Source organism: Leptosomus discolor, chromosome 22, assembly GCF_034619465.1.
Source record: "Leptosomus discolor isolate bLepDis1 chromosome 22, bLepDis1.hap2, whole genome shotgun sequence".
NCBI lineage: Eukaryota > Metazoa > Chordata > Aves > Leptosomiformes > Leptosomidae > Leptosomus > Leptosomus discolor.
In genome coordinates, this window is record NC_141412.1 from 9,088,942 (window position 1) to 9,161,030 (window position 72,089).

The following is a 72,089-nucleotide window of genomic DNA, read 5'->3' on the forward strand; positions in this document are numbered from 1 at the left end:
AGCGCACGTCCCGACGTATATCCAAAAGCATGTCCCGACGTAGAGCCCAACGCACGTCCCGACGTAGACCTGAAAGTAAGCTAAATCCCGACGTAGAGCCCAACGCACGTCCCGACGTAGAGCCCAACACACGTCCCGACGTAGAGCTGAAAGCAAGCTAAATCCCGACGTAGAGCCCAACGCACGTCCCGACGTAGAGCCGAGCGCACGTCCCGACGTAGAGCCGAGCGCACGTCCCGACGTATATCCCAAAACATGTCCCGACGTAGAGCCCAACGCACGTCCCGACGTAGACCTGAAAGTAAGCTAAATCCCGACGTAGAGCCCAACGCACGTCCCGACGTAGAGCCCAACGCACGTCCCGACGGAGAGCCCAACGAACGTCCCGACGTAGAGCTGAAAGTTAGCTAACTACAGACGTAGAGACCAACGCACGTCCCGACGTAGAGCCCAACGCATGTCCCGACGTAGAGCCCAACGCACGTCCCGACGTAGAGCTGAAAGTAAGCTAAATCCCGACGTAGAGCCCAACGCACGTCCCGACGTAGAGGCCAACGCACGTCCCGACGTAGAGCTGAAAGAAACTAAATCCCGACGTAGAGGCCAACGCACGTCCCGACGTAGAGGCCAACGCACGTCCCGACGTAGAGCTGAAAGTAAACTAAATCCCGACGTAGAGCCCAACGCACGTCCCGACGTAGAGCCCAACGCAAGTCCCGACGTAGCGCCCAACGCACGTCCCGACATAGAGCTGAAAGTTAGCTAACTACAAACGTAGAGCCCAACGCACGTCCCGACGTAGAGCAGAAAGTTAGCTAACTACAGACGTAGAGCCCAACGCACGTCCCGACGTAGAGGCCAACGCACGTCCCGACGTAGAGCCCAACGCACGTCCCGACGTAGAGCTGAAAGTAAGCTAAATCCCGACGTAGAGCCCAACGCACGTCCCGACGTAGAGCCCAACGCACGTCCTGACGTAGAGCTGAAAGTAAGCTAAATCCCGACGTAGAGCCCAACACACGTCCCGACGTAGAGCTGAAAGTAAGATAAATCCCGACGTAGAGGCCAACGCACGTCCCGACGTAGAGGCCAACGCACGTCCCGACGTAGAGCTGAAAGTAAGCTAAATCCCGACGTAGAGGCCAACGCACGTCCCGACGTAGAGCTGAAAGTAAGCTAAATCCCGACGTAGAGCCCAACGCACGTCCCGACGTAGAGCCCAACGCACGTCCCGACGTAGAGCCCAACGCACGTCCCGACGTAGAGCCCAACGCACGTCCCGACGTAGAGCCCAACGCACGTCCTGACGTAGAGCTGAAAGTAAGCTAAATCCCGACGTAGCGCCCAACGCACGTCCCGAAGTAGCGCCAAACGCACGTCCCGATGTAGCGCCCAACGCACGTCCCGACGTAGAGCTGAAAGTAAGCTAAATCCCGACGTAGAGGCCAACGCACGTCCCGAAGTAGAGGCCAACGCACGTCCCGACTTAGAGGCCAACGCACGTCCCGACGTAGAGGACAACGCACGTCCCGACGTAGCGCCCAACGCACGTCCCGACGTAGAGCTGAAAGTAAGCTAAATCCCGACGTAGCGCCCAAGGCACGTCCCGAAGTAGCGCCCAACGCACGTCCCGACGTAGCGCCCAACGCACGTCCCGACGTAGAGCTGAAAGTAAGCTAAATCCCGACGTAGAGGCCAACGCACGTCCCGACGTAGAGGCCAACGCATTTCCCGACGTAGAGGCCAACGCACGTCCCGACGTAGAGCTGAAAGTAAGCTAAATCCCGACGTAGAGCCCAACGCACGTCTCGACGTAGAGCCCAACGCACGTCCCGACCTAGAGCCCAACGCACGTCCCGACGTAGAGCTGAAAGTTAGCTAACTACAGACGTAGAGCCCAACGCACGTCCCGACGTAGAGCTGAAAGTTAGCTAACTACAGATGTAGAGCCCAACGCACGTCCCGACGTAGAGCCCAACGCACGTCCCAACGTAGAGCCCAACGAAAGTCCCAACATAGAGCCCAACGCACGTATCGACATAGAGCTGAAAGTTAGCTAACTACAGACGTAAAGCCCAACGCACGTCCCGACGTAGAGCCCAACGCACGTCCCGACGTAGAGCCGAGCGCACGTCCCGACGTAGAGCCGAGCGCACGTCCCGACGTATATCCCAAAACATGTCCCGACGTAGAGCCCAACGCACGTCCCGACGTAGACCTGAAAGTAAGCTAAATCCCGACGTAGAGCCCAACGCACGTCCCGACGTAGAGCCCAACGCACGTCCCGACGTAGAGCCCAACGCACGTCCCGACGTAGAGCTGAAAGTTAGCTAACTACAGACGTAGAGACCAACGCACGTCCCGACGTAGAGCCCAACGCACGTCCCGACGTAGAGCTGAAAGTAAGCTAAATCCCGACGTAGAGCCCAACGCACGTCCCGACGTAGAGGCCAACGCACGTCCCGACGTAGAGCTGAAAGAAACTAAATCCCGACGTAGAGGCCAACGCACGTCCCGACGTAGAGGCCAACGCACGTCCCGACGTAGAGCTGAAAGTAAACTAAATCCCGACGTAGAGCCCAACGCACGTCCCGACGTAGAGCCCAACGCAAGTCCCGACGTAGCGCCCAACGCACGTCCCGACATAGAGCTGAACGTTAGCTAACTACAAACGTAGAGCCCAACGCACGTCCCGACGTAGAGCAGAAAGTTAGCTAACTACAGACGTAGAGCCCAACGCACGTCCCGACGTAGAGCCCAACGCACGTCCCGACGTAGAGCCCAACGCACGTCCCGACGTAGAGCTGAAAGTAAGCTAAATCCCGACGTAGAGCCCAACGCACGTCCCGACGTAGAGCCCAACGCACGTCCCGACGTAGAGCCCAACGCACGTCCTGACGTAGAGCTGAAAGTAAGCTAAATCCCGACGTAGAGCCCAACACACGTCCCGACGTAGAGCTGAAAGTAAGATAAATCCCGACGTAGAGGCCAACGCACGTCCCGACGTAGAGGCCAACGCACGTCCCGACGTAGAGCTGAAAGTAAGCTAAATCCCGACGTAGAGGCCAACGCACGTCCCGACGTAGAGCTGAAAGTAAGCTAAATCCCGACGTAGAGCCCAACGCACGTCCCGACGTAGAGCCCAACGCACGTCCCGACGTAGAGCCCAACGCACGTCCCGATGTAGAGCTGAAAGTAAGCTAAATCCCGACGTAGCGCCCAACGCACGTCCCGAAGTAGCGCCCAACGCACGTCCCGATGTAGCGCCCAACGCACGTCCCGACGTAGAGCTGAAAGTAAGCTAAATCCCGACGTAGAGGCCAACGCACGTCCCGAAGTAGAGGCCAACGCACGTCCCGACTTAGAGGCCAACGCACGTCCCGACGTAGAGGACAACGCACGTCCCGACGTAGCGCCCAACGCACGTCCCGACGTAGAGCTGAAAGTAAGCTAAATCCCGACGTAGAGCCCAACGCACATCGCGACGTAGAGCCCAACGCACGTCCCGACGTAGCGCCCAACGCACGTCCCGACATAGAGCTGAAAGTTAGCTAACTACAGACGTAGAGCCCAACGCACGTCCCGACGTAGAGCTGAAATTAGCTAACTACAGACGTAGAGCCCAACGCACGTCCCGACGTAGAGCTGAAAGTTAGCTAACTACAGATGTAGAGCCCAACGCACGTCCCGACGTAGAGCCCAACGCACGTCCCGACGTAGAGCCCAACGCACGTCCCGACGTAGAGCTGAAAGTTAGCTAACTACAGACGTAGAGACCAACGCACGTCCCGACGTAGAGCCCAACGCATGTCCCGACGTAGAGCCCAACGCACGTCCCGACGTAGAGCTGAAAGTAAGTTAAATCCCGACGTAGCGCCCAACGCACGTCCCGACGTAGAGCCCAACGCACGTCCCGACGTAGAGCTGAAAGTAAGCTAAATCCCGACGTAGAGGCCAACGCACGTCCCGACGTAGAGGCCAACGCACGTCCCGACGTAGAGCTGAAAGTAAGCTAAATCCCGAAGTAGAGCCCAACGCACGTCCCGACGTAGAGCCCAACGCACGTCCCGACGTAGAGCCCAACGCACGTCCCGACGTAGAGCTGAAAGCAAGCTAAATCCCGACGTAGAGGCCAACGCACGTCCCGACGTAGAGCCCAACGCACGTCCCGACGTAGAGCCCAACGCACGTCCCGACGTAGAGCCCAACACACGTCCCTACGTAGAGCTGAAAGTAAGGTAAATCCCGACGTAGAGCCCAACACACGTCCCGACGTACAGCTGAAAGTAAGCTAAATCCCGACGTAGAGGCCAACGCACGTCCCGACGTAGAGCCCAACGCACGTCCCGACGTAGAGTTGAAAGTAAGCTAAATCCCGACGTAGAGCCCAACACACGTCCCGACGTAGAGCTGAAAGTAAGCTAAATCCCGACTTAGAGGCCAACGCACGTCCCGACGTAGAGGCCAACGCACGTCCCGACGTAGAGCTGAAAGTAAGCTAAATCCCGACGTAGAGCCCAACGCACATCCCGACGTAGAGCCCAACGCACGTCCCGACGTAGAGCCCAACGCACGTCCCGACGTAGACCTGAAAGTAAGCTAAATCCCGACGTAGAGCCCAACGCAGGTCCCGACGTAGAGCCCAACGCACGTCCCGACGTAGAGCCCAACGCACGTCCCAACGTAGAGCCCACCGCACGTCCCGACATAGAGCTGAAAGTAAGCTAAATCCCGACGTAGCGCCCAAGGCACGTCCCGAAGTAGCGCCCAACGCACGTCCCGACGTAGCGCCCAACGCACGTCCCGACGTAGAGCTGAAAGTAAGCTAAATCCCGACGTAGAGGCCAACGCACGTCCCGACGTAGAGGCCAACGCACGTCCCGACGTAGAGCCCAACGCACGTCCCGATGTAGAGCCCAACGCACGTCCCGACGTAGAGCTGAAAGTAAGCTAAATCCCGACGTAGAGCCCAACGCACGTCTCGACGTAGAGCCCAACGCACGTCCCGACGTAGAGCCCAACGCACGTCCCGACGTAGAGCTGAAAGTTAGCTAACTACAGACGTAGAGCCCAACGCACGTCCCGACGTAGAGCTGAAAGTTAGCTAACTACAGATGTAGAGCCCAACGCACGTCCCGACGTAGAGCCCAACGCACGTCCCAACGTAGAGCCCAACGAAAGTCCCAACATAGAGCCCAACGCACGTATCGACATAGAGCTGAAAGTTAGCTAACTACGGACGTAAAGCCCAACGCACGTCCCGACGTAGAGCCCAACGCACGTCCCGACGTAGAGCCGAGCGCACGTCCCGACGTAGAGCCGAGCGCACGTCCCGACGTATATCCCAAAACATATCCCGACGTAGAGCCCAACGCACGTCCCGACGTAGACCTGAAAGTAAGCTAAATCCCGACGTAGAGGCCAACGCACGTCCCGACGTAGAGCTGAAAGTAAACTAAATCCCGACGTAGAGCCCAACGCACGTCCCGACGTAGAGCCCAACGCACGTCCCGACGTAGCGCCCAACGCACGTCCCGACGTAGAGCTGAAAGTTAGCTAACTACAGACGTAGAGACCAACGCACGTCCCGACGTAGAGCCCAACGCATGTCCCGACGTAGAGCCCAACGCACGTCCCGACGTAGAGCTGAAAGTAAGCTAAATCCCGACGTAGAGCCCAACGCACGTCCCGACGTAGAGGCCAACGCACGTCCCGACGTAGAGCTGAAAGAAACTAAATCCCGACGTAGAGGCCAACGCACGTCCCGACGTAGAGGCCAACGCACGTCCCGACGTAGAGCTGAAAGTAAACTAAATCCCGACGTAGAGCCCAACGCACGTCCCGACGTAGAGCCCAACGCAAGTCCCGACGTAGCGCCCAACGCACGTCCCGACATAGAGCTGAAAGTTAGCTAACTACAAACGTAGAGCCCAACGCACGTCCCGACGTAGAGCAGAAAGTTAGCTAACTACAGACGTAGAGCCCAACACACGTCCCGACGTAGAGCCCAACGCACGTCCCGACGTAGAGCTGAAAGTAAGCTAAATCCCGACGTAGAGCCCAACGCACGTCCCGACGTAGAGCCCAACGCACGTCCCGACGTAGAGCCCAACGCACGTCCCGACGTAGAGCTGAAAGTTAGCTAACTACAGACGTAGAGCCCAACGCACGTCCCGACGTAGAGCCCAACGCACGTCCCGACGTAGAGCCCAACGCACGTCCTGACGTAGAGCTGAAAGTAAGCTAAATCCCGACGTAGAGCCCAACACACGTCCCGACGTAGAGCTGAAAGTAAGATAAATCCCGACGTAGAGGCCAACGCACGTCCCGACGTAGAGGCCAACGCACGTCCCGACGTAGAGCTGAAAGTAAGCTAAATCCCGACGTAGAGGCCAACGCACGTCCCGACGTAGAGCTGAAAGTAAGCTAAATCCCGACGTAGAGCCCAACGCACGTCCCGACGTAGAGCCCAACGCACGTCCCGACGTAGAGCCCAACGCACGTCCCGACGTAGAGCCCAACGCACGTCCCGACGTAGAGCCCAACGCACGTCCCGATGTAGCGCCCAACGCACGTCCCGACGTAGAGCTGAAAGTAAGCTAAATCCCGACGTAGAGGCCAACGCACGTCCCGAAGTAGAGGCCAACGCACGTCCCGACTTAGAGGCCAACGCACGTCCCGACGTAGAGGACAACGCACGTCCCGACGTAGCGCCCAACGCACGTCCCGACGTAGAGCTGAAAGTTAGCTAACTACAGACGTAGAGCCCAACGCACGTCCCGACGTAGAGCTGAAATTAGCTAACTACAGACGTAGAGCCCAACGCACGTCCCGACGTAGAGCTGAAAGTTAGCTAACTACAGATGTAGAGCCCAACGCACGTCCCGACGTAGAGCCCAACGCACGTCCCGACGTAGAGCCCAACGCACGTCCCGACGTAGAGCTGAAAGTAAGCTAAATCCCGACGTAGAGGCCAACGCACGTCCAAACATAAAGCTGAAAGTAAGCTAAATCCCGACGTAGCGCCCAACGCACGTCCCGAAGTAGCGCCCAACGCACGTCCCGACGTAGCGCCCAACGCACGTCCCGGCTTAGAGCTGAAAGTAAGCTAAATCCCGACGTAGAGGCCAACGCACGTCCCGACGTAGAGGCCAACGCACGTCCCGACGTAGAGGACAACGCACGTCCCGACGTAGAGGCCAACGCACGTCCCGACGTAGAGCTGAAAGTAAGCTAAATCCCGACGTAGAGCCCAACGCACGTCCCGACGTAGAGCCCAACGCACGTCCCGACGTAGCGCCCAACGCACGTCCCGACGTAGAGCTGAAAGTTAGCTAATTACAGACGTAGAGCCCAACGCACGTCCCGACGTAGAGCTGAAATTAGCTAACTACAGACGTAGAGCCCAACGCACGTCCCGACGTAGAGCTGAAAGTAAGCTAAATCCCGACGTAGAGCCCAACGCACGTCCCAACATAGAGCTGAAAGTAAGCTAAATCCCGACGTAGACCCCAACGCACGTCCCGACGTAGAGCCCAACGCACGTCCCGACGTAGAGCTGAAAGTTAGCTAACTACAGACGTAGAGCCCAACGCACGTCCCGACGTAGAGCCCAACGCACGTCCCGACGTAGAGCCCAACGCACGTCCCGACGTAGAGCTGAAAGTAAGCTAAATCCCCACGTAGAGCCCAACGCACGTCCCGACGTAGAGCTGTAAGTAAGCTAAATCCCGACGTAGAGGCCAACGCACGTCCCGACGTACAGGCCAAGGCACGTCCCGACGTAGAGCTGAAAGTAAGCTAAATCCCGACGTTAAGGCCAACGCACGTCCCGACGTAGAGGCCAGCGCACGTGCCGACGTAGAGGCCAGCGCACGTCCCGACGTAGAGGCCAGCGCACGTCCCGACGTAGAGCCCAACGCACGTCCCGACGTAGAGCTTAAAGTAAGCTAAATCCCGACGTAGAGCCCAACGCACGTCCCGACGTAGAGCTGAAAGTTAGCTAACTACAGACGTAGAGCCCAACGCACGTCCCGACGTAGAGCCCAACGCACGTCCCGACGTAGAGCCCAACGCACGTCCCGACGTAGAGCCCAACGCACGTCCCGACGTAGAGCCCAACGCACGTCCCGACGTAGAGCTAAAAGTAAGCTAAATCCCGACGTAGAGCCCAACACACGTCCCGACGTAGAGCTGAAAGTAAGCTAAATCCCGACGTAGAGGCCAACGCACGTCCCGACGTAGAGGCCAACGCACGTCCCGACGTAGAGCTGAAAGTAAGCTAAATACCGACGTAGAGGCCAACGCACGTCCCGACGTAGAGGCCAACGCACGTCCCGACGTAGAGCTGAAAGTAAGCTAAATCCCGACGTAGAGCCCAACACACGTCCCGACGTAGAGCTGAAAGTAAGCTAAATCCCGACGTAGAGCCCAATGCACGTCCCGACGTAGAGGCCAACGCACGTCCCGACGTAGAGCTGAAAGTAAGCTAAATCCCGACGTAGAGGCCAACGCACGTCCCGACGTAGAGGCCAACGCATGTCCCGACGTAGACCTGAAAGTAAGCTAAATCCCGACGTAGAGCCCAACGCAGGTCCCGACGTAGAGCCCAACGCACGTCCCGACGTAGAGCCCAACGCACGTCCCGACGTAGAGCCCAACGCACGTCCCGACATAGAGCTGAAAGTAAGCTAAATCCCGACGTAGCGCCCAACGCACGTCCCGACGTAGCGCCCAACGCACGTCCCGACGTAGAGCTGAAAGTAAGCTAAATCCCGACGTAGAGGCCAACGCACGTCCCGACGTAGAGCTCAACGCACGTCCCGACGTAGAGCTCAACGCACGTCCCGACGTAGAGCCCAACGCACGTCCCGACGTAGAGCTGAAAGTAAGCTAAATCCCGACGTAGAGCCCAACGCACGTCCCGACGTAGAGCCCAATGCCCGTCCCGACGTAGAGCTGAAAGTTAGCTAACTACAGACGTAGAGCCCAACGCACGTCCCGACGTAGAGCTGAAAGTTAGCTAACTACAGATGTAGAGCCCAACGCACGTCCCGACGTAGAGCCCAACGCACGTCCCAACGTAGAGCCCAACGAAAGTCCCAACGTAGAGCCCAACGCACGTCCCGACGTAGAGCTGAAAGTTAGCTAACTACAGACGTAGAGCCCAACGCACGTCCCGACGTAGAGCCCAAAGCACGTCCCGACGTAGAGCCCAGCGCACGACCCGACGTATATCCAAAAGCATGTCCCGACGTGGAGCCCAACGCACATCCCGACGTAGACCTGAAAGTAAGCTAAATCCCGACGTAGAGCCCAACGCACGTCCCGACGTAGAGCCCAACACACGTCCCGACGTAGAGCTGAAAGCAAGCTAAATCCCGACGTAGAGCCCAACGCACGTCCCGACGTAGAGCCCAACGCACGTCCCGACGTAGAGCCCAACGCACGTCCCGACGTAGAGCCCAACGCACGTCCCGACGTAGAGCTGAAAGTTAGCTAACTACAGACGTAGAGACCAACGCACGTCCCGACGTAGAGCCCAACGCATGTCCCGACGTAGAGCCCAACGCACGTCCCGACGTAGAGCTGAAAGTAAGTTAAATCCCGACGTAGCGCCCAACGCACGTCCCGACGTAGAGCCCAACGCACGTCCCGACGTAGAGCTGAAAGTAAGCTAAATCCCGACGTAGAGCCCAACGCACGTCCCGACGTAGAGGCCAACGCACGTCCCGACGTAGAGCTGAAAGTAAGCTAAATCCCGACGTAGAGCCCAACGCACGTCCCGACGTAGAGCCCAACGCACGTCCCGACGTAGAGCCCAACGCACGTCCCGACGTAGAGCCCAACGCACGTCCCGACGTAGAGCTGAAAGCAAGCTAAATCACGACGTAGAGCCCAACGCACGTCCCGACGTAGAGCCCAACGCACGTCCCGACGTAGAGCCCAACGCACGTCCCGACGTAGAGCTGAAAGTTAGCTAACTACAGACCTAGAGACCAACGCACATCCCGACGTAGATCCCAACGCATGTCCCGACGTAGAGCCCAACGCACGTCCCGACGTAGAGCTGAAAGTAAGTTAAATCCCGACGTAGCGCCCAACGCACGTCCCGACGTAGAGCCAAACGCACGTCCCGACGTAGAGCTGAAAGTAAGCTAAATCCTGACGTAGAGGCCAACGCACGTCCCGACGTAGAGGCCAACGCACGTCCCGACGTAGAGCTGAAAGTAAGCTAAATCCCGACGTAGAGCCCAACGCACGTCCCGACGTAGAGCCCAACGCACGTCCCGACGTAGAGCCCAACGCACGTCCCGACATAGAGCCGAACGCACGTCCCGACGTAGAGCTGAAAGTAAGCTAAATCCCGACGTAGCGCCCAACGCACGTCCCGAAGTAGCGCCCAACACACGTCCCGACGTAGCGCCCAACGCACGTCCCGACGTAGCGCCCAACGCACGTCCCGACGTAGAGCTGAAAGTAAGCTAAATCCCGACGTAGAGGCCAGCGCACGTCCCGACGTAGAGGCCAGCGGACGTCCCGACGTAGAGGCCAGCGCACGTCCCGACGTAGAGGCCAGCGCACGTCCCGACGTAGAGGCCAGCGCACGTCCCGACGTAGAGCCCAACGCACGTCCCGACGTAGAGCTGAAAGTAAGCTAAATCCCGACGTAGAGGCCAACGCACGTCCCGACGTAGAGGCCAACGCACGTCCCGACGTAGAGCTGAAAGTAAGCTAAATCCCGACGTAGAGGCCAACGCACGTCCCGACGTAGAGGCCAACGCACGTCCCGACGTAGAGCTGAAAGTAAGCTAAATCCCGACGTAGAGGCCAACGCACGTCCCGACGTAGAGGCCAACGCACGTCCCGACGTAGAGCTGAAAGTAAGCTAAATCCCGACGTAGAGGCCAACGCACGTCCCGACGTAGAGTCCAACGCACGTCCCGACGTAGAGCCCAACGCACGTCCCGACGTAGAGCTGAAAGTAAGCTAAATCCCGACGTAGCGCCCAACGCACGTCCCGAACTAGCGCCCAACGCACGTCCCGACGTAGCGCCCAACGCACGTCCCGACGTAGAGCTGAAAGTAAGCTAAATCCCGACGTAGAGGCCAACGCACGTCCCGACGTAGAGGCCAACGCACGTCCCGACGTAGAGGCCAACGCACGTCCCGACGTAGAGGCCAAAGCACGTCCCGATGTAGAGGCCAACGCACGTCCCGACGTACAGCTGAAAGTAAGCTAAATCCCGACGTAGAGCCCAACGCACGTCCCGACGTAGAGCCCAACGCACGTCCCGACGTAGCGCCCAACGCACGTCCCGACGTAGAGCTGAAAGTTAGCTAACTACAGACGTAGAGCCCAACGCACGTCCCGACGTAGAGCTGAAAGTTAGCTAACTACAGATGTAGAGCCCAACGCACGTCCCGACGTAGAGCCCAACGCACGTCCCGACGTAGAGCATAACGCACGTCCCGACGTAGAGCTGAAAGTAAGCTAAATCCCGACGTAGAGGCGAACGCACGTCCCAACGTAGAGCTGAAAGTAAGCTAAATCGCGACGTAGAGGCGAACGCACGTCCCGACGTAGAGCCCAACGCACGTCCCGATGTAGAGCTGAAAGTTAGCTAAATCCCGACGAAGAGCCCAACGCACGTCCCGACATAGAGCCCAACGCACGTCCCGACGTAGAGCCCAACGCACGTCCCAACGTAGAGCTGAAAGTTAGCTAACTACAGACGTAGAGCCCAACGCACGTCCCGACGTAGAGCCCAACGCACGTCCCGACGTAGAGCTGAAAGTAAGCTAAATCCCGACGTAGACCCCAACGCACGTCCCGACGTACAGGCCAAGGCACGTCCCGACGTAGAGCTGAAAGTAAGCTAAATCCCGACGTAGAGGCCAACGCACGTCCCGACGTAGAAGCCAGCGCACGTCCCGACGTAGAGGCCAGCGCACGTCCCGACGTAGAGGCCAGCGCACGTCCCGACGTAGAGCCCAACGCACGTCCCGACGTAGAGCGTAAAGTAAGCTAAATCCCTACGTAGAGCCCAACGCACGTCCCGACGTAGAGCCCAACGCACGTCCCGACGTAGAGCTGAAAGTAAGCTAAATCCCGACGTAGCGCCCAACGCACGTCCCGACGTAGCGCCCAACGCACGTCCCGATGTAGAGCTGAAAGTTAACTAACTACAGACGTAGAGCCCAACGCACATCCCGACGTAGAGCTGAAAGTTAGCTAACTACAGACGTAGAGCCCAACGCACGTCCCGACGTAGAGCCCAACGCGTGTCCCGACGTAGAGTCCAACGCACGTCCTGACGTAGAGCCAAACGCACGTCCCGACGTAGAGCTGAAAGTAAGCTAAATCCCAACGTAGAGGCCAACGCACGTCCCGACGTAGAGGCCAACGCACGTCCCGACGTAGAGCTGAAAGTAAGCTAAATCCCGACGTAGAGGCCAACGCACGTCCCGACGTAGAGGCCAACGCACGTCCCGACGTAGAGCTGAAAGTAAGCTAAATCCCGACGTAGAGCCCAACGCATGTCCCGACGTAGAGCCCAACGCACGTCCCGACGTAGAGCCCAACGCACGTCCCGACGTAGAGCCCAACGCACGTCCCGATGTAGAGCTGAAAGTAAGCTAAATCCCGACGTAGCGCCCAACGCACTTCCCGAAGCAGCGCCCAACACACGTCCCGACGTAGCGCCCAACGCACGTCCCGACGTAGCGCCCAACGCACGTCCCGACGTAGAGCTGAAAGTAAGCTAAATCCCGACGTAGAGGCCAACGCACGTCCCGACGTAGAGGCCAACGCACGTCCCGACGTAGAGCCCAACGCACGTCCCGACGTAGAGCCCAACGCACGTCCCGACGTAGCGCCAAACGCACGTCGCGACGTAGAGCTGAAACTTAGCTAACTACAGACGTAGAGCCCAACGCACGTCCCGACGTAGAGCTGAAAGTTAGCTAACTACAGATGTAGAGCCCAACGCACGTCCCGACGTAGAGCCCAACGCAAGTCCCGACGTAGAGCCCAACGAAAGTCCCAACGTAGAGCCCAACGCACGTCCCGACGTAGAGCTGAAAGTTAGCTAACTACAGACGTAGAGCCCAACGAAAGTCCCAACGTAGAGCCCAACGCACGTCCCGACGTAGACCTGAAAGTAAGCTAAATCCCGACGTAGAGCCCAACGCACGTCCCGACGTAGAGCCCAACGTACGTCCCGACGTAGAGCCCAACGCACGTCCCGACGTAGAGCTGAAAGTAAGCTAAATCCGAACGTAGAGCCCAACGCACTTCCCGACGTAGAGCCCAACGCACGTCCCGACGTAGAGCTGAAAGTTAGCTAACTACAGACGTAGAGCCCAACGCACGTCCCGACGTACAGGCCAAGGCACGTCCCGACGTAGAGCTGAAAGTAAGCTAAATCCCGCCGTAGAGGCCATCGCACGTCCCGACGTAGAAGCCAGCGCACGTCCCGACGTAGAGGCCAGCGCACGTCCCGACGTAGAGGCCAGCGCACGTCCCGACGTAGAGGCCAGCGCACGTCCCGACGTAGAGCCCAACGCACGTCCCGACGTAGAGCTTAAAGTAAGCTAAATCCCTACGTAGAGCCCAACGCACGTCCCGACGTAGAGCCCAACGCACGTCCCGACGTAGAGCTGAAAGTAAGCTAAATCCCGACGTAGCGCCCAACGCACGTCCCGACGTAGCGCCCAACGCACGTCCCGATGTAGAGCTCAAAGTTAACTAACTACAGACGTAGAGCCCAACGCACATCCCGACGTAGAGCTGAAAGTTAGCTAACTACAGACGTAGAGCCCAACGCGCGTCCCGACGTAGAGCCCAACGCGTGTCCCGACGTAGAGTCCAACGCACGTCCCGACGTAGAGCCCAACGCACGTCCCGACGTAGAGCTGAAAGTAAGCTAAATCCCAACGTAGAGGCCAACGCACGTCCCGACGTAGAGGCCAACGCACGTCCCGACGTAGAGCTGAAAGTAAGCTAAATCCCGACGTAGAGGCCAACGCACGTCCCGACGTAGAGGCCAACGCACGTCCCGACGTAGAGGCCAACGCACGTCCCGACGTAGAGCTGAAAGTAAGCTAAATCCCGACGTAGAGCCCAACGCATGTCCCGACGTAGAGCCCAACGCATGTCCCGACGTAGAGCCCAACGCACGTCCCGACGTAGAGGCCAACGCACGTCCCGAAGTAGAGGCCAACGCACGTCCCGACGTAGAGCTGAAAGTAAGCTAAATCCCGACGTAGCGCCCAACGCACTTCCCGAAGCAGCGCCCAACACACGTCCCGACGTAGCGCCCAACGCACGTCCCGACGTAGCGCCCAACGCACGTCCCGACGTAGGGCTGAAAGTAAGCTAAATCCCGACGTAGAGGCCAACGCACGTCCCGACGTAGAGGCCAACGCACGTCCCGACGTAGAGCCCAACGCACGTCCCGACGTAGAGCCCAACGCACGTCCCGACGTAGCGCCAAACGCACGTCCCGACGTAGAGCTGAAACTTAGCTAACTACAGACGTAGAGCCCAACGCACGTCCCGACGTAGAGCTGAAAGTTAGCTAACTACAGATGTAGAGCCCAACGCACGTCCCGACGTAGAGCCCAACGCGAGTCCCGACGTAGAGCCCAACGAAAGTCCCAACGTAGAGCCCAACGCACGTCCCGACGTAGAGCTGAAAGTTAGCTAACTACAGACGTAGAGCCCAACGCACGTCCCGACGTAGAGCCCAACGCACGTCCCGACGTATATCCCAAAGCATGTCCCGACGTAGAGCCCAACGCACGTCCCGACGTAGACCTGAAAGTAAGCTAAATCCCGACGTAGAGCCCAACGCACGTCCCGACGTAGAGCCCAACGTACGTCCCGACGTAGAGCCCAACGCACGTCCCGACGTAGAGCTGAAAGTAAGCTAAATCCCGACGTAGAGCCCAACGCACGTCCCGACGTAGAGCCCAACGCACGTCCCGACGTAGAGCCCAACGCACGTCCCGACGTAGAGCCGAAAGTAAGCTAAATCCCGACGTAGAGCCCAACGCACGTCCCGACGTAGAGCCCAACGCACGTCCCGACGTAGAGCCCAACGCACGTCCCGACGTAGAGCCCAACGCACGTCCCGACGTAGAGCTGAAAGTTAGCTAACTACAGACGTAGAGACCAACGCACGTCCCGACGTAGAGCCCAACGCATGTCCCGACGTAGAGCCCAACGCACGTCCCGACGTAGAGCTGAAAGTAAGTTAAATCCCGACGTAGCGCCCAACGCACGTCCCGACGTAGAGCCCAACGCACGTCCCGACGTAGAGCTGAAAGTAAGCTAAATCCCGACGTAGAGGCCAACGCACGTACCGACGTAGAGCTGAAAGTAAGCTAAATCCCGACGTAGAGCCCAACGCACGTCCCGACGTAGAGCCCAACGCACGTCCCGACGTAGAGCCCAACGCACGTCCCGACGTAGAGCCCAACGCACGTCCCGACGTAGAGCTGAAAGCAAGCTAAATCCCGACGTAGAGCCCAACGCACGTCCCGACGTAGAGCCCAACGCACGTCCCGACGTAGAGCCCAACGCACGTCCCGACGTAGAGCTGAAAGTTAGCTAACTACAGACCTAGAGACCAACGCACATCCCGACGTAGATCCCAACGCATGTCCCGACGTAGAGCCCAACGCACGTCCCGACGTAGAGCCCAACGCACGTCCCGACGTAGAGCTGAAAGTAAGTTAAATCCCGACGTAGCGCCCAACGCACGTCCCGACGTAGAGCCAAACGCACGTCCCGACGTAGAGCTGAAAGTACGCTAAATCCTGACGTAGAGGCCAATGCACGTCCCGACGTAGAGGCCAACGCACGTCCCGACTTAGAGCTGAAAGTAAGCTAAATCCCGACGTAGAGCCCAACGCACGTCCCGACGTAGAGCCCAACGCACGTCCCGACGTAGAGCCCAACGCACGTCCCGACATAGAGCCCAACGCACGTCCCGACGTAGAGCTGAAAGTAAGCTAAATCCCGACGTAGCGCCCAACGCACGTCCCGAAGTAGCGCCCAACACACGTCCCGACGTAGCGCCCAACGCACGTCCCGACGTAGCGCCCAACGCACGTCCCGACGTAGCGCCCAACGCACGTCCCGACGTAGAGCTGAAAGTAAGCTAAATCCCGACGTAGAGGCCAACGCACGTCCCGACGTAGAGCCCAACGCACGTCCCGACGTAGAGCCCAACGCACGTCCCGACGTAGAGCTGAAAGTAAGCTAAATCCCGACGTAGAGCCCAACGCACGTCCCGAAGTAGAGCCCAAAGCATGTCCCGACGTTAAGGCCAGCGCACGTCCCGACGTAGAGGCCAGCGGACGTCCCGACGTAGAGGCCAGCGCACGTCCCGACGTAGAGGCCAGCGCACGTCCCGACGTAGAGCTTAAAGTAAGCTAAATCCCGACGTAGAGCCCAACACACTTCCCGACGTAGAGCCCAACGCACGTCCCTACGTAGAGCCCAACGCACGTCCCGACGTAGAGCTGAAAGTAAGCTAAATCCCGACGTAGAGGCCAACGCACGTCCCGACGTAGAGGCCAACGCACGTCCCGACGTAGAGCTGAAAGTAAGCTAAATCCCGACGTAGAGGCCAACGCACGTCCCGACGTAGAGGCCAAGGCACGTCCCGACGTAGAGCTGAAAGTAAGCTAAATCCCGACGTAGAGGCCAACGCACGTCCCGACGTAGAGTCCAACGCACGTCCCGACGTAGAGCCCAACGCACGTCCCGACGTAGAGCTGAAAGTAAGCTAAATCCCGACGTAGCGCCCAACGCACGTCCCGACGTAGAGCCCAACGCACGTCCCGACGTAGAGCTGAAAGTAAGCTAAATCCCGACGTAGCGCCCAACGCACGTCCCGAACTAGCGCCCAACGCACGTCCCGACGTAGCGCCCAACGCACGTCCCGACGTAGAGCTGAAAGTAAGCTAAATCCCGACGTAGAGGCCAACGCACGTCCCGACGTAGAGGCCAACGCACGTCCCGACGTAGAGGCCAAAGCACGTCCCGAAGTAGAGGCCAACGCACGTCCCGACGTAGAGCTGAAAGTAAGCTAAATCCCGACGTAGAGCCCAACGCACGTCCCGACGTAGAGCCCAACGCACGTCCCGACGTAGAGCCCAACGCACGTCCCGACGTAGCGCCCAACGCACGTCCCGACGTAGAGCTGAAAGTTAGCTAACTACAGACGTAGAGCCCAACGCACGTCCCAACGTAGAGCTGAAATTAGCTAACTACAGACATAGAGCCCAACGCACGTCCCGACGTAGAGCTGAAAGTTAGCTAACTACAGATGTAGAGCCCAACGCACGTCCCGACGTAGAGCCCAACGCACGTCCCGACGTAGAGCATAACGCACGTCCCGACGTAGAGCTGAAAGTAAGCTAAATCCCGACGTAGAGGCGAACGCACGTCCCAACATAGAGCTGAAAGTAAGCTAAATCGCGACGTAGAGGCGAACGCACGTCCCGACGTAGAGCCCAACGCACGTCCCGATGTAGAGCTGAAAGTTAGCTAAATCCCGACGAAGAGCCCAACGCACGTCCCGACATAGAGCCCAACGCACGTCCCGACGTAGAGCCCAACGCACGTCCCGACGTAGAGCTGAAAGTTAGCTAACTACAGACGTAGAGCCCAACGCACGTCCCGACGTAGAGCCCAACGCACGTCCCGACGTAGAGCCCAACGCACGTCCCGACGTAGAGCTGAAAGTAAGCTAAATCCCGACGTAGAGCCCAACGCACGTCCCGACGTACAGGCCAAGGCACGTCCCGACGTAGAGCTGAAAATAAGCTAAATCCCGACGTAGAGGCCAACGCACGTCCCGACGTAGAGCTGAAAGTAAGCTAAATCCCGACGTAGAGGCCAACGCACGTCCCGACGTAGAGGCCAACGCACGTCCCGACGTAGAGCTGAAAGTAAGCTAAATCCCGACGTAGAGCCCAACGCATGTCCCGACGTAGAGCCCAACGCATCTCCCGACGTAGAGCCCAACGCACGTCCCGACGTAGAGCCCAACGCACGTCTCGACGTAGAGCCCAACGCACGTCCCGATGTAGAGCTGAAAGTAAGCTAAATCCCGACGTAGCGCCCAACGCACTTCCCGAAGCAGCGCCCAACACACGTCCCGACGTAGCGCCCAATGCACGTCCCGACGTAGCGCCCAACGCACGTCCCGACGTAGAGCTGAAAGTAAGCTAAATCCCGACGTTAAGGCCAACGCACGTCCCGACGTAGAGGCCAACGCACGTCCCGACGTAGAGCCCAACGCACGTCCCGACGTAGAGCCCAACGCACGTCCCGACGTAGCGCCAAACGCACGTCCCGACGTAGAGCTGAAACTTAGCTAACTACAGACGTAGAGCCCAACGCACGTCCCGACGTAGAGCTGAAAGTTAGCTAACTACAGATGTAGAGCCCAACGCACGTCCCGACGTAGAGCCCAACGCAAGTCCCGACGTAGAGCCCAACGAAAGTCCTAACGTAGAGCCCAACGCACGTCCCGACGTAGAGCTGAAAGTTAGCTAACTACAGACGTAGAGCCCAACGCACGTCCCGACGTAGAGCCCAACGCACGTCCCGACGTAGAGCCCAACGCACGTCCCGACTTAGAGCCCAGCGCACGTCCCGACGTATATCCCAAAGCATGTCCCGACGTAGAGCCCAACGCACGTCCCGACGTAGACCTGAAAGTAAGCTAAATCCCGACGTAGAGCCCAACGCACGTCCCGACGTAGAGCCCAACGTACGTCCCGACGTAGAGCCCAACGCACGTCCCGACGTAGAGCTGAAAGTAAGCTAAATCCCGACGTAGAGCCCAACGCACTTCCCGACGTAGAGCCCAACGCACGTCCCGACGTAGAGCTGAAAGTAAGCTAAATCCCGACGTAGAGCCCAACGCACGTCCCGACGTACAGGCCAAGGCACGTCCCGACGTAGAGCTGAAAGTAAGCTAAATCCCGACGTAGAGGCCATCGCACGACCCGACGTAGAAGCCAGCGCACGTCCCGACGTAGAGGCCAGCGCACGTCCCGACGTAGAGGCCAGCGCACGTCCCGACGTAGAGCCCAACGCACGTCCCGACGTAGAGCTTAAAGTAAGCTAAATCGCTACGTAGAGCCCAACGCACATCCCGACGTAGAGCCCAACGCACGTCCCGACGTAGAGCCCAACGCACGTCCCGACGTAGAGCTGAAAGTAAGCTAAATCCCGACGTAGCGCCCAACGCACGTCCCGACGTAGCGCCCAACGCACGTCCTGATGTAGAGCTGAAAGTTAACTAACTACAGACGTAGAGCCCAACGCACATCCCGACGTAGAGCTGAAAGTTAGCTAAGTACAGACGTAGAGCCCAACGCGCGTCCCGACGTAGAGCCCAACGCGTGTCCCGACGTAGAGTCCAACGCACGTCCCGACGTAGAGCCCAACGCACGTCCCGACGTAGAGCTGAAAGTAAGCTAAATCCCAACGTAGAGGCCAACGCACGTCCCGACGTAGAGGCCAACGCACGTCCCGACGTAGAGGCCAACGCACGTCCCGACGTAGAGCTGAAAGTAAGCTAAATCCCGACGTAGAGGCCAACGCACGTCCCGACGTAGAGCCCAACGCACGTCCCGACGTAGAGCCCAACGCACGTCCCGACGTAGAGCCCAACGCACGTCCCGATGTAGAGCTGAAAGTAAGCTAAATCCCGACGTAGCGCCCAACGCACTTCCCGAAGCAGCGCCCAACACACGTCCCGACGTAGCGCCCAACGCACGTCCCGACGTAGCGCCCAACGCACGTCCCGACGTAGGGCTGAAAGTAAGCTAAATCCCGACGTAGAGGCCAACGCACGTCCTGACGTAGAGGCCAACGCACGTCCCGACGTAGAGCCCAACGCACGTCCCGACGTAGAGCCCAACGCACGTCCCGACGTAGCGCCCAACGCACGTCCCGACGTAGAGCTGAAACTTAGCTAACTACAGACGTAGAGCCCAACGCACGTCCCGACGTAGAGCTGAAAGTTAGCTAACTACAGATGTAGAGCCCAACGCACGTCCCGACGTAGAGCCCAACGCAAGTCCCGACGTAGAGCCCAACGAAAGTCCCAACGTAGAGCCCAACGCACGTCCCGACGTAGAGCTGAAAGTTAGCTAACTACAGACGTAGAGCCCAACGCACGTCCCGACGTAGAGCCCAACGCACGTCCCGACGTATATCCCAAAGCATGTCCCGACGTAGAGCCCAACGCACGTCCCGACGTAGACCTGAAAGTAAGCTAAATCCCGACGTAGAGCCCAACGCACGTCCCGACGTAGAGCCCAACGTACGTCCCGACGTAGAGCCCAACGCACGTCCCGACGTAGAGCTGAAAGTAAGCTAAATCCCGACGTAGAGCCCAACGCACGTCCCAACGTAGAGCCCAACGCACGTCCCGACGTAGAGCCCAACGCACGTCCCGACGTAGAGCTGAAAGTTAGCTAAATCCCGACGTAGAGCCCAACGCACGTCCCGACGTAGAGCACAACGCATGTCCCGACGTAGAGCCCAACGCACGTCCCGACGTAGAGCTGAAAGTAAGCTAAATCCCGACGTAGAGGCCAACGGACGTCCCGACGTAGAGCTGAAAGTAAGCTAAATCCCAACGTAGAGGCCAACGCACGTCCCGACGTAGAGGCCAACGCATGTCCCGACGTAGAGCTGAAAGTAAGCTAAATCCCGACGTAGAGCCCAACGCACGACCCAACGTAGAGGCCAACGCAGGTCCCGACGTAGAGCTGAAAGTAAGCTAAATCCCGACGTAGAGCCCAATGCACGTCCCGACGTAAAGCCCAACGCACGTCCCGACGTAGAGCGCAACGCACGGCCCGACATAGAGCCCAACGCACGGCCCGACATAGAGCTGAAAGTAAGCTAAATCCCGACGTAGCGCCCAACGCACGTCCCGAAGTAGCGCCCAACACACGTCCCGACGTAGCGCCCAACGCACGTCCCGACGTAGAGCTGAAAGTAAGCTAAATCCCGACGTAGAGGCCAACGCACGTCCCAACGTAGAGCTGAAAGTAAGCTAAATCCCGACGTAGAGCCCAACGCACGTCCCGACGTAGAGCCCAACGCATGTCCCGACGTAGAGCTGAAAGTTCGCTAAATCCTGACGTAGAGCCCAACGCACGTCCCGACGTAGAGCCCAACGCACGTCCCGACGTAGAGCCCAACGCACGTCCCGACGTAGAGCTTGAAGTTAGCTAACTACAGACGTAGAGCCCAACGCACGTCCCGACGTAGAGCCCAACGCACGTCCCGACGTAGAGCTGAAAGTAAGCTAAATCCCGACGTAGAGCCCAACGCACGTCCCGACGTAGAGCTGAAAGTTAGCTAACTACAGACGTAGAGGCCAACGCACGTCCCGACGTACACGCCAACGCACGTCCCGACGTATAGCTGAAAGTAAGCTAAATCCCGACGTAGAGGACAACGCACGTCCCGACGTAGAGGCCAACACACGTCCCGACGTAGAGCTGAAAGTAAGCTAAATCCCGACGTAGAGCCCAACGCACGTCCCGACGTAGAGCCCAACGCACGTCCCGACGTAGAGCCCAACGCACGTCCCGACGTAGCGCCCAACACACGTCCCGACGTAGAGCTGAAAGTTAGCTAACTACAGATGTAGAGCCCAACGCACGTCCCGACGTAGAGCTGAAAGTTAGCTAACTACACACGTAGAGCCCAACGCACGTCCCGACGTAGAGCCCAACGCACGTCCTGACGTAGAGCCCAACGCACGTCCCGACGTAGAGCTGAAAGTAAGCTAAATCCCGACGTAGAGCCCAACGCACGTCCCGACGTAGAGCTGAAAGTAAGCTAAATACCGACGTAGAGGCCAACGCACGTCCCGACGTACAGGCCAAAGCACGTCCCGACGTAGAGCTGAAAGTAAGATAAATCCCGACGTAGAGGCCAACGCACGTCCCGACGTAGAGGCCAGCGCACGTCCCGACGTAGAGGCCAGCACACGTCCCGACGTAGAGGCCAGCGCACGTCCCGACGTAGAGCTTAATGTAAGCTAAATCCCGACGTAGATCCCAACGCACGTCCCGACGTAGAGCCCAACGCACGTCCCGACGTAGAGCCCAACGCACGTCCCGACGTAGAGCTGAAAGTAAGCTAAATCCCGACGTAGAGCCCAACGCACGTCCCGACGTAGCGCCCAACGCACGTCCCGATGTAGTGCCCAACGCACGTCCCGACGTAGAGCTGAAAGTTAGCTAACTACAGACGTAGAGCCCAACGCACGTCCCGACGTAGAGCTGAAAGTTAGCTAACTACAGACGTAGAGCCCAACGCACGTCCCGACGTAGAGCCCAACGCACGTCCCGACGTAGAGCCCAACGCACGTCCCGACGTAGAGCCCAACGCACGTCCCGACGTAGAGCTGAAAGTAAGCTAAATCCCGACGTAGAGCCCAACGCACGTCCCGACGTAGAGCCCAACGCACGTCCCGACGTAGAGCTGAAAGTAAGCTAAATCCCGACGTAGAGCCCAACGCACGTCCCGACGTAGAGCCCAACGCACGTCCCGACGTAGAGCCCAACGCACGTCCCGACGTAGAGCTGAAAGTCAGCTAACTACAGACGAAGAGCCCAACACGCGTCCCGACGTAGAGCTGAAAGTTAGCTAACTACAGACGTAGAGCCCAACGCGCGCCCCGACGTAGAGCCCCATGCGTGTCCCGACATAGAGCCCAACGCACGTCCCGACGTAGAGCCCAACGCACGTCCCGACGTAGAGCCCAACGCACGTCCCGACGTAGAGCTGAAAGTAAGCTAAATCCCGACGTAGAGGCCAACGCACGTCCCGACGTAGAGGCCAACGCACGTGGCGACGTAGAGCCCAAACCACGTCCCGACGTAGAGGCCAACGCACGTCCCGACGTAGAGGCCAACGCACGTCCCGACGTAGAGGCAAACGCACGTCCCGACGTAGAGCTGAAAGTAAGCTAAATCCCGACGTAGAGCCCAACGCACGTCCCGACGTAGAGCCCATCGCACGTCCCGACGTAGCGACCAACGCACGTCCCGACGTAGAGCTGAAAGTTAGCTAACTACAGACATAGAGCCCAACGCACGTCCCGACGTAGAGCCCAACGCACGTCCCGACCTACAGCCCAACGCACGTCCCGACGTAGAGCTGAAAGTAAGCTAAAACCCGACGTAGAGCCCAACGCACGTCCCGACAAAGAGCTGAAAGTAAGCTAAATCCCGACGTAGAGGCCAAGGCACGTCCAGACGTAGAGGCCAACGCACGTCCCGACGTAGAGCTGAAAGTAAGCTAAATCCCGAAGTAGAGGCCAACGCACGTCCCGACGTAGAGGCCAACGCACGTCCCGACGTAGAGCTGAAAGTAAGCTAAATCCCGACGTAGAGCCCAACGCACGTCCCGACGTAGAGCCCAACGCACGTCCCGACGTAGAGCCCAACGCACGTCCCGACGTAGAGCTGAAAGTAAGCTAAATCCCGATGTAGAGGCCAACGCACGTCCCGACGTAGAGGCCAACGCGCGTCCCGACTTAGAGGCCAACGCACGTCCCGACGTAGAGGACAACGCACGTCCCGACGTAGAGGCCAACGCACGTCCCGACGTAGAGCTGTAAGTAAGTTAAATCCCGACGTAGAGCCCAACGCACGTCCCGACGTAGAGCCCAACGCACGTCCCGACGTAGAGCCCAACGCACGTCCCGACGTAGCGCCCAACGCACGTCCCGACGTAGAGCTGAAAGTTAGCTAACTACAGACGTAGAGCCCAACGCACGTCCCGACGTAGAGCTGAAAGTTAGCTAACAACAGACGTAGAGCCCAACGCACGTCCCGACGTAGAGCTGAAAGGTACCTAACTACAGACGTAGAGCCCAACGCACGTCCCGACGTAGAGCCCAACGCAGGTCCCGACGTAGAGCCCAACGCACGTCCCGACGTAGAGCTGAAAGTAAGCTAAATCCCGACGTAGAGGCCAACGCACGTCCCAACGTAGAGCTGAAAGTAAGCTAAATCCCGACGTAGAGCCCAACGCACGTCCCGACGTAGAGCCCAACGCATGTCCCGACGTAGAGCTGAAAGTTAGCTAAATCCTGACGTAGAGCCCAACGCACGTCCCGACGTAGAGCCCAACGCACGTCCCGACGTAGAGCTGAAAGTTAGCTAACTACAGACGTAGAGCCCAACGCACGTCCCGACGTAGAGCCCAACGCACGTCCCGACGTAGAGCCCAACGCACGTCCCGACGTAGAGCTGAAAGTAAGCTAAATCCCGACGTAGAGCCCAACGCACGTCCCGACGTAGAGCTGAAAGTAAGCTAAATCCCGACGTAGAGCCCAAAGCACGTCCCGACGTACAGGCCAAAGCACGTCCCGACGTACAGCTGAAAGTAAGATAAATCCCGTCGTAGAGGCCAACGCACGTCCCGACGTAGAGGCCAGCGCACGTCCCGACGTAGAGGCCAGCACACGTCCCGACGTAGAGGCCAGCGCACGTCCCGACGTAGAGGCCAGCGCACGTCCCGACGTAGAGGCCAGCGCACGTCCCGACGTAGAGCCCAACGCACGTCCCGACGTAGAGCTTAATGTAAGCTAAATCCCGACGTAGAGCCCAACGCACGTCCCGACGTAGAGCCCAACGCACGTCCCGACGTAGAGCCCAACGCACGTCCCGACGTAGAGCCCAACGCACGTCCCGACGTAGAGCCCAACGCACGTCCCGACGTAGAGCTGAAAGTAAGCTAAATCCCGACGTAGAGCCCAACGCACGTCCCGACGTAGCGCCCAACGCACGTCCCGACGTAGAGCTGAAAGTTAGATAACTACAGACGTAGAGCCCAACGCACGTCCCGACGTAGAGCTGAAAGTTAGCTAACTACAGACGAAGAGCCCAACGCGCGTCCCGACGTAGAGCTGAAAGTTAGCTAACTACAGACGTAGAGCCCAACGCGCGTCCCGACGTAGAGCTCAACGCACGTCCCGACGTAGAGGCCAACGCACGTCCCGACGTAGAGCTGAAAGTAAGCAAAATCCCGACGTAGAGGCCAACGCACGTCCCGACGTAGAGGCCAACGCACGTCCCGACGTAGAGGCCAACGCACGTCCCGAAGTAGAGGCCAACGCACGTCCCGACGTAGAGCTGAAAGTAAGCTAAATCCCGACGTAGAGCCCAACGCACGTCCCGACGTAGAGCCCAACGCATGTCCCGACGTAGCGCCCAACGCACGTCCCGACGTAGAGCTGAAAGTTAGCTAACTACAGACGTAGAGCCCAACGCACGTCCCGACGTAGAGCAGAAAGTTAGCTAACTACAGACGTAGAGCCCAACGCACGTCCCGACGTAGAGCCCAACGCACGTCCCGACGTAGAGCCCAACGCACGTCCCGACGTAGCGCCCAACGCACGTCCCGACGTAGAGCTGAAAGTAAGTTAAATCCCGACGTAGAGGCCAACGCACGTCCCGACGTAGAGGCCAACGCACGTCCCGACGTAGAGGCCAACGCACGTCCCGACGTAGAGGACAACGCACATCCCGACGTAGAGGCCAACGCACGTCCCGACGTAGAGCTGAAAGTAAGCTAAATCCCGACGTAGCGCCCAACGCACGTCCCGACGTAGCGCCCAACGCACGTCCCGACGTAGAGCTGAAAGTTAGCTAACTACAGACGTAGAGCCCAACGCACGTCCCGACATAGAGCCCAACGCACGTCCCGACGTAGAGCTGAAAGTAAGCTAAATCCCGAAGTAGAGCCCAACACACGTCCCGACGTAGAGCTGAAAGTAAGCTAAATCCCGACGTAGAGGCCAACGCACGTCCCGACGTAGAGGCCAACGCACATCCCGACCTAGAGGCCAACGCACGTCCCGACCTAGAGGCCAACGCACGTCCCGACCTAGAGGCCAACGCACGTCCCGACCTAGAGGCCAACGCACGTCCCGACGTAGAGGCCAACGCACGTCCCGACGTAGAGCTGAAAGTAAGCTAAATCCCGACGTAGAGCACAACGCACGTCCCGACGTAGAGCCCAACGCACGTCCCGACGTAGAGCCCAACGCACGTCCCGACGTAGAGCCCAACGCACGTCCCGACGTAGAGCTGAAAGTTAGCTAACTACAGACGTAGAGCCCAACGCACGTCCCGACGTAGAGCCCAACGCACGTCCCGACGTAGCGCCCAACGCACGTCCCGACGTAGAGCCCAACGAAAGTCCCAACGTAGAGCCCAACGCACGTCCCGACGTAGAGCTGAAAGTTAGCTAACTACAGACGTAGAGCCCAACGCACGTCCCGACGTAGAGCCCAGCGCACGTCCTGACGTATATCCCAAAGCATGTCCCGACGTAGAGCCCAACGCACGTCCCGACGTAGACCTGAAAGTAAGCTAAATCCCGACGTAGAGCCCAACGCACGTCCCGACGTAGAGCCCAACACACGTCCCGACGTAGAGCTGAAAGCAAGCTAAATCCCGACGTAGAGCCAAACGCACGTCCCGACGTAGATCCCAACGCACGTCCCGACGTAGAGCCCAACGCACGTCCCGACGTAGAGCCCAACGCACGTCCCGACGTAGAGCGCAACGCACGTCCCGACGTAGAGCCCAACGCACGTCCCGACGTAGAGCCCAACGCACGTCCCGACGTAGAGCTGAAAGCAAGCGAAATCCCGACGTACAGCCCAACGCACGTCCCGACGTAGAGCCCAACGCACGTCCCGACGTAGAGCCTAACGCACGTCCCGACGTAGAGCCCAACGCACGTCCCGACGTAGAGCTGAAAGTTAGCTAACTACAGACGTAGAGACCAACGCACGTCCCGACGTAGAGCCCAACGCATGTCCCGACGTAGAGCCCAAAGCACGTCCCGACGTAGAGCTGAAAGTAAGTTAAATCCCGACGTAGTGCCCAACGCACGTCCCGACGTAGAGCCCAACGCACGTCCCGACGTAGAGCTGAAAGTAAGCTAAATCCCGACGTAGAGGCCAACGCACGTCCCGACGTAGAGGCCAACGCACGTCCCGACGTAGAGCTGAAAGTAAGCTAAATCCCGACGTAGAGCCCAACGCACGTCCCGACGTAGAGCCCAACGCACGTCCCGACGTAGAGCCCAACGCACGTCCCGACGTAGAGCTGAAAGTAAGCTAAATCCCGACGTAGCGCCCAACGCACGTCCCGACGTAGCGCCCAACGCACGTCCCGACGTAGCGCCCAACGCATGTCCCGACGTAGCGCCCAACGCACGTCCCGACGTAGAGCTCAACGCACGTCCCGACGTAGAGCCCAACGCACGTCCCGACGTAGAGCTTAATGTAAGCTAAATCCCGACGTAGAGCCCAACGCACGTCCCGACGTAGAGCCCAACGCACGTCCCAACGTAGAGCCCAACGCACGTCCCGACGTAGAGCTGAAAGTAAGCTAAATCCCGACGTAGAGCCCAACGCACGTCCCGACGTAGCGCCCAACGCACGTCCCGACGTAGAGCTGAAAGTTAGCTAACTACAGACGTAGAGCCCAACGCACGTCCCGACGTAGAGCTGAAAGTTAGCTAACTACAGACGAAGAGCCCAACGCGCGTCCCGACGTAGAGCTGAAAGTTAGCTAACTACAGACGTAGAGCCCAACGCGCGTCCCGACGTAGAGCTCAACGCACGTCCCGACGTAGAGCCCAACGCACGTCCCGACGTAGAGCTGAAAGTAAGCTAAATCCCGACGTAGAGGCCAACGCACGTCCCGACGTAGAGGCCAACGCACGTCCCGAAGTAGAGGCCAACGCACGTCCCGACGTAGAGCTGAAAGTAAGCTAAATCCCGACGTAGAGCCCAACGCACGTCCCGACGTAGAGCCCAACGCATGTCCCGACGTAGCGCCCAACGCACGTCCCGACGTAGAGCTGAAAGTTAGCTAACTACAGACGTAGAGCCCAACGCACGTCCCGACGTAGAGCAGAAAGTTAGCTAACTACAGACGTAGAGCCCAACGCACGTCCCGACGTAGAGCCCAACGCACGTCCCGACGTAGAGCTGAAAGTTAGCTAACTACAGACGTAGAGCCCAACGCACGTCCCGACGTAGAGCAGAAAGTTAGCTAACTACAGACGTAGAGCCCAACGCACGTCCCGACGTAGAGCCCAACGCACGTCCCGACGTAGAGCCCAACGCACGTCCCGACGTAGCGCCCAACGCACGTCCCGACGTAGAGCTGAAAGTAAGTTAAATCCCGACGTAGAGGCCAACGCACGTCCCGACGTAGAGGCCAACGCACGTCCCGACGTAGAGGCCAACGCACGTCCCGACGTAGAGGACAACGCACATCCCGACGTAGAGGCCAACGCACGTCCCGACGTAGAGCTGAAAGTAAGCTAAATCCCGACGTAGCGCCCAACGCACGTCCCGACGTAGCGCCCAACGCACGTCCCGACGTAGAGCTGAAAGTTAGCTAACTACAGACGTAGAGCCCAACGCACGTCCCGACATAGAGCCCAACGCACGTCCCGACGTAGAGCTGAAAGTAAGCTAAATCCCGAAGTAGAGCCCAACACACGTCCCGACGTAGAGCTGAAAGTAAGCTAAATCCCGACGTAGAGGCCAACGCACGTCCCGACGTAGAGGCCAACGCACGTCCCGACCTAGAGGCCAACGCACGTCCCGACCTAGAGGCCAACGCACGTCCCGACCTAGAGGCCAACGCACGTCCCGACGTAGAGGCCAACGCACGTCCCGACGTAGAGCTGAAAGTAAGCTAAATCCCGACGTAGAGCCCAACGCACGTCCCGACGTAGAGCCCAACGCACGTCCCGACGTAGAGCCCAACGCACGTCCCGACGTAGAGCCCAACGCACGTCCCGACGTAGCGCCAAACGCACATCCCGACGTAGAGCTGAAAGTTAGCTAACTACAGACGTAGAGCCCAACGCACGTCCCGACGTAGAGCCCAACGCACGTCCCGACGTAGCGCCCAACGCACGTCCCGACGTAGAGCCCAACGAAAGTCCCAACGTAGAGCCCAACGCACGTCCCGACGTAGAGCTGAAAGTTAGCTAACTACAGACGTAGAGCCCAACGCACGTCCCGACGTAGAGCCCAAAGCACGTCCCGACGTAGAGCCCAGCGCACGTCCCGACGTATATCCCAAAGCATGTCCCGACGTAGAGCCCAACGCACGTCCCGACGTAGACCTGAAAGTAAGCTAAATCCCGACGTAGAGCCCAACGCACGTCCCGACGTAGAGCCCAACACACGTCCCGACGTAGAGCTGAAAGCAAGCTAAATCCCGACGTAGAGCCCAACGCACGTCCCGACGTAGAGCCCAACGCACGTCCCGACGTAGAGCCCAACGCACGTCCCGACGTAGAGCCCAACGCACGTCCCGACGTAGAGCTGAAAGCAAGCGAAATCCCGACGTACAGCCCAACGCACGTCCCGACGTAGAGCCCAACGCACGTCCCGACGTATAGCCTAACGCACGTCCCGACGTAGAGCCCAACGCACGTCCCGACGTAGAGCTGAAAGTTAGCTAACTACAGACGTAGAGACCAACGCACGTCCTGACGTAGAGCCCAACGCATGTCCCGACGTAGAGCCCAAAGCACGTCCCGACGTAGAGCTGAAAGTAAGTTAAATCCCGACGTAGCGCCCAACGCAAGTCCCGACGTAGAGCCCAACGCACGTCCCGACGTAGAGCTGAAAGTAAGCTAAATCCCGACGTAGAGGCCAACGCACGTCCCGACGTAGAGGCCAACGCACGTCCCGACGTAGAGCTGAAAGTAAGCTAAATCCCGACGTAGAGCCCAACGCACGTCCCGACGTAGAGCCCAACGCACGTCCCGACGTAGAGCCCAACGCACGTCCCGACGTAGAGCCCAACGCACGTCCCGACGTAGCGCCAAACGCACATCCCGACGTAGAGCTGAAAGTTAGCTAACTACAGACGTAGAGCCCAACGCACGTCCCGACGTAGAGCCCAACGCACGTCCCGACGTAGCGCCCAACGCACGTCACGACGTAGAGCCCAACGAAAGTCCCGACGTAGAGCCCAACGCACGTCCCGACGTAGAGCTGAAAGTTAGCTAACTACAGACGTAGAGCCCAACGCACGTCCTGACGTAGAGCCCAAAGCACGTCCCGACGTAGAGCCCAGCGCACGTCCCGACGTATATCCCAAAGCATGTCCCGACGTAGAGCCCAACGCACGTCCCGACGTAGACCTGAAAGTAAGCTAAATCCCGACGTAGAGCCCAACGCACGTCCCGACGTAGAGCCCAACACACGTCCCGACGTAGAGCTGAAAGCAAGGTAAATCCCGACGTAGAGCCCAACGCACGTCCCGACGTAGAGCCCAACGCACGTCCCGACGTAGAGCCCAACGCACGTCCCGACGTAGAGCCCAACGCACGTCCCGACGTAGAGCTGAAAGCAAGCGAAATCCCGAAGTACAGCCCAACGCACGTCCCGACGTAGAGCCCAACGCACGTCCCGACGTAGAGCCTAACGCACGTCCCGACGTAGAGCCCAACGCACGTCCCGACGTAGAGCTGAAAGTTAGCTAACTACAGACGTAGAGACCAACGCACGTCCCGACGTAGAGCCCAACGCATGTCCCGACGTAGAGCCCAAAGCACGTCCCGACGTAGAGCTGAAAGTAAGTTAAATCCCGACGTAGCGCCCAACGCACGTCCCGACGTAGAGCCCAACGCACGTCCCGACGTAGAGCTGAAAGTAAGCTAAATCCCGACGTAGAGGCCAACGCACGTCCCGACGTAGAGGCCAACGCACGTCCCGACGTAGAGCTGAAAGTAAGCTAAATCCCGACGTAGAGCCCAACGCACGTCCCGACGTAGAGCCCAACGCACGTCCCGACGTAGAGCCCAACGCACGTCCCGACGTAGAGCCCAACGCACGTCCCGACATAGAGCCCAACGCACGTCCCGACGTCGACCTGAAAGTAAGCTAAATCCCGATGTAGAGCCCAACGCACGTCCCGACGTAGAGCTGAAAGTAAGCTAAATCCCGACGTAGAGCCCAACGCATGTCCCGACGTAGAGCCCAACGCACGTCCCGACGTAGAGCTGAAAGTAAGCTAAATCCCGACGTAGAGCCCAACGCACGTCCCGACGTAGCGCCCAACGCACGTCCCGACGTAGAGCTGAAAGTTAGCTAACTACAGACGTAGAGCCCAACGCGCGTCCCGACGTAGAGCTGAAAGTTAGCTAACTACAGACGAAGAGCCCAACGCGCGTCCCGACGTAGAGCTGAAAGTTAGCTAACTACAGACGTAGAGCCCAACGCGCGTCCCGACGTAGAGCTCAACGCACGTCCCGACGTAGAGCCCAACGCACGTCCCGACGTAGAGCCCAACGCACGTCCCGACGTAGAGCTGAAAGTAAGCTAAATCCCGACGTAGAGCCCAACGCACGTCCCGACGTAGAGCCCAACGCATGTCCCGACGTAGCGCCCAACGCACGTCCCGACGTAGAGCTGAAAGTTAGCTAACTACAGACGTAGAGCCCAACGCACGTCCCGACGTAGAGCAGAAAGTTAGCTAACTACAGACGTAGAGCCCAACGCACGTCCCGACGTAGAGCCCAACGCACGTCCCGACGTAGAGCCCAACGCACGTCCCGACGTAGAGCCCAACGCACGTCCTGACGTAGCGCCCAACGCACGTCCCGACGTAGAGCTGAAAGTAAGTTAAATCCCGACGTAGAGGCCAACGCACGTCCCGACGTAGAGGCCAACGCACGTCCCGACGTAGAGGCCAACGCACGTCCCGACGTAGAGGCCAACGCACGTCCCGACGTAGAGCTGAAAGTAAGCTAAATCCCGACGTAGCGCCCAACGCACGTCCCGACGTAGCGCCCAACGCACGTCCCGACGTAGCGCCCAACGCACGTCCCGACGTAGAGCTCAACGCAAGTCCCGACGTAGAGCCCAACGCACGTCCCGACGTAGAGCTGAAAGTAAGCTAAATCCCGACGTAGAGGCCAACGCACGTCCCGACGTAGAGGCCAACGCACGTCCCGAAGTAGAGGCCAACGCACGTCCCGACGTAGAGCTGAAAGTAAGCTAAATCCCGACGTAGAGCCCAACGCACGTCCCGACGTAGAGCCCAACGCACGTCCCGACGTAGAGCTGAAAGTAAGCTAAATCCCGACGTAGAGGCCAACGCACGTCCCGACGTAGAGGCCAACGCACGTCCCGACGTAGAGCTGAAAGTAAGCTAAATCCCGACGTAGAGCCCAACGCACGTCCCGACGTAGAGCCCAACGCACGTCCCGACGTAGAGCCCAACGCACGTCCCGACGTAGAGCCCAACGCACGTCCCGACGTAGAGCCCAACGCACGTCCCGACATAGAGCCCAACGCACGTCCCGACGTAGAGCTGAAAGTAAGATAAATCCCGACGTAGCGCCCAACGCACGTCCCGAAGTAGCGCCCAACACACGTCCCGACGTAGCGCCCAACGCACGTCCCGACGTAGCGCCCAACGCACGTCCCGACGTAGAGCTGAAAGTAAGCTAAATCCCGACGTAGAGCCCAACGCACGTCCCGACGTAGAGCCCAAAGCATGTCCCGACGTTAAGGCCAGCGCACGTCCCGATGTAGAGGCCAGCGCACGTCCCGACGTAGAGGCCAGCGCACGTCCCGACGTAGAGGCCAGCTCACGTCCCGACGTAGAGGCCAGCGCACGTCCCGACGTAGAGCTTAAAGTAAGCTAAATCCTGACGTAGAGGCCAACGCACGTCCCGACGTACAGGCCAACGCACGTCCCGACGTAGAGCTGAAAGTTAGCTAACTACAGACGTAGAGCCCAACGCACGTCCCGACGTAGAGCCCAAAGCACGTCCCGACGTAGAGCCCAGCGCACGTCCCGACGTATATCCCAAAGCATGTCCCGACGTAGAGCCCAACGCACGTCCCGACGTAGACCTGAAAGTAAGCTAAATCCCGACGTAGAGCCCAACGCACGTCCCGACGTAGAGCCCAACACACGTCCCGACGTAGAGCTGAAAGCAAGCTAAATCCCGACGTAGAGCCCAACGCACGTCCCGACGTAGAGCCCAACGCACGTCCCGACGTAGAGCCCAACGCACGTCCCGACATAGAGCCCAACGCACGTCCCGACGTAGAGCTGAAAGCAAGCGAAATCCCGACGTACAGCCCAACGCACGTCCCGACGTAGAGCCCAACGCACGTCCCGACGTATAGCCTAACGCACGTCCCGACGTAGAGCCCAACGCACGTCCCGACGTAGAGCTGAAAGTTAGCTAACTACAGACGTAGAGACCAACGCACGTCCTGACGTAGAGCCCAACGCATGTCCCGACGTAGAGCCCAAAGCACGTCCCGACGTAGAGCTGAAAGTAAGTTAAATCCCGACGTAGCGCCCAACGCAAGTCCCGACGTAGAGCCCAACGCACGTCCCGACGTAGAGCTGAAAGTAAGCTAAATCCCGACGTAGAGGCCAACGCACGTCCCGACGTAGAGGCCAACGCACGTCCCGACGTAGAGCTGAAAGTAAGCTAAATCCCGACGTAGAGCCCAACGCACGTCCCGACGTAGAGCCCAACGCACGTCCCGACGTAGAGCCCAACGCACGTCCCGACGTAGAGCCCAACGCACGTCCCGACGTAGCGCCAAACGCACATCCCGACGTAGAGCTGAAAGTTAGCTAACTACAGACGTAGAGCCCAACGCACGTCCCGACGTAGAGCCCAACGCACGTCCCGACGTAGCGCCCAACGCACGTCACGACGTAGAGCCCAACGAAAGTCCCGACGTAGAGCCCAACGCACGTCCCGACGTAGAGCTGAAAGTTAGCTAACTACAGACGTAGAGCCCAACGCACGTCCTGACGTAGAGCCCAAAGCACGTCCCGACGTAGAGCCCAGCGCACGTCCCGACGTATATCCCAAAGCATGTCCCGACGTAGAGCCCAACGCACGTCCCGACGTAGACCTGAAAGTAAGCTAAATCCCGACGTAGAGCCCAACGCACGTCCCGACGTAGAGCCCAACACACGTCCCGACGTAGAGCTGAAAGCAAGGTAAATCCCGACGTAGAGCACAACGCACGTCCCGACGTAGAGCCCAACGCACGTCCCGACGTAGAGCCCAACGCACGTCCCGACGTAGAGCCCAACGCACGTCCCGACGTAGAGCTGAAAGCAAGCGAAATCCCGAAGTACAGCCCAACGCACGTCCCGACGTAGAGCCCAACGCACGTCCCGACGTAGAGCCTAACGCACGTCCCGACGTAGAGCCCAACGCACGTCCCGACGTAGAGCCCAACGCACGTCCCGACGTAGAGCTGAAAGTTAGCTAACTACAGACGTAGAGACCAACGCACGTCCCGACGTAGAGCCCAACGCATGTCCCGACGTAGAGCCCAAAGCACGTCCCGACGTAGAGCTGAAAGTAAGTTAAATCCCGACGTAGCGCCCAACGCACGTCCCGACGTAGAGCCCAACGCACGTCCCGACGTAGAGCTGAAAGTAAGCTAAATCCCGACGTAGAGGCCAACGCACGTCCCGACGTAGAGGCCAACGCACGTCCCGACGTAGAGCTGAAAGTAAGCTAAATCCCGACGTAGAGCCCAACGCACGTCCCGACGTAGAGCCCAACGCACGTCCCGACGTAGAGCCCAACGCACGTCCCGACGTAGAGCCCAACGCACGTCCCGACATAGAGCCCAACGCACGTCCCGACGTCGACCTGAAAGTAAGCTAAATCCTGACGTAGCGCCCAACGCACGTCCCGACGTAGCGCCCAACGCACGTCCCGACGTAGCGCCCAACGCACGTCCCGACGTAGCGCCCAACGCACGTCCCGACGTAGAGCTCAACGCACGTCCCGACGTAGAGCCCAACGCACGTCCCGACGTAGAGCTTAATGTAAGCTAAATCCCGACTTAGAGCCCAACGCACGTCCCGACGTAGAGCCCAACGCACGTCCCGACGTAGAGCTGAAAGTAAGCTAAATCCCGACGTAGAGCCCAACGCACGTCCCGACGTAGCGCCCAACGCACGTCCCGACGTAGAGCTGAAAGTTAGCTAACTACAGACGTAGAGCCCAACGCGCGTCCCGACGTAGAGCTGAAAGTTAGCTAACTACAGACGAAGAGCCCAACGCGCGTCCCGACGTAGAGCTGAAAGTTAGCTAACTACAGACGTAGAGCCCAACGCGCGTCCCGACGTAGAGCTCAACGCACGTCCCGACGTAGAGCCCAACGCACGTCCCGACGTAGAGCCCAACGCACGTCCCGACGTAGAGCTGAAAGTAAGCTAAATCCCGACGTAGAGCCCAACGCACGTCCCGACGTAGAGCCCAACGCATGTCCCGACGTAGCGCCCAACGCACGTCCCGACGTAGAGCTGAAAGTTAGCTAACTACAGACGTAGAGCCCAACGCACGTCCCGACGTAGAGCAGAAAGTTAGCTAACTACAGACGTAGAGCCCAACGCACGTCCCGACGTAGAGCCCAACGCACGTCCCGACGTAGAGCCCAACGCACGTCCCGACGTAGAGCCCAACGCACGTCCTGACGTAGCGCCCAACGCACGTCCCGACGTAGAGCTGAAAGTAAGTTAAATCCCGACGTAGAGGCCAACGCACGTCCCGACGTAGAGGCCAACGCACGTCCCGACGTAGAGGCCAACGCACGTCCCGACGTAGAGCTGAAAGTAAGCTAAATCCCGACGTAGCGCCCAACGCACGTCCCGACGTAGCGCCCAACGCACGTCCCGACGTAGCGCCCAACGCACGTCCCGACGTAGAGCTCAACGCACGTCCCGACGTAGAGCCCAACGCACGTCCCGACGTAGAGCTGAAAGTAAGCTAAATCCCGACGTAGAGGCCAACGCACGTCCCGACGTAGAGGCCAACGCACGTCCCGAAGTAGAGGCCAACGCACGTCCCGACGTAGAGCTGAAAGTAAGCTAAATCCCGACGTAGAGCCCAACGCATGTCCCGACGTAGAGCCCAACGCACGTCCCGACGTAGAGCTGAAAGTAAGCTAAATCCCGACGTAGAGCCCAACGCACGTCCCGACGTAGCGCCCAACGCACGTCCCGACGTAGAGCTGAAAGTTAGCTAACTACAGACGTAGAGCCCAACGCGCGTCCCGACGTAGAGCTGAAAGTTAGCTAACTACAGACGAAGAGCCCAACGCGCGTCCCGACGTAGAGCTGAAAGTTAGCTAACTACAGACGTAGAGCCCAACGCGCGTCCCGACGTAGAGCTCAACGCACGTCCCGACGTAGAGCCCAACGCACGTCCCGACGTAGAGCCCAACGCACGTCCCGACGTAGAGCTGAAAGTAAGCTAAATCCCGACGTAGAGCCCAACGCACGTCCCGACGTAGAGCCCAACGCATGTCCCGACGTAGCGCCCAACGCACGTCCCGACGTAGAGCTGAAAGTTAGCTAACTACAGACGTAGAGCCCAACGCACGTCCCGACGTAGAGCAGAAAGTTAGCTAACTACAGACGTAGAGCCCAACGCACGTCCCGACGTAGAGCCCAACGCACGTCCCGACGTAGAGCCCAACGCACGTCCCGACGTAGAGCCCAACGCACGTCCTGACGTAGCGCCCAACGCACGTCCCGACGTAGAGCTGAAAGTAAGTTAAATCCCGACGTAGAGTCCAACGCACGTCCCGACGTAGAGGCCAACGCACGTCCCGACGTAGAGGCCAACGCACGTCCCGACGTAGAGGCCAACGCACGTCCCGACGTAGAGCTGAAAGTAAGCTAAATCCCGACGTAGCGCCCAACGCACGTCCCGACGTAGCGCCCAACGCACGTCCCGACGTAGCGCCCAACGCACGTCCCGACGTAGAGCTCAACGCACGTCCCGACGTAGAGCCCAACGCACGTCCCGACGTAGAGCTGAAAGTAAGCTAAATCCCGACGTAGAGGCCAACGCACGTCCCGACGTAGAGGCCAACGCACGTCCCGAAGTAGAGGCCAACGCACGTCCCGACGTAGAGCTGAAAGTAAGCTAAATCCCGACGTAGAGCCCAACGCACGTCCCGACGTAGAGCCCAACGCACGTCCCGACGTAGAGCTGAAAGTAAGCTAAATCCCGACGTAGAGGCCAACGCACGTCCCGACGTAGAGGCCAACGCACGTCCCGACGTAGAGCTGAAAGTAAGCTAAATCCCGACGTAGAGCCCAACGCACGTCCCGACGTAGAGCCCAACGCACGTCCCGACGTAGAGCCCAACGCACGTCCCGACGTAGAGCCCAACGCACGTCCCGACGTAGAGCCCAACGCACGTCCCGACGTAGAGCCCAACGCACGTCCCGACATAGAGCCCAACGCACGTCCCGACGTAGAGCTGAAAGTAAGATAAATCCCGACGTAGCGCCCAACGCACGTCCCGAAGTAGCGCCCAACACACGTCCCGACGTAGCGCCCAACGCACGTCCCGACGTAGCGCCCAACGCACGTCCCGACGTAGAGCTGAAAGTAAGCTAAATCCCGACGTAGAGCCCAACGCACGTCCCGACGTAGAGCCCAAAGCATGTCCCGACGTTAAGGCCAGCGCACGTCCCGATGTAGAGGCCAGCGCACGTCCCGACGTAGAGGCCAGCGCACGTCCCGACGTAGAGGCCAGCTCACGTCCCGACGTAGAGGCCAGCGCACGTCCCGACGTAGACCTTAAAGTAAGCTAAATCCTGACGTAGAGGCCAACGCACGTCCCGACGTACAGGCCAACGCACGTCCCGACGTAGAGCTGAAAGTAAGCTAAATCCCGACGTAGAGGCCAACGCACGTCCCGACGTAGAGGCCAACGCACGTCCCGACGTAGAGCTGAAAGTAAGCTAAATCCCGACGTAGAGGCCAACGCACGTCCCGACGTAGAGCCCAACGCACGTCCCGACGTAGAGCTGAAAGTAAGCTAAATCCCGACTTAGAGGCCAACGCACGTCCCGACGTAGAGTCCAACGCACGTCCCGACGTAGAGCCCAACGCACGTCCCGACGTAGAGCTGAAAGTAAGCTAAATCCCGACGTAGCGCCCAACGCACGTCCCGAACTAGCGCCCAACGCACGTCCCGACGTAGCGCCAAACGCACGTCCCGACGTAGAGCTGAAAGTAAGCTAAATCCCGACGTAGAGGGCAACGCACGTCCCGACGTAGAGGCCAACGCACGTCCCGACGTAGAGGCCAACGCACGTCCCGACGTAGAGGCCAACGCACGTCCCGACGTAGAGCTGAAAGTAAGCTAAATCCCGACGTAGAGCCCAACGCACGTCCCGACATAGAGCCCAACGCACGTCCCGACGTAGAGCCCAACGCACGTCCCGACGTAGAGCTGAAAGCAAACTAAATCCCGACGTAGAGCCCAACGCACGTCCCGACGTAGAGCCCAACGCACGTCCCGACGTAGAGCCCAACGCACGTCCCGACGTAGAGCCCAACGCACGTCCCGACGTAGAGCCCAACGCACGTCCCGACGTAGAGCCAAACGCACGTCCCGACGTAGAGCCCAACGCACGTCCCGACGTAGAGCTGAAAGTTAGCTAACTATAGACGTAGAGACCAACGCACATCGCGACGTAGAGCCCAACGCACGTCCCGACGTAGAGCCCAACGCACGTCCCGACGTAGAGCTGAAAGTAAGTTAAATCCCGACGTAGCGCCCAACGCACGTCCCGACGTAGAGCCCAACGCACGTCCCGACGTAGAGCTGAAAGTAAGCTAAATCCCGACGTAGAGCCCAACGCACGTCCCGACGTAGAGGCCAACGCACGTCCCGACGTAGAGCTGAAAGTAAGCTAAATCCCGACGTAGAGCCCAACGCACGTCCCGACGTAGAGCCCAACGCACGTCCCGACGTAGAGCCCAACGCACGTCCCGACATAGAGCTGAAAGTAAGCTAAATCCCGACGTAGCGCCCAACGCACGTCCCGACGTAGAGCCCAACGCACGTCCCGACGTAGAGCCCAACGCACGTCCCGACATAGAGCCCAACGCACGTCCCGACGTAGAGCTGAAAGTAAGCTAAATCCTGACGTAGCGCCCAACGCACGTCCCGACGTAGCGCCCAACGCACGTCCCGACGTAGCGCCCAACGCATGTCCCGACGTAGCGCCCAACGCACGTCCCGACGTAGAGCTCAACGCACGTCCCGACGTAGAGCCCAACGCACGTCCCGACGTAGAGCTTAATGTAAGCTAAATCCCGACGTAGAGCCCAACGCACGTCCCGACGTAGAGCCCAACGCACGTCCCGACGTAGAGCCCAACGCACGTCCCGACGTAGAGCTGAAAGTAAGCTAAATCCCGACGTAGAGCCCAACGCACGTCCCGACGTAGCACCCAACGCACGTCCCGACGTAGAGCTGAAAGTTAGCTAACTACAGACGTAGAGCCCAAGGCGCGTCCCGACGTAGAGCTGAAAGTTAGCTAACTACAGACGAAGAGCCCAACGCGCGTCCCGACGTAGAGCTGAAAGTTAGCTAACTACAGACGTACAGCCCAACGCGCGTCCCGACGTAGAGCTCAACGCACGTCCCGACGTAGAGCCCAACGCACGTCCCGACGTAGAGCTGAAAGTAAGCAAAATCCCGACGTAGAGGCCAACGCACGTCCCGACGTAGAGGCCAACGCACGTCCCGACGTAGAGGCCAGCGCACGTCCCGACGTAGAGGCCAGCTCACGTCCCGACGTAGAGGCCAGCGCACGTCCCGACGTAGACCTTAAAGTAAGCTAAATCCTGACGTAGAGGCCAACGCACGTCCCGACGTACAGGCCAACGCACGTCCCGACGTAGAGCTGAAAGTAAGCTAAATCCCGACGTAGAGGCCAACGCACGTCCCGACGTAGAGGCCAACGCACGTCCCGACGTAGAGCTGAAAGTAAGCTAAATCCCGACGTAGAGGCCAACGCACGTCCCGACGTAGAGCCCAACGCACGTCCCGACGTAGAGCTGAAAGTAAGCTAAATCCCGACTTAGAGGCCAACGCACGTCCCGACGTAGAGTCCAACGCACGTCCCGACGTAGAGCCCAACGCACGTCCCGACGTAGAGCTGAAAGTAAGCTAAATCCCGACGTAGCGCCCAACGCACGTCCCGAACTAGCGCCCAACGCACGTCCCGACGTAGCGCCAAACGCACGTCCCGACGTAGAGCTGAAAGTAAGCTAAATCCCGACGTAGAGGGCAACGCACGTCCCGACGTAGAGGCCAACGCACGTCCCGACGTAGAGGCCAACGCACGTCCCGACGTAGAGGCCAACGCACGTCCCGACGTAGAGCTGAAAGTAAGCTAAATCCCGACGTAGAGCCCAACGCACGTCCCGACATAGAGCCCAACGCACGTCCCGACGTAGAGCCCAACGCACGTCCCGACGTAGAGCTGAAAGCAAACTAAATCCCGACGTAGAGCCCAACGCACGTCCCGACGTAGAGCCCAACGCACGTCCCGACGTAGAGCCCAACGCACGTCCCGACGTAGAGCCCAACGCACGTCCCGACGTAGAGCCCAACGCACGTCCCGACGTAGAGCCAAACGCACGTCCCGACGTAGAGCCCAACGCACGTCCCGACGTAGAGCTGAAAGTTAGCTAACTATAGACGTAGAGACCAACGCACATCGCGACGTAGAGCCCAACGCACGTCCCGACGTAGAGCCCAACGCACGTCCCGACGTAGAGCTGAAAGTAAGTTAAATCCCGACGTAGCGCCCAACGCACGTCCCGACGTAGAGCCCAACGCACGTCCCGACGTAGAGCTGAAAGTAAGCTAAATCCCGACGTAGAGCCCAACGCACGTCCCGACGTAGAGGCCAACGCACGTCCCGACGTAGAGCTGAAAGTAAGCTAAATCCCGACGTAGAGCCCAACGCACGTCCCGACGTAGAGCCCAACGCACGTCCCGACGTAGAGCCCAACGCACGTCCCGACATAGAGCTGAAAGTAAGCTAAATCCCGACGTAGCGCCCAACGCACGTCCCGACGTAGAGCCCAACGCACGTCCCGACGTAGAGCCCAACGCACGTCCCGACATAGAGCCCAACGCACGTCCCGACGTAGAGCTGAAAGTAAGCTAAATCCTGACGTAGCGCCCAACGCACGTCCCGACGTAGCGCCCAACGCACGTCCCGACGTAGCGCCCAACGCATGTCCCGACGTAGCGCCCAACGCACGTCCCGACGTAGAGCTCAACGCACGTCCCGACGTAGAGCCCAACGCACGTCCCGACGTAGAGCTTAATGTAAGCTAAATCCCGACGTAGAGCCCAACGCACGTCCCGACGTAGAGCCCAACGCACGTCCCGACGTAGAGCCCAACGCACGTCCCGACGTAGAGCTGAAAGTAAGCTAAATCCCGACGTAGAGCCCAACGCACGTCCCGACGTAGCACCCAACGCACGTCCCGACGTAGAGCTGAAAGTTAGCTAACTACAGACGTAGAGCCCAAGGCGCGTCCCGACGTAGAGCTGAAAGTTAGCTAACTACAGACGAAGAGCCCAACGCGCGTCCCGACGTAGAGCTGAAAGTTAGCTAACTACAGACGTACAGCCCAACGCGCGTCCCGACGTAGAGCTCAACGCACGTCCCGACGTAGAGCCCAACGCACGTCCCGACGTAGAGCTGAAAGTAAGCAAAATCCCGACGTAGAGGCCAACGCACGTCCCGACGTAGAGGCCAACGCACGTCCCGAAGTAGAGGCCAACGCACGTCCCGACGTAGAGCTGAAAGTAAGCTAAATCCCGACGTAGAGCCCAACGCACGTCCCGACGTAGAGCCCAACGCATGTCCCGACGTAGCGCCCAACGCACGTCCCGACGTAGAGCTGAAAGTTAGCTAACTACAGACGTAGAGCCCAACGCACGTCCCGACGTAGAGCAGAAAGTTAGCTAACTACAGACGTAGAGCCCAACGCACGTCCCGACGTAGAGCCCAACGCACGTCCCGACGTAGAGCCCAACGCACGTCCCGACGTAGCGCCCAACGCACGTCCCGACGTAGAGCTGAAAGTAAGTTAAATCCCGACGTAGAGGCCAACGCACGTCCCGACGTAGAGGCCAACGCACGTCCCGACGTAGAGGCCAACGCACGTCCCGACGTAGAGGCCAACGCACGTCCCGACGTAGAGCCCAACGCACGTCCCGACGTAGAGCTGAAAGTAAGCTAAATCCCGACGTAGCGCCCAACGCACGTCCCGACGTAGCGCCCAACGCACGTCCCGACGTAGCGCCCAACGCATGTCCCGACGTAGCGCCCAACGCATGTCCCGACGTAGCGCCCAACGCACGTCCCGACGTAGAGCTCAACGCACGTCCCGACGTAGAGCCCAACGCACGTCCCGACGTAGAGCTGAAAGTAAGCTAAATCCCGACGTAGAGGCCAACGCACGTCCCGACGTAGAGGCCAACGCACGTCCCGAAGTAGAGGCCAACGCACGTCCCGACGTAGAGCTGAAAGTAAGCTAAATCCCGACGTAGAGCCCAACGCATGTCCCGACGTAGAGCCCAACGCACGTCCCGACGTAGAGCTGAAAGTAAGTTAAATCCCGACGTAGCGCCCAACGCACGTCCCGACGTAGAACCCAACGCACGTCCCGACGTAGAGCTGAAAGTAAGCTAAATCCCGACGTAGAGGCCAACGCACGTCCCGACGTAGAGGCCAACGCACGTCCCGACGTAGAGGCCAACGCACGTCCCGACGTAGAGCTGAAAGTAAGCTAAATCCCGACGTAGAGCCCAACGCACGTCCCGACGTAGAGCCCAACGCACGTCCCGACGTAGAGCCCAACGCACGTCCCGACGTAGAGCTGAAAGCAAGCTAAATCCCGACGTAGAGCCCAACGCACGTCCTGACGTAGAGCCCAACGCACGTCCCGACGTAGAGCCCAACGCACGTCCCGACGTAGAGCTGAAAGTTAGCTAACTACAGACGTAGAGACCAACGCACATCCCGACGTAGAGCCAAACGCATGTCCCGACGTAGAGCCCAACGCACGTCCCGACGTAGAGCTGAAAGTAAGTTAAATCCCGACGTAGCGCCCAACGCACGTCCCGACGTAGAGCCCAACGCACGTCCCGACGTAGAGCTGAAAGTAAGCTAAATCCCGACGTAGAGCCCAACGCACGTCCCGACGTAGAGCCCAACGCACGTCCCGACGTAGAGCTGAAAGTAAGCTAAATCCCGACGTAGAGCCCAACGCACGTCCCGACGTAGAGCCCAACGCACGTCCCGACGTATAGCCCAACGCACGTCCCGACGTAGAGCTGAAAGCAAGCTAAATCCCGACGTAGAGCCCAACGCACGTCCTGACGTAGAGCCCAACGCACGTCCCGACGTAGAGCCCAACGCACGTCCCGACGTAGAGCTGAAAGTTAGCTAACTACAGACGTAGAGACCAACGCACATCCCGACGTAGAGCCCAACGCATGTCCCGACGTAGAGCCCAACGGACGTCCCGACGTAGAGCTGAAAGTAAGTTAAATCCCGACGTAGCGCCCAACGCACGTCCCGACGTAGAGCCCAACGAACGTCCCGACGTAGAGCTGAAAGTAAGCTAAATCCCGACGTAGAGGCCAACGCACGTCCCGACGTAGAGGCCAACGCACGTCCCGACGTAGAGCTGAAAGTAAGCTAAATCCCGACGTAGAGCCCAACGCACGTCCCGACGTAGAGCCCAACGCACGTCCCGACGTAGAGCCCAACGCACGTCCCGACGTAGAGCCCAACGCACGTCCCGACGTAGAGCCCAACGCACGTCCCGACGTAGAGCTGAAAGTAAGCTAAATCCCGACGTAGCGCCCAACGCACGTCCCGACGTAGCGCCCAACGCACGTCCCGACGTAGCGCCCAACGCACGTCCCGACGTAGCGCCCAACGCACGTCCCGACGTAGAGCTGAAAGTAAGCTAAATCCCGACGTAGAGCCCAACGCACGTCCCGACGTAGAGCCCAACGCACGTCCCGACGTAGAGCCCAACGCACGTCCCGACGTAGAGCCCAACGCACGTCCCGACGTAGAGCTGAAAGTAAGCTAAATCCCGACGTAGAGCCCAACGCACGTCCCGACGTAGAGCCCAACGCACGTCCCGACGTTAAGGCCAGCGCACGTCCCGACGTAGAGGCCAGCGCACGTCCCGACGTAGAGGCCAGCGCACGTCCCGACGTAGAGCCCAACGCACGTCCCGACGTAGAGCTTAAAGTAAGCTAAATCCCGACGTAGAGCCCAACACACTTCCAGACGTAGAGCCCAACGCACGTCCCGACGTAGAGCTGAAAGTAAGCTAAATCCCGACGTAGAGGCCAACGCACGTCCCGACGTACAGGCCAACGCACGTCCCGACGTAGAGCTGAAAGTAAGCTAAATCCCGAAGTAGAGGCCAACGCACGTCCCGACGTAGAGGCCAACGCACGTCCCGACGTAGAGGCCAACGCACGTCCCGACGTAGAGGCCAACGCACGTCCCGACGTAGAGCTGAAAGTAAGCTAAATCCCAACGTAGAGGCCAACGCACGTCCCGACGTAGAGGCCAACGCACGTCCCGACGTAGAGCTGAAAGTAAGGTAAATCCCGACGTAGAGGCCAACGCACGTCCCGACGTAGAGTCCAACGCACGTCCCGACGTAGAGCCCAACGCACGTCCCGACGTAGAGCTGAAAGTAAGCTAAATCCCGAAGTAGCGCCCAACGCACGTCCCGAACTAGCGCCCAACGCACGTCCCGACGTAGCGCCCAACGCACATCCCGACGTAGAGCTGAAAGTAAGCTAAATCCCGACGTAGAGCCCAACGCACGTCCCGACGTAGAGCCCAACGCACGTCCCGACGTAGAGCCCAACGCACGTCCCGACGTAGCGCCCAACGCACGTCCCGACGTAGAGCTGAAAGTTAGCTAACTACAGACATAGAGCCCAACGCACGTCCCGACGTAGAGCCCAACGCACGTCCCGACGTAGAGCCCAACGCACGTCCCGACGTAGCGCCCAACGCACGTCCCGACGTAGAGCTGAAAGTTACCTAACTACAGACGTAGAGCCCTACACACGTCCCGACGTAGAGCCCAACGCACGTCCCGACGTAGAGCCCAACGCACGTCCCGACGTAGAGCTGAAAGTAAGCTAAATCCCGACGTAGAGGCCAACGCACGTCCCAACGTAGAGCTGAAAGTAAGCTAAATCCCGACGTAGAGGCCAACGCACGTCCCAACGTAGAGCTGAAAGTAAGCTAAATCCTGACGTAGAGCCCAACGCACGTCCCGACGTAGAGCCCAACGCACGTCCCGACGTAGAGCCCAACGCACGTCCCGACGTAGAGCTGAAAGTTAGCTAACTACAGACGTAGAGCCCAACGCACGTCCCGACGTGGAGCCCAACGCACGTCCCGACGTAGAGCCCAACGCACGTCCCGACGTAGAGGACAACGCACGTCCCGACTTAGAGGCCAACGCACGTCCCGACGTAGAGCTGAAAGTAAGCTAAATCCCGACGTAGCGCCCAACGCACGTCCCGACGTAGCGCCCAACGCACGTCCCGACGTAGAGCTGAAAGTTAGCTAACTACAGACGTAGAGCCCAACGCACGTCCCGACATAGAGCCCAACGCACGTCCCGACGTAGAGCTGAAAGTAAGCTAAATCCCGAAGTAGAGCCCAACACACGTCCCGACGTAGAGCTGAAAGTAAGCTAAATCCCGACGTAGAGGCCAACGCACGTCCCGACCTAGAGGCCAACGCACGTCCCGACCTAGACGCCAACGCACGTCCCGACGTAGAGGCCAACGCACGTCCCGACGTAGAGGCCAACGCACGTCCCGACGTAGAGCTGAAAGTAAGTTAAATCCCGACGTAGCGCCCAACGCACGTCCCGACGTAGCGCCCAAAGCACGTCCCGACGTAGCGCCCAACGCACGTCCCGACGTAGAGCTCAACGCACGTCCCGACGTAGAGCCCAACGCACGTCCCGACGTAGAGCTGAAAGTAAGCTAAATCCCGACGTAGAGGCCAACGCACGTCCCGACGTAGAGGCCAACGCACGTCCCGAAGTAGAGGCCAACGCACGTCCCGACGTAGAGCTGAAAGTAAGCTAAATCCCGACGTAGAGCACAACGCACGTCCCGACGTAGAGCTGAAAGTAAGTTAAATCCCGACGTAGCGCCCAACGCACGTCCCGACGTAGAGCCCAACGCACGTCCCGACGTAGAGCTGAAAGTAAGCTAAATCCCGACGCAGAGGCCAACGCACGTCCCGACGTAGAGGCCAACGCACGTCCCGACGTAGAGCTGAAAGTAAGCTAAATCCCGACGTAGAGCCCAACGCACGTCCCGACGTAGAGCCCAACGCACGTCCCGACGTAGAGCCCAACGCACGTCCCGACGTAGAGCCCAACGCACGTCCCGACATAGAGCCCAACGCACGTCCCGACGTAGAGCTGAAAGCAAGCTAAATCCCGACGTAGAGCCCAACGCACGTCCCGACGTAGAGCCCAACGCACGTCCCGACGTAGAGCCAAACGCACGTCCCGACGTAGAGCCCAACGCACGTCCCGACGTAGAGCTGAAAGTTAGCTAACTACAGACGTAGAGACCAACGCACATCCCGACGTAGAGCCCAACGCACGTCCCGACGTAGAGCCCAACGCACGTCCCGACGTAGAGCTGAAAGTAAGTTAAATCCCGACGTAGCGCCCAACGCACGTCCCGACGTAGAGCCCAACGCACGTCCCGACGTAGAGCTGAAAGTAAGCTAAATCCCGACGTAGAGGCCAACGCACGTCCCGACGTAGAGGGCAACGCACGTCCCGACGTAGAGCTGAAAGTAAGCTAAATCCCGACGTAGAGCCCAACGCACGTCCCGACGTAGAGCCCAACGCACGTCCCGACGTAGAGCCCAACGCACGTCCCGACGTAGAGCCCAACGCACGTCCCGACGTAGAGCTGAAAGTAAGCTAAATCCCGACGTAGCGCCCAACGCACGTCCCGAAGTAGCGCCCAACAGACGTCCCGACGTAGCGCCCAACGCACAACCCGACGTAGCGCCCAACGCACGTCCCGACGTAGCGCCCAACGCACGTCCCGACGTAGAGCTGAAAGTAAGCTAAATCCCGACGTAGAGGCCAACGCACGTCCCGACGTACAGGCCAACGCACGTCCCGAATAGAGCTGAAAGTAAGCTAAATCCCGACGTAGAGGCCAACGCACGTCCCGACGTAGAGGCCAACGCACGTCCCGACGTAGAGCCCAACGCACGTCCCAACGTAGAGCTGAAAGTAAGCTAAATCCCGACGTAGAGCCCAATGCACGTCCCGACGTAGCGCCCAACGCACGTCCCGACGTAGAGCTGAAAGTTAGCTAACTACAGACATAGAGCCCAACGCACGTCCCGACGTAGAGCAGAAAGTTAGCTAACTACAGACATAGAGCCCAACGCACGTCCCGACGTAGAGCCCAACGCACGTCCCGACGTAGAGCTGAAAGTAAGCTAAAACCCGACGTAGAGCCCAACGCACGTCCCGACGTAGAGCTGAAAGTAAGCTAAATCCCGACGTAGAGGCCAACGCACGTCCCGACGTAGAGGCCAACGCACGTCCCGACGTAGAGCTGAAAGTAAGCTAAATACCGAAGTAGAGGCCAACGCACGTCCCGACGTAGAGCTGAAAGTAAGCTAAATCCCGACGTAGAGCCCAACGCACGTCCCGACGTAGAGCCCAACGCACGTCCCGACGTAGAGCCCAACGCACGTCCCGACGTAGAGCCCAACGCACGTCCCGACGTAGAGCTGAAAGTAAGCTAAATCCCGATGTAGAGGCCAACGCACGTCCCGATGCAGAGGCCAACGCACGTCCCGACTTAGAGGCCAACGCACGTCCCGACATAGAGGACAACGCACGTCCCGACATAGAGGCCAACGCACGTCCCGACGTAGAGCTGAAAGTAAGTTAAATCCCGACGTAGAGCCCAACGCACGTCCCGACGTAGAGCCTAACGCACGTCCCGACGTAGAGCTGAAAGTTAGCTAACTACAGACGTAGAGCCCAACGCACGTCCCGACGTAGAGCCCAACGCACGTCCCGACGTAGAGCTGAAAGTAAGCTAAATCCCGACGTAGAGGCCAACGCACGTCCCAACGTAGAGCTGAAAGTAAGCTAAATCCCGACGTAGAGGCCAACGCACGTCCCGACGTAGAGGCCAACGCACGTCCCGACGTAGAGCTAAAAGTTAGCTAAATCCTGACGTAGAGCCCAACGCACGTCCCGACGTAGAGCCCAACGCACGTCCCGACGTAGAGCCCAACGCACGTCCCGACGTAGAGCTTGAAGTTAGCTAACTACAGACGTAGAGCCCAACACACGTCCCGACGTAGAGCCCAACGCACATCCCGACGTAGAGCTGAAAGTAAGCTAAATCCCGACGTAGAGCCCAACGCACGTCCCGACGTAGAGCTGAAAGTTAGCTAACTACAGACGTAGAGGCCAACGCACGTCCCGACGTAGAGCCCAACGCATGTCCCAACGTAGAGCCCAACGCACGTCCCGATGTAGAGCTGAAAGTAAGCTAAATCCCGACGTAGAGGAAAAACGGACGTCCCGACGTAGAGCTGAAAGTAAGCTAAATCCCAACGTAGAGGCCAACGCACGTCCCGACGTAGAGGCCAACGCACGTCCCGACGTAGAGCTGAAAGTAAGCTAAATCCCGACGTAGAGGCCAACGCACGTCCCGACGTAGAGGCCAACGCACGTCCCGACGTAGAGCTGAAAGTAAGCTAAATCCCGAAGTAGAGCCCAACGCACGTCCCGACGTAGAGCCCAACGCACGTCCCGACGTAGAGCCCAACGCACGTCCCGACGTAGAGCCCAACGCACGTCCCGACGTAGAGCCCAACGCACGTCCCGACGTAGAGCTGAAAGTAAGCTAAATCCCGACGTAGCGCCCAACGCACGTCCCGAAGCAGCGCCCAACGCACGTCCCGACGTAGCGCCCAACACACGTCCCGACGTAGAGCTGAAAGTAAGCTAAATCCCGACGTAGAGGCCAACGCACGTCCCGACGTAGAGGCCAACGCACGTCCCGACGTAGAGGCCAACGCACGTCCCGACGTAGAGCCCAACGCACGTCCCGACGTAGAGCCCAACGCACGTCCCGACGTAGATCTGAAACTTAGCTAACTACAGACGTAGAGCCCAACGCACGTCCCGACGTAGAGCCCAACGCACGTCCCGACGTAGAGCTGAAAGTTAGCTAACTACAGATGTAGAGCCCAACACACGTCCCGACGTAGAGCCCAACGCAAGTCCCGACGTAGAGCCCAACGAAAGTCCCAACGTAGAGTCCAACGAAAGTCCCAACGTAGAGCCCAACGCACGTCCCGACGTAGAGCTGAAAGTTAGCTAACTACAGACGTAGAGCCCAACGCACGTCCCGACGTAGAGCCCACCGCACGTCCCGACGTAGAGCTGAAAGTAAGCTAAATCCCGACGTAGAGGCCAACGCACGTCCCGACGTAGAGGCCAACGCACGTCCCGACGTAGAGGCCAACGCACGTCCCGACGTAGAGCCCAAAGCACGTCCCGACGTAGAGCCCAACGCACGTCCCAACGTAGAGCTGAAAGTAAGCTAAATCCCGACGTAGAGCCCAATGCACGTCCCGACGTAGCGCCCAACGCACGTCCCGACGTAGAGCTGAAAGTTAGCTAACTACAGACATAGAGCCCAACGCACGTCCCGACGTAGAGCAGAAAGTTAGCTAACTACAGACATAGAGCCCAACGCACGTCCCGACGTAGAGCCCAACGCACGTCCCGACGTAGAGCTGAAAGTAAGCTAAAACCCGACGTAGAGCCCAACGCACGTCCCGACGTAGAGCTGAAAGTAAGCTAAATCCCGACGTAGAGGCCAACGCACGTCCCGACGTAGAGGCCAACGCACGTCCCGACGTAGAGCTGAAAGTAAGCTAAATCCCGAAGTAGAGGCCAACGCACGTCCCGACGTAGAGGCCAACGCACGTCCCGACATAGAGGACAACGCACGTCCCGACATAGAGGCCAACGCACGTCCCGACGTAGAGCTGAAAGTAAGTTAAATCCCGACGTAGAGCCCAACGCACGTCCCGACGTAGAGCCTAACGCACGTCCCGACGTAGAGCTGAAAGTTAGCTAACTACAGACGTAGAGCCCAACGCACGTCCCGACGTAGAGCCCAACGCACGTCCCGACGTAGAGCTGAAAGTAAGCTAAATCCCGACGTAGAGGCCAACGCACGTCCCAACGTAGAGCTGAAAGTAAGCTAAATCCCGACGTAGAGCCCAACGCACGTCCCGACGTAGAGCCCAACGCATGTCCCGACGTAGAGCTAAAAGTTAGCTAAATCCTGACGTAGAGCCCAACGCACGTCCCGACGTAGAGCCCAACGCACGTCCCGACGTAGAGCCCAACGCACGTCCCGACGTAGAGCTTGAAGTTAGCTAACTACAGACGTAGAGCCCAACACACGTCCCGACGTAGAGCCCAACGCACGTCCCGACGTAGAGCTGAAAGTAAGCTAAATCCCGACGTAGAGCCCAACGCACGTCCCGACGTAGAGCTGAAAGTTAGCTAACTACAGACGTAGAGGCCAACGCACGTCCCGACGTAGAGCCCAACGCACGTCCCGACGTAGAGCTGAAAGTAAGCTAAATCCCGACGTAGCGCCCAACACACGTCCCGACGTAGAGGCCAACGCACGTCCCGACGTAGAGCCCAACGCACGTCCCGACGTAGAGCTGAAATTAAGCTAAATCCCGACGTAGAGCCCAACGCACGTCCCGACGTAGAGCCCAACGCACGTCCCGACGTAGAGCCCAACGCACGTCCCGACGTAGAGCTGAAAGTAAGCTAAATCCCGACGTAGCGCCCAACGCACGTCCCGACGTAGCGCCCAACGCACGTCCCGACGTAGAGCTGAAAGTTAGCTAACTACAGACGTAGAGCCCAACGCACGTCCCGACGTAGAGGTGAAAGTTAGCTAACTACAGACGAAGAGCCCAACGCGCGTCCCGACGTAGAGCTGAAAGTTAGCTAACTACAGACGTAGAGCCCAACGCGCGTCCCGACGTAGAGCCCAACGCGTGTCCCGACGTAGAGCCCAACGCGTGTCCCGACGTAGAGCCCAACGCACGTCCCGACGTAGAGCTGAAAGTAAGCTAAATCCCGACGTAGAGGCCAACGCACGTCCCGACGTAGAGGCCAACGCACATCCCGAAGTAAAGGCCAACGCACGTCCCGACGTAGAGCTTAAAGTAAGCTAAATCCCGACATAGAGCCCAACGCACGTCCCGACGTAGAGCCCAACGCACGTCCCGACGTAGAGCCCAACGCACGTCCCGACGTAGAGCCCAACGCACATCCCGACGTAGCGCCCAACGCACGTCCCGACGTAGAGCTGAAAGTTAGCTAACTACAGACGTAGAGCCCAACGCACGTCCCGACGTAGAGCAGTAAGTTAGCTAACTACAGACGTAGAGCCCAACGCACGACCCGACGTAGAGGCCAACGCACGTCCCGACGTAGAGGTCAACGCACGTCCCGACGTAGCGCCCAACGCACGTCCCGACGTAGCGCCCAACGCACGTCCCGACGTAGAGCTGAAAGTAAGCTAAATCCCGACGTAGAGGCCAACGCACGTCCCGACGTAGAGGCCAACGCACGTCCTGACTTAGAGGCCAACGCACGTCCCGACGTAGAGGACAACGCACGTCCCGACGTAGAGGACAACGCACGTCCCGACGTACAGGCCAACGCACGTCCCGACGTAGAGGACAACGCACGTCCCGACGTACAGGCCAACGCACGTCCCGACGTAGAGCTGAAAGTAAGCTAAATCCCGAAGTAGAGCCCAACACACATCCCGACGTAGAGCTGAAAGTAAGCTAAATCCCGACGTAGAGGCCAACGCACGTCCCGACGTAGAGGCCAACGCACGTCCCGACGTAGAGCTGAAAGTAAGCTAAATCCCGACGTAGAGGCCAACGCACGTCCCGACGTAGAGGCCAACGCACGTCCCGACGTAGAGGCCAACGCACGTCCCGACGTAGAGGCCAACGCACGTCCCGACGTAGAGCTGAAAGTAAGCTAAATCCCGACGTAGAGCCCAACGCACGTCCCGACGTAGAGCCCACCGCACGTCCCGACGTAGAGCCCACCGCACGTCCCGACGTGGAGGCAACGCACGTCCCGACGTAGAGCTGAAAGTAAGCTAAATCCCGACGCAGAGGCCAACGCACGTCCCGACGTAGAGGCCAACGCACGTCCCGACATAGAGGCCAACGCACGTCCCGACGTAGAGCTGAAAGTAAGCTAAATCCCGACGTAGAGCCCAACGCACGTCCCGACGTAGAGCCCAACGCACGTCCCGACGTAGAGCCCAACGCACGTCCCGACGTAGAGCCCAACGCACGTCCCGACGTAGAGCTGAAAGTAAGCTAAATCCCGACGTAGCGCCCAACGCACGTCCCGAAGTAGCGCCCAACACACGTCCGAACGTAGCGCCCAACGCACGTCCCGACGTAGAGCTGAAAGTAAGCTAAATCCCGACGTAGAGGCCAACGCACGTCCCGACGTAGAGGCCAACGCACGTCCCGACGTAGAGCCCAACGCACGTCCCGACGTAGAGCTGAAAGTAAGCTAAATCCCGACGTAGAGCCCAACGCACGTCCCGACGTAGAGCCCAACGCACGTCCCGACGTAGAGCCCAACGCACGTCCCGACGTAGAGCCCAACGCACGTCCCGACGTAGCGCCCAACACACGTCCCGACGTAGAGCTGAAAGTTAGCTAACTACAGATGTAGAGCCCAACGCACGTCCCGACGTAGAGCTGAAAGTTAGCTAACTACAGACGTAGAGCCCAACGCACGTCCCGACGTAGAGATGAAAGTTAGCTAACTACAGACGTAGAGCCCAACGCACGTCCCGACGTAGAGCCCAACGCACGTCCCGACGTAGAGCCCAACGCACGTCCCGACGTAGAGCTGAAAGTAAGGTAAATCCCGACGTAGAGGCCAACGCACGTCCCGACTTTAGAGGCCAACGCACGTGGCGACGTAGAGCCCAAAGCACGTCCCGACGTAGAGGCCAACGCACGTCCCGACGTAGATGCCAACGCATGTCCCGACGTAGAGCTGAAAGTAAGCTAAATCCCGACGTAGAGCCCAACGCACGTCCCGACGTAGAGCCCAACGCACGTCCCGACGTAGAGCCCAACGCACGTCCCGACGTAGAGCCCAACGCACGTCCCGACGTAGAGCTGAAAGTAAGCTAAATCCCGACGTAGAGCCCAACGCACGTCCCGACGTAGAGCTGAAAGTAAGCTAAATCCCGACGTAGAGGCCAACGCACGTCCCGACGTACAGGCCAAAGCACGTCCCGACGTAGATCTGAAAGTAAGATAAATCCCGACGTAGAGGCCAACGCACGTCCCGACGTAGAGGCCAGCGCACGTCCCGACGTAGAGGCCAGCGCACGTCCCGACGTAGAGCCCAACGCACGTCCCGACGTAGAGCTTAATGTAAGCTAAATCCCGACGTAGAGCCCAACGCACGTCCCGACGTAGAGCCCAACGCACGTCCCGACGTAGAGCCCAACGCACGTCCCGACGTAGAGCCCAACGCACGTCCCGACGTAGAGCTGAATGTAAGCTAAATCCCGACGTAGAGCCCAACGCACGTCCCGACGTAGCGCCCAACGCACGTCCCGACGTAGAGCTGAAAGTTAGCTAACCACAGACGTAGAGCCCAACGCACGTCTCGACGTAGAGCTGAAAGTTAGCTAACTACAGACGAAGAGCCCAACGCGCGTCCCGACGTAGAGCTGAAACTTAGCTAACTACAGACGTAGAGCCCAACGCGTGTCCCAACGAAGAGCTCAACGCACGTCCCGACGTAGAGCCCAACGCACGTCCCGACGTAGAGCCCAACGCACGACCCGACGTAGAGCTGAAAGTAAGCTAAATCCCGACGTAGAGGCCAACGCACGTCCCGACGTAGAGGCCAACGCACGTCCCGACGTAGAGCTGAAAGTAAGCTAAATCCCGACGTAGAGCCCAACGCACGTCCCGACGTAGAGCCCAACGCACGTCCCGACGTAGCGCCCAACACACGTCCCGACGTAGAGCTGAAAGTTAGCTAACTACAGACGTAGAGCCCAACGCACGTCCCGACGTAGAGCAGAAAGTTAGCTAACTAGAGACGTAGAGCCCAACGCACGTCCCGACGTAGAGCCCAACGCACGTCCCGACGTAGAGCCCAACGCACGTCCCGACGTAGCGCCCAACGCACGTCCCGACGTAGAGCTGAAAGTAAGTTAAATCCCGACGTAGAGGCCAACGCACGTCCCGACGTAGAGGCCAACGCACGTCCCGACGTAGAGGCCAACGCACGTCCCGACGTAGAGCTGAAAGTAAGCTAAATCCCGACGTAGCGCCCAACGCACATCCCGACGTAGCGCCCAACGCACGTCCCGACGTAGAGCTGAAAGTTAGCTAAATCCCGAAGTAGAGCCCAACACACGTCCCGACGTAGAGCTGAAAGTAAGCTAAATCCCGACGTAGAGGCCAACGCACGTCCCGACGTAGAGGCCAACGCACGTCCCGACCTAGAGGCCAACGCACGTCCCGACCTAGAGGCCAACGCACGTCCCGACCTAGAGGCCAACGCACGTCCCGACCTAGAGGCCAACGCACGTCCCGACGTAGAGCTGAAAGTAAGCTAAATCCCGACGTAGAGGCCAACGCACGTCCCGACGTAGAGCCCAACGCACGTCCCGACGTAGAGCCCAACGCACGTCCCGACGTAGAGCCCAACGCACGTCCCGACGTAGCGCCAAACGCACGTCCCGACGTAGAGCTGAAAGTTAGCTAACTACAGACGTAGAGCCCAACGCACGTCCCGACGTAGAGCCCAACGTACGTCCCGACGTAGCACCCAACGCACGTCCCGACGTAGAGCTGAAAGTAAGTTAAATCCCGACGTAGAGGCCAACGCACGTCCCGACGTAGAGGCCAACGCACGTCCCGACTTAGAGGCCAACGCACGTCCCGACGTAGAGCTGAAAGTAAGCTAAATCCCGACGTAGAGCCCAACGCACGTCCCGACGTAGAGCCCAACGCACGTCCCGACGTAGAGCCCAACGCACGTCCCGACGTAGAGCCCAACGCACGTCCCGACGTAGAGCTGAAAGTAAGCTAACTACAGACGTAGAGCCCAACGCACGTCCCGACGTAGAGCCCAACGCACGTCCCGACGTAGAGCTAAAAGTAAGCTAAATCCCGACGTAGAGCCCAACACACGTCCCGACGTAGAGCTGAAAGTAAGCTAAATCCCGACGTAGAGGCCAACGCACGTCCCGACGTAGAGGCCAACGCACGTCCCGACGTAGAGGCCAACGCACGTCCCGACGTAGAGCTGAAAGTAAGCTAAATCCCGACGTAGAGGCCAACGCACGTCCCTACGTAGAGGCCAACGCACCTCCCGACGTAGAGCTGAAAGTAAGCTAAATCCCGACGTAGAGCCCAACGCACGTCCCGACGTAGAGCCCACCGCACGTCCCGACGTAGAGCCCACCGCACGTCCCGACGTAGAGCCCACCGCACGTCCCGACGTAGAGCCCAATGCACGTCCCGACGTAGAGCTCAAAGTAAGCTAAATCCCGACGTAGCGCCCAACGCACGTCCCGACGTAGCGCCCAACGCACGTCCCGACGTAGCGCCCAACGCACGTCCCGACGTAGAGCCCAACGCACGTCCCGACGTAGAGCTGAAAGTAAGCTAAATCCCGACGCAGAGGCCAACGCACGTCCCGACGTAGAGGCCAACGCACGTCCCGACTTAGAGGCCAACGCACGTCCCGACGTAGAGCTGAAAGTAAGCTAAATCCCGACGTAGAGCCCAACGCACGTCCCGACGTAGAGCCCAACGCACGTCCCGACGTAGAGCCCAACGCACGTCCCGACGTAGAGCCCAACGCACGTCCCGACGTAGAGCCCAACGCACGTCCCGACGTAGAGCTGAAAGTAAGCTAACTACAGACGTAGAGCCCAACGCACGTCCCGACGTAGAGCTAAAAGTAAGCTAAATCCCGACGTAGAGCCCAACACACGTCCCGACGTAGAGCTGAAAGTAAGCTAAATCCCGACGTAGAGGCCAACGCACGTCCCGACGTAGAGGCCAACGCACGTCCCGACGTAGAGGCCAACGCACGTCCCGACGTAGAGCTGAAAGTAAGCTAAATCCCGACGTAGAGGCCAACGCACGTCCCGACGTAGAGGCCAACGCACGTCCCGACGTAGAGCTGAAAGTAAGCTAAATCCCGACGTAGAGCCCAACGCACGTCCCGACGTAGAGCCCACCGCACGTCCCGACGTAGAGCCCACCGCACGTCCCGACGTAGAGCCCACCGCACGTCCCGACGTAGAGCTCAAAGTAAGCTAAATCCCGACGTAGCGCCCAACGCACGTCCCGACGTAGCGCCCAACGCACGTCCCGACGTAGAGCTGAAAGTAAGCTAAATCCCGACGCAGAGGCCAACGCACGTCCCGACGTAGAGGCCAACGCACGTCCCGACATAGAGGCCAACGCACGTACCGACGTAGAGCTGAAAGTAAGCTAAATCCCGACGTAGAGCCCAATGCACGTCCCGACGTAGAGCCCAAAGCACGTCCCGACATAGAGCCCAACGCACGTCCCGACATAGAGCCCAACGCACGTCCCGACGTAGAGCTGAAAGTAAGCTAAATCCCGACGTAGCGCCCAACGCACGTCCCGAAGTAGCGCCCAACGCACGTCCCGACGTAGCGCCCAACGCACGTCCCGACGTAGCGCCCAACGCACGTCCCAACGTAGAGCTGAAAGTAAGCTAAATCCCGACGTAGAGCCCAACGCACGTCCCGACGTAGAGCTGAAAGTTAGCTAACTACAGACGAAGAGCCCAACGCGCGTCCCGACGTAGAGCTGAAAGTTAGCTAACTACAGACGTAGAGCCCAACGCGCGCCCCGACGTAGAGCCCCACGCGTGTCCCGACGTAGAGCCCAACGCACGTCCCGACGTAGAGCCCAACGCACGTCCCGACGTAGAGCTGAAAGTAAGCTAAATCCCGACGTAGACGCCAACGCACGTCCCGAGGTAGAGGCCAACGCACGTGGCGACGTAGAGCCCAAAGCACGTCCCGACGTAGAGGCCAACGCACGTCCCGACGTAGAGGCCAACGCACGTCCCGACGTAGAGGCCAAGGCACGTCCCGACGTAGAGCTGAAAGTAAGCTAAATCCCGACGTAGAGCCCAACGCACGTCCCGACGTAGAGCCCAACGCACGTCCCGACGTAGCGCCCAACGCACGTCCCGACGTAGAGCTGAAAGTTAGCTAACTACAGACATAGAGCCCAACGCACGTCCCGACGAAGAGCCCAACGCACGTCCCGACCTAGAGCCCAACGCAAGTCCCGACGTAGAGCTGAAAGTAAGCTAAAACCCGACGTAGAGCCCAACGCACGTCCCGACGTAGAGCTGAAAGTAAGTTAAATCCCGACGTAGAGGCCAACGCACGTCCCGACTTAGAGGCCAACGCACGTCCCGACTTAGAGGCCAACGCACGTCCCGACTTAGAGGCCAACGCACGTCCCGACTTAGAGGCCAACGCACGTCCCGACGTAGAGCTGAAAGTAAGCTAAATCCCGACGTAGAGCCCAACGCACGTCCCGACGTAGAGCCCAACGCACGTCCCGACGTAGAGCTGAAAGTAAGCTAACTACAGACGTAGAGCGCAACGCACGTCCCGACGTAGAGCCCAACGCACGTCCCGACGTAGAGCTAAAAGTAAGCTAAATCCCGACGTAGAGCCCAACGCACGTCCCGACGTAGAGCTGAAAGTAAGCTAAATCCCGACGTAGAGGCCAACGCACGTCCCGACGTAGAGGCCAACGCACGTCCCGACGTAGAGCTGAAAGTAAGCTAAATCCCGACGTAGAGGCCAACGCACGTCCCGACGTAGAGGCCAACGCACGTCCCGACGTAGAGCTGAAAGTAAGCTAAATCCCGACGTAGAGCCCACCGCACGTCCCGACGTAGAGCCCACCGCACGTCCCGACGTAGAGCCCACCGCACGTCCCGACGTAGAGCCCACCGCACGTCCCGACGTAGAGCTAAAAGTAAGCTAAATCCCGACGTAGAGCCCAACACACGTCCCGACGTAGAGCTGAAAGTAAGCTAAATCCCGACGTAGAGGCCAACGCACGTCCCGACGTAGAGGCCAACGCACGTCCCGACGTAGAGCTGAAAGTAAGCTAAATCCCGACGTAGAGGCCAACGCACGTCCCGACGTAGAGGCCAACGCACGTCCCGACGTAGAGCTGAAAGTAAGCTAAATCCCGACGTAGAGCCCACCGCACGTCCCGACGTAGAGCCCACCGCACGTCCCGACGTAGAGCCCACCGCACGTCCCGACGTAGAGCCCAATGCACGTCCCGACGTAGAGCTCAAAGTAAGCTAAATCCCGACGTAGCGCCCAACGCACGTCCCGACGTAGCGCCCAACGCACGTCCCGACGTAGAGCTGAAAGTAAGCTAAATCCCGAATTAGAGGCCAACGCACGTCCCGACGTAGAGGTCAACGCACGTCCCGACTTAGAGGCCAACGCACGTCCCGACTTAGAGGCCAACGCACGTCCCGACGTACAGCTGAAAGTAAGCTAAATCCCGACGTAGAGCCCAACGCACGTCCCGACGTAGAGCCCAACGCACGTCCCAACGTAGAGCCCAACGCACGTCCCGACGTAGAGCTGAAAGTAAGCTAACTACAGACGTAGAGCCCAACGCACGTCCCGACGTAGAGCTAAAAGTAAGCTAAATCCCGACGTAGAGCCCAACACACGTCCCGACGTAGAGCTGAAAGTAAGCTAAATCCCGACGTAGAGGCCAACGCACGTCCCGACGTAGAGGCCAACGCACGTCCCGACGTAGAGCTGAAAGTAAGCTAAATCCCGACGTAGAGGCCAACGCACGTCCCGACGTAGAGGCCAACGCACGTCCCGACGTAGAGCTGAAAGTAAGCTAAATCCCGACGTAGAGGCCAACGCACGTCCCGACGTAGAGGCCAACGCACGTCCCGACGTAGAGCTGAAAGTAAGCTAAATCCCGACGTAGAGCCCACCGCACGTCCCGACGTAGAGCCCACCGCACGTCCCGACGTAGAGCTCCAAGTAAGCTAAATCCCGACGTAGCGCCCAACGCACGTCCCGACGTAGCGCCCAACGCACGTCCCGACGTAGAGCTGAAAGTAAGCTAAATCCCGACGCAGAGGCCAACGCACGTCCCGACGTAGAGCTGAAAGTAAGCTAAATCCCGACGTAGAGCCCAACGCACGTCCCGACGTAGAGCTGAAAGTAAGCTAAATCCCGACGTAGAGCCCAACGCACGTCCCGACGTAGAGCCCAACGCACGTCCCGACATAGAGCCCAACGCACGTCCCGACGTAGAGCTGAAAGTAAGCTAAATCCCGACGTAGCGCCCAACGCACGTCCCGAAGTAGCGCCCAACACACGTCCCGACGTAGCGCCCAACGCACGTCCCGACGTAGAGCTGAAAGTAAGCTAAATCCCGACGTAGAGGCCAACGCACGTCCCGACGTAGAGGCCAACGCACGTCCCGACGTAGAGGCCAACGCACGTCCCGACGTAGAGCCCAACGCACGTCCCGACGTAGAGCCCAACGCACGTCCCGACGTAGAGCCCAACGCACGTCCCGACGTAGAGCTGAAAGTAATCTAAATCCCGACGTAGAGCCCAACGCACGTCCCGACGTAGAGCCCAACGCACGTCCCGACGTAGAGCCCAACGCACGTCCCGACGTAGAGCCCAACGCACGTCCCGACGTAGAGCTGAAAGTTAGCTAACTACAGACGTAGAGCCCAACGCACGTCCCGACGTAGAGCTGAAAGTTAGCTAACTACAGACGTAGAGCCCAACGCACGTCCCGACGTAGAGCTGAAAGTTAGCTAACTACAGACGTAGAGCCCAACGCACGTCCCGACGTAGAGCTGAAAGTTAGCTAACTACAGACGTAGAGCCCAACGCACGTCCCGACGTAGAGCTGAAAGTTAGCTAACTACAGACGTAGAGCCCAACGCACGTCCCGACGTAGAGCTGAAAGTTAGCTAACTACAGACGTAGAGCCCAACGCACGTCCCGACGTAAAGCTGAAAGTTAGCTAACTACAGACGTAGAGCCCAACGCACGTCCCGACGTAGAGCCCAACGCACGTCCCGACGTAGAGCCCAACGCACGTCCCGACGTAGAGCCCAACGCACGTCCCAACGTAGACCTGAAAGTAAGCTAAATCCCGACGTAGAGCCCAACGCACGTCCCGACGTAGAGCCCAACGCACGTCCCGACGTAGAGCTGAAAGTAAGCTAAATCCCGACGTAGAGCCCAACGCACGTCCCGACGTAGAGCTGAAAGTTAGCTAACTACAGACGAAGAGCCCAACGCGCGTCCCGACGTAGAGCTGAAAGTTAGCTAACTACAGACGTAGAGCCCAACGCGCGCCCCGACGTAGAGCCCCACGCATGTCCCGACGTAGAGCCCAACGCACGTCCCGACGTAGAGCCCAACGCACGTCCCGACGTAGAGCTGAAAGTAAGCTAAATCATGACGTAGAGGCCAACGCACGTGGCGACGTAGAGCCCAACGCACGTGGCGACGTAGAGCCCAACGCACGTGGCGACGTAGAGCCCAAAGCACGTCCCGACGTAGAGGCCAACGCACGTCCCGACGTAGAGGCCAAGGCACGTCCCGACGTAGAGCTGAAAGTAAGCTAAATCCCGACGTAGAGCCCAACGCACGTCCCGACGTAAAGCTGAAAGTTAGCTAACTACAGACGTAGAGCCCAACGCACGTCCCGACGTAGAGCCCAACGCACGTCCCGACGTAGAGCCCAACGCACGTCCCGACGTAGAGCCCAACGCACGTCCCAACGTAGACCTGAAAGTAAGCTAAATCCCGACGTAGAGCCCAACGCACGTCCCGACGTAGAGCCCAACGCACGTCCCGACGTAGAGCTGAAAGTAAGCTAAATCCCGACGTAGAGCCCAACGCACGTCCCGACGTAGAGCTGAAAGTTAGCTAACTACAGACGAAGAGCCCAACGCGCGTCCCGACGTAGAGCTGAAAGTTAGCTAACTACAGACGTAGAGCCCAACGCGCGCCCCCACGTAGAGCCCCACGCGTGTCCCGACGTAGAGCCCAACGCACGTCCCGACGCAGAGCCCAACGCACGTCCCGACGTAGAGCTGAAAGTAAGCTAAATCCCGACGTAGACGCCAACGCACGTCCCGACGTAGAGGCCAACGCACGTGGCGACGTAGAGCCCAAAGCACGTCCCGACGTAGAGGCCAACGCACGTCCCGACGTAGAGCCCAACGCAAGTCCCGACGTAGAGCTGAAAGTAAGCTAAAACCCGACGTAGAGCCCAACGCAGGTCCCGACGTAGAGCTGAAAGTAAGCTAAATCCCGACGTAGAGGCCAACGCACGTCCAGACGTACAGGCCAACGCACGTCCCGACGTAGAGCTGAAAGTAAGCTAAATCCCGAAGTAGAGGCCAACGCACGTCCCGACGTAGAGGCCAACGCACGTCCCGACGTAGAGCTGAAAGTAAGCTAAATCCCGATGTAGAGGCCAAGGCACGTCCCGACGTAGAGGCCAACGCACGTCCCGACTTAGAGGCCAACGCACGTCCCGACGTAGAGGCCAACGCACGTCCCGACGTAGAGGCCAACGCACGTCCCGACTTAGAGGCCAACGCACGTCCCGACTTAGAGGCCAACGCACGTCCCGACTTAGAGGCCAACGCACGTCCCGACTTAGAGGCCAACGCACGTCCCGACGTAGAGGACAACGCACGTCCCGACGTAGAGCTGAAAGTAAGTTAAATCCCGATGTAGAGCCCAACGCACGTCCCGACGTAGAGCCCAACGCACGTCCCGACGTAGAGCCCAACGCACGTCCCGACGTAGAGCCCAACGCACGTCCCGACGTAGAGCCCAACGCACGTCCCGACGTAGCGCCCAACGCACGTCCCGACGTAGAGCTGAAAGTTAGCTAACTACAGACGTAGAGCCCAACGCACGTCCCGACGTAGAGCTGAAAGTTAGCTAACAACAGACGTAGAGCCCAACGCACTTCCCGACGTAGAGCTGAAAGTTACCTAACTACAGACGTAGAGCCCAACGCACGTCCCGACGTAGAGCCCAACGCACGTCCCGATGTAGAGCTGAAAGTTAGCTCAATCCCGACGTAGAGGCCAACACACGTCCCGACGTAGAGCTGAAAGTAAGCTAAATCCCGACGTAGAGCCCAACGCACGTCCCGACGTAAAGCTGAAAATTAGCTAACTACAGACGTAGAGCCCAACGCACGTCCCGACGTAGAGCCCAACGCACGTCCCGACGTAGAGCCCAACGCACGTCCCGACGTAGAGCCCAACGCACGTCCCGACGTAGAGCCCAACGCACGTCCCAATGTAGACCTGAAAGTAAGCTAAATCCCGACGTAGAGCCCAACGCACGTCCCGACGTAGAGCCCAACGCACGTCCCGACGTAGAGCTGAAAGTAAGCTAAATCCCGACGTAGAGCCCAACGCACGTCCCGACGTAGAGCTGAAAGTTAGCTAACTACAGACGAAGAGCCCAACGCGCGTCCCGACGTAGAGCTGAAAGTTAGCTAACTACAGACGTAGAGCCCAACGCGCGCCCCGACGTAGAGCCCCACGCGTGTCCCGACGTAGAGCCCAACGCACGTCCCGACGCAGAGCCCAACGCACGTCCCGACGTAGAGCTGAAAGTAAGCTAAATCCCGACGTAGACGCCAACGCACGTCCCGACGTAGAGGCCAACGCACGTGGCGACGTAGAGCCCAAAGCACGTCCCGACGTAGAGGCCAACGCACGTGGCGACGTAGAGCCCAACGCACGTCCCGACGTAGCGCCCAACGCACGTCCCGACGTAGAGCTGAAAGTTAGCTAACTACAGACATAGAGCCCAACGCACGTCCCGACGTAGAGCAGAAAGTTAGCTAACTACAGACATAGAGCCCAACGCACGTCCCGACGTAGAGCCCAACGCACGTCCCGACCTAGAGCCCAACGCAAGTCCCGACGTAGAGCTGAAAGTAAGCTAAATCCCGACGTAGAGGCCAACGCACGTCCAGACGTACAGGCCAACGCACGTCCCGACGTAGAGCTGAAAGTAAGCTAAATCCCGAAGTAGAGGCCAACGCACGTCCCGACGTAGAGGCCAACGCACGTCCCGACGTAGAGCTGAAAGTAAGCTAAATCCCGATGTAGAGGCCAAGGCACGTCCCGACGTAGAGGCCAACGCACGTCGCGACTTAGAGGCCAACGCACGTCCCGACGTAGAGGCCAACGCACGTCCCGACGTAGAGGCCAACGCACGTCCCGACGTAGAGGCCAACGCACGTCCCGACTTAGAGGCCAACGCACGTCCCGACTTAGAGGCCAACGCACGTCCCGACTTAGAGGCCAACGCACGTCCCGACGTAGAGGCCAACGCACGTCCCGACGTAGAGCTGAAAGTAAGTTAAATCCCGATGTAGAGCCCAACGCACGTCCCGACGTAGAGCCCAACGCACGTCCCGACGTAGAGCCCAACGCACGTCCCGACGTAGCGCCCAACGCACGTCCCGACGTAGAGCTGAAAGTTAGCTAACTACAGACGTAGAGCCCAACGCACGTCCCGACGTAGAGCTGAAAGTTAGCTAACAACAGACGTAGAGCCCAACGCACTTCCCGACGTAGAGCTGAAAGTTACCTAACTACAGACGTAGAGCCCAACGCACGTCCCGACGTAGAGCCCAACGCACGTCCCGACGTAGAGCTGAAAGTTAGCTAAATCCCGACGTAGAGGCCAACACACGTCCCGACGTAGAGCTGAAAGTAAGCTAAATCCCGACGTAGAGCCCAACGCACGTCCCGACGTAGAGCCCAACGCATGTCCCGACGTAGAGCTGAAAGTTAGCTAAATCCTGACGTAGAGCCCAACGCACGTCCCGACGTAGAGCCCAACGCACGTCCCGACGTAGAGCCCAACGCACGTCCCGACGTAGAGCCCAACGCACGTCCCGACGTAGAGCCCAACGCGCGTCCCGACGTAGAGCCCAACGCACGTCCCGACGTAGAGCCCAACGCGCGTCCCGACGCAGAGCCCAACGCGCGTCCCGACGTAGAGCTGAAAGTTAGCTAACTACAGACGTAGAGCCCAACGCACGTCCCGACGTAGAGCCCAAAGCACGTCCCGACGTAGAGCCCAACACACGTCCCGACGTAGAGGCCAACGCACGTCCCGACGTAGAGCTGAAAGTAAGCTAAATCCCGACGTAGAGGCCAACGCACGTCCCGACGTAGAGCTGAAAGTAAGCTAAATCCCGACGTAGAGCCCAACGCACGTCCCGACGTAGAGCTGAAAGTAAGCTAAATCCCGACGTAGAGCCCAACGCACGTCCCGACGTAGAGCTGAAAGTAAGCTAAATCCCGACGTAGAGGCCAACGCACGTCCCGACGTACAGGCCAACGCACGTCCCGAAGTAGAGGCCAACGCACGTCCCGACGTAAAGGTGAAAGTAAGCTAAATCCCGACGTAGAGCCCAACGCACGTCCCGATGTAGAGCCCAACGCACGTCCCGACGTAGCGCCCAACGCACGTCCCGACGTAGAGCTGAAAGTTAGCTAACTACAGACGTAGAGCCCAACGCACGTCCCGACGTAGAGCAGAAAGTTAGCTAACTACAGACGTAGAGCCCAACGCACGTCCCGACGTAGAGCCCAACGCACGTCCCGACGAAGAGCCCAACGCACGTCCCGACGTAGAGCCCAACGCACGTCCCGACGTAGCGCCCAACGCACGTCCCGACGTAGAGCTGAAAGTAAGTTAAATCCCGACGTAGAGGCCAACGCACGTCCCGACGTAGAGGCCAACGCACGTCCCGACGTAGAGGACAACGCACGTCCCGACTTAGAGGCCAACGCACGTCCCGACGTAGAGCTGAAATTAAGCTAAATCCCGACGTAGCGCCCAACGCACGTCCCGACGTAGCGCCCAACGCACGTCCCGACGTAGCGCCCAACGCACGTCCCGACGTAGCGCCCAACGCACGTCCCGACGTAGAGCTGAAAGTTAGCTAACTACAGACGTAGAGCCCAACGCACGTCCCGACATAGAGCCCAACGCACGTCCCGACGTAGAGCTGAAAGTAAGCTAAATCCCGAAGTAGAGCCCAACACACGTCCCGACGTAGAGCTGAAAGTAAGCTAAATCCCGACGTAGAGGCCAACGCACGTCCCGACGTAGAGGCCAACGCACGTCCCGACCTAGAGGCCAACGCACGTCCCGACCTAGAGGCCAACGCACGTCCCGACCTAGAGGCCAACGCACGTCCCGACCTAGAGGCCAACGCACGTCCCGACGTAGAGCTGAAAGTAAGCTAAATCCCGACGTAGAGCCCAACGCACGTCCCGACGTAGAGCCAAACGCACGTCCCGACGTAGCGCCAAACGCACGTCCCGACGTAGAGCTGGAAGTTTGCTAACTACAGACGTAGAGCCCAGCGCACGTCCCGACGTAGAGCCCAATGCACGTCCCGACGTAGAGCCCAACGCACGTCCCGACGTAGAGCCCAGCGCACGTCCCGACGTAGCGCCCAACGCACGTCCCGACGTAGAGCTGAAAGTAAGTTAAATCCCGACGTAGAGGCCAACGCACGTCCCGACTTAGAGGCCAACGCACGTCCCGACTTAGAGGCCAACGCACGTCCCGACTTAGAGGCCAACGCACGTCCCGACGTAGAGCTGAAAGTTAGCTAACTACAGACGTAGAGCCCAACGCACGTCCCGACGTAGAGCCCAACGCACGTCCCGACGTAGAGCCCAACGCACGTCCCGACGTACAGCTAAAAGTAAGCTAAATCCCGACGTAGAGACCAACACACGTCCCGACGTAGAGCTGAAAGTAAGCTAAATCCCGACGTAGAGGCCAACGCACGTCCCGACGTAGAGGCCAACGCACGTCCCGACGTAGAGCTGAAAGTAAGTTAAATCCCGACGTAGAGCCCAACGCACGTCCCGACGTAAAGCACACCGCACGTCCCGACGTAGAGCCCACCGCACGTCCCGACGTAGAGCCCAATGCACGTCCCGACGTAGAGCTGAAAGTAAGCTAAATCCCGACGTAGCGCCCAACGCACGTCCCGACGTAGCGCCGAACGCACGTCCCGACGTAGAGCTGAAAGTAAGCTAAATCCCGACGCAGACGCCAACGCACGTCCCGACGTAGAGGCCAACGCACGTCCCGACCTAGAGGCCAACGCACGTCCCGACCTAGAGGCCAACGCACGTCCCGACCTAGAGGCCAACGCACGTGCCGACGTAGAGCCCACCGCACGTCCCGACGTAGAGCTGAAAGTAAGCTAAATCCCGACGTAGAGCCCAACGCACGTCCCGACGTAGAGCCCAACGCAGGTCCCGACGTAGCGCCCAACGCACGTCCCGACGTAGCGCCCAACGCACGTCCCGACGCAGAGCAGAAAGTTAGCTAACTACAGACATAGAGCCCAACGCACGTCCCGACGTAGAGCCCAACGCACGTCCCGACGTAGAGCCCAACGCACGTCCCGACGTAGAGCTGAAAGTAAGCTAAAACCCGACGTAGAGCCCAACGCACGTCCCGACGTAGAGCTGAAAGTAAGCTAAAACCCGACGTAGAGCACAACGCACGTCCCGACGTAGAACTGAAAGTAAGCTAAATCCCGACGTAGAGGCCAACGCACGTCCCGACGTAGAGCTGAAAGTAAGCTAAATCCCGAAGTAGAGGCCAACGCACGTCCCGACGTAGAGGCCAACGCACGTCCCGACGTAGAGCTGAAAGTAAGCTAAATCCCAATGTAGAGACCAACGCACGTCCCGACGTTGAGGCCAACGCACGTCCCGACGTAGAGGCCAACGCACGTCCCGACGTAGAGCCCAAAGCACGTCCCGACGTAGAGCCCAACGCACGTCCCGACGTAGAGCCCAACGCACGTCCCGACGTAGAGCCCAACGCACGTCCCGACGTAGAGCCCAACGCACGTCCCGACGTAGAGCTGAAAGTAAGCTAAATCCCGACGTAGAGGCCAACGCACGTCCCGACGTAGAGGCCAACGCACGTCCCGATGTAGAGCTGAAAGTAAGCTAAATCCCGAAGTAGAGGCCAACGCACGTCCCGACGTAGAGCTGAAAGTAAGCTAAATCCCGAAGTAGAGGCCAACGCACGTCCCGACGTAGAGCTGAAAGTAAGCTAAATCCCGACGTAGAGCCCAACGCACGTCCCGACGTAGAGCCCAACGCACGTCCCGACGTAGAGCCCAACGCACGTCCCGACGTAGAGCCCAACGCACGTCCCGACGTAGAGCCCAACGCACGTCCCGACGTAGAGCTGAAAGTAAGCTAAATCCCGACGTAGAGGCCAACGCACGTCCCGACGTAGAGGCCAACGCACGTCCCGACTTAGAGGCCAACGCACGTCCCGACGTAGAGCCCAACGCACGTCCCGACGTAGAGCTGAAAGTAAGCTAAATCCCGATATAGAGGCCAACGCACGTCCCGACGTAGAGGCCAACGCACGTCCCGACGTAGAGCTGAAAGTAAGTTAAATCCCGACGTAGAGCCCAACGCACGTCCCGACGTAGAGCCCAACGCACGTCCCAACGTAGCGCCCAACGCACGTCCCGACTTAGAGCTGAAAGTAAGTTAAATCCCGACGTAGAGGCCAACGCACGTCCCGACGTAGAGGCCAACGCACGTCCCGACGTAGAGGCCAACGCACGTCCCGACGTAGAGGCCAACGCACGTCCCGACGTAGAGCTGAAAGTAAGCTAAATCCCGACGTAGAGCCCAACGCGCGTCCCGACGTAGAGCCCAACGCACGTCCCGACGTAGAGCCCAACGCACGTCCCGACGTAGAGCTGAAAGTTAGCTAAAACCCGACGTAGAGCCCAACGCACGTCCCGACGTAGAGCTGAAAGTAAGCTAAAACCCGACGTAGAGCACAACGCACGTCCCGACGTAGAGCTGAAAGTAAGCTAAATCCCGACGTAGAGCCCAACGCGCGTCCCGACGTAGAGCCCAACGCACGTCCCGACGTAGAGCCCAACGCACGTCCCGACGTAGAGCTGAAAGTAAGCTAAAACCCGACGTAGAGCCCAACGCACGTCCCGACGTAGAGCTGAAAGTAAGCTAAAACCCGACGTAGAGCACAACGCACGTCCCGACGTAGAACTGAAAGTAAGCTAAATCCCGACGTAGAGGCCAACGCACGTCCCGACGTAGAGGCCAACGCACGTCCCGACGTAGAGCTGAAAGTAAGCTAAATCCCGAAGTAGAGGCCAACGCACGTCCCGACGTAGAGGCCAACGCACGTCCCGACGTAGAGCTGAAAGTAAGCTAAATCCCAATGTAGAGACCAACGCACGTCCCGACGTTGAGGCCAACGCACGTCCCGACGTAGAGGCCAACGCACGTCCCGACGTAGAGCCCAACGCACGTCCCGACGTAGAGCCCAACGCACGTCCCGACGTAGAGCCCAACGCACGTCCCGACGTAGAGCCCAACGCACGTCCCGACGTAGAGCTGAAAGTAAGCTAAATCCCGACGTAGAGGCCAACGCACGTCCCGACGTAGAGGCCAACGCACGTCCCGACGTAGAGCTGAAAGTAAGCTAAATCCCGAAGTAGAGGCCAACGCACGTCCCGACGTAGAGCTGAAAGTAAGCTAAATCCCGAAGTAGAGGCCAACGCACGTCCCGACGTAGAGCTGAAAGTAAGCTAAATCCCGACGTAGAGCCCAACGCACGTCCCGACGTAGAGCCCAACGCACGTCCCGACGTAGAGCCCAACGCACGTCCCGACGTAGAGCCCAACGCACGTCCCGACGTAGAGCCCAACGCACGTCCCGACGTAGAGCTGAAAGTAAGCTAAATCCCGACGTAGAGGCCAACGCACGTCCCGACGTAGAGGCCAACGCACGTCCCGACTTAGAGGCCAACGCACGTCCCGACGTAGAGCCCAACGCACGTCCCGACGTAGAGCTGAAAGTAAGCTAAATCCCGATATAGAGGCCAACGCACGTCCCGACGTAGAGGCCAACGCACGTCCCGACGTAGAGCTGAAAGTAAGTTAAATCCCGACGTAGAGCCCAACGCACGTCCCGACGTAGAGCCCAACGCACGTCCCAACGTAGCGCCCAACGCACGTCCCGACTTAGAGCTGAAAGTAAGTTAAATCCCGACGTAGAGGCCAACGCACGTCCCGACGTAGAGGCCAACGCACGTCCCGACGTAGAGGCCAACGCACGTCCCGACGTAGAGGCCAACGCACGTCCCGACGTAGAGCTGAAAGTAAGCTAAATCCCGACGTAGAGCCCAACGCGCGTCCCGACGTAGAGCCCAACGCACGTCCCGACGTAGAGCCCAACGCACGTCCCGACGTAGAGCTGAAAGTTAGCTAACTACAGACGTAGAGCCCAACGCACGTCCCGACGTAGAGCCCAACGCACGTCCCGACGTAGAGCTGAAAGTAAGCTAAATCCCGACGTAGAGCCCAACACACGTCCCGACGTAGAGCTGAAAGTAAGCTAAATCCCGACGTAGAGGCCAACGCACGTCCCGACGTAGAGGCCAACGCACGTCCCGACGTAGAGCTGAAAGTAAGCTAAATCCCGACGTAGAGCCCAACGCACGTCCCGACGTAGAGGCCAACGCACGTCCCGACGTAGAGCTGAAAGTAAGCTAAATCCCGCAGTAGAGGCCAACGCACGTCCCGACGTAGAGGCCAACGCACGTCCCGACGTAGAGCTGAAAGTAAGCTAAATCCCGCAGTAGAGGCCAACGCACGTCCCGACGTAGAGTCCAACGCACGTCCCGACGTAGAGCTGAAAGTAAGCTAAATCCCGACGTAGAGGCCAACGCACGTCCCGACTTAGAGGCCAACGCACGTCCCGACTTAGAGGCCAACGCACGTCCCGACTTAGAGGCCAACGCACGTCCCGACGTAGAGGCCAACGCACGTCCCGACGTAGAGGCCAACGCACGTCCCGACGTAGAGCTGAAAGTAAGTTAAATCCCGACGTAGAGCCCAACGCACGTCCCGACGTAGAGCCCAACGCACGTCCCGACGTAGAGCCCAACGCACGTCCCGACGTAGCGCCCAACGCACGTCCCGACGTAGAGCTGTAAGTTAGCTAACTACAGACGTAGAGCCCAACGCACGTCCCGACGTAGAGCTAAAAGTTACCTAACTACAGATGTAGAGCCCAAAGCACGTCCCGACGTAGAGCCCAAAGCACGTCCCGACGTAGAGCTAAAAGTTACCTAACTACAGATGTAGAGCCCAAAGCACGTCCCGACGTAGAGCCCAACGCACGTCCCGACGTAGAGCCCAACGCACGTCCCGACGTAGAGCCCAACGCACGTCCCGACGTAGAGCCCAACGCACGTCCCGACGTAGAGCCCAACGCACGTCCCGACGTAGAGCTGAAAGTAAGCTAAATCCCGACGTAGAGGCCAACGCACGTCCCAACGTAGAGCTGAAAGTAAGCTAAATCCCGACGTAGAGCCCAACGCACGTCCCGACGTAGAGCCCAACGCACGTCCCGACGTAGAGCTGAAAGTAAGCTAAAACCCGACATAGAGCCCAACGCACGTCCCGACGTGGAGCTGAAAGTAAGCTAAATCCCGACGTAGAGGCCAACGCACGTCCCGACGTAGAGGCCAACGCACGTCCCGACGTAGAGGCCAACGCACGTCCCGACGTAGAGCTGAAAGTAAGCTAAATCCCGAAGTAGAGGCCAACGCACGTCCCGACGTAGAGGCCAACGCACGTCCCGACGTAGAGGCCAACGCACGTCCCGACGTAGAGCTGAAAGTAAGCTAAATCCCGACGTAGAGGCCAACGCACGTCCCGACGTAGAGGCCAACGCACGTCCCGACGTAGAGGCCAACGCACGTCCCGACGTAGAGCTGAAAGTAAGCTAAATCCCGACGTAGAGCCCAACGCACGTCCCGACGTAGAGCCCAACGCACGTCCCGACGTAGAGCTGAAAATAAGCTAAATCCCGATGTAGAGGCCAACGCACGTCCCGACGTAGAGGCCAACGCACGTCCCGACGTAGAGGCCAACGCACGTCCCGACGTAGAGGCCAACGCACGTCCCGACGTAGAGGCCAACGCACGTCCCGACGTAGAGGCCAACGCACGTCCCGACTTAGAGGCCAACGCACGTCCCGACTTAGAGGCCAACGCACGTCCCGACGTAGAGGCCAACGCACGTCCCGACGTAGAGCCCAACGCACGTCCCGACGTAGAGCCCAACGCACGTCCCGACGTAGAGCCCAACGCACGTCCCGACGTAGAGCCCAACGCACGTCCCGACGTAGAGCTGAAAGTAAGCTAAATCACAATGTAGAGGCCAACGTACGTCCCGACGTAGAGGCCAACGCACGTCCCGACGTAGAGGCCAACGCACGTCCCGACGTAGAGCTGAAAGTAAGCTAAATCCCGAAGTAGAGGCCAACGCACGTCCCGACGTAGAGGCCAACGCACGTCCCGACGTAGAGGCCAACGCACGTCCCGACGTAGAGCTGAAAGTAAGCTAAATCCCGACGTAGAGCCCAACGCACGTCCCGACGTAGAGCCCAACGCACGTCCCGACGTAGAGCCCAACGCACGTCCCGACGTAGAGCCCAACGCACGTCCCGACGTAGAGCCCAACGCACGTCCCGACGTAGAGCTGAAAGTAAGCTAAATCCCGACGTAGAGGCCAACGCACGTCCCGACGTAGAGGCCAACGCACGTCCCGACGTAGAGGCCAACGCACGTCCCGACGTAGAGGCCAACGCACGTCCCGACTTAGAGGCCAACGCACGTCCCGACGTACAGCCCAACGCACGTCCCGACGTAGAGCCCAACGCACGTCCCGACGTAGAGCTGAAAGTAAGCTAAATCCCGATATAGAGGCCA